The following is a 72,089-nucleotide window of genomic DNA, read 5'->3' as shown; positions in this document are numbered from 1 at the left end:
ATCCACCCTTGCCAAGTGCTAGGGCGAGAACCGTTACAAAAGAATCCAAAGAACTAGACTAAAGTAGTCTAGACAGAGCTCTCGTCCTTGGTCGCATCCCCTGTTAAGGAAAACAAAACTAACGGAATGAGCTAAAAGCTCAGTGAGATTCCAAACACATAAACAAACAGTGAGTTCAATACATTAACCATAGATAGCAAGTAATTCAAGAAACATGACAATATAAAGCAATAATAACATTCATTAAAAGGATACATGCTCACATGGAGCCATTCATTCATTCATTCATTCTCCTTTCATTTCCTTATTCCTCCAATCGTTTGAAAATGCATTTTGATAAGTAAAATCCTTCATTTACATTGACATTCATTCATTCATTTCATTCCACCCCTTCCTGGACGTTGGTCAGGCTCCACCAGACTACAAGAAAATACTCGAGTATACCAAACGTTCACACAGGATCAATAAATCGCCTGACAGAGTCCGCTTCTGGCTCTAGTCGATCAGTAACGAAGGGCAGGGCCCAGTTCAGCCAAGAGACTTATATTCATGCACATATAATCATTCAATCATTGAAAATTTCACATTCATTTAGGTCGAGTGCGATAAAGTACACACTCGCCTAGAAAACTCATTTTAAGCAATCATTGAAAACATTTAACATGTTATCATTCATTCATAACAAATCATATAATCAAGCACAAGCCACATAGTCAATGAAAATATAACAAACAAGGAACACTCACCTATTTATGCAAAATAACGTCCAAAGTATCCTTTCGGATAACACCCTCAATCACCAATCAAAAGAACACATTATACTTCAACCATCAAAGATTTACGTGATTCAAAGAAAATTCGAATGCGTACTAGTACCACGTATAAATATGGTTTTGATAGTGAACAGAGTACATTTAAATCAAAGGACATAAGTAAAATATTTGTACAACTTTAAAATCTCCATTTGAGTCGAAGTGACAAAGAAAACGTATTTCTATTAGTCGAAAGGTTCATTTTTCCAAGGGTACAAGTTTCGGCTAAGTTCTAACTTATATATCTCGATAAAAGATGACGTAAATATCATAGATGGTTCAAGTGGTATTTGCTCTCAAGATTTACTCGAGACGCAAGTATATCTATCTAGTTCTTGAGCGTAAATTTGGGCAGCACGCCCTTTGTATTTACCTATTTCTCAGCAATTTATGGTTTCATTCTTTTCCGCAAGCAGCCAAAGTCATACATAAAATCATCTCATTTCAATAGCCGTTCCATAGGCTCAAAGTCATTCAAGTACAAAATCAAGTTAGGAACATGTGCGGAAATGAAGTTTGAGTCAAGAAATAAAAGACAGATTTGACGTTGTTTTACGTAACGGACACAACCGAGGCTACGCTTATCGGATTGAGATACAATTTATACCGTTTCGAAGCTAAGACAGAGGGATACAATTTTGTTGAAGACCACTCAGTCCAGTTTGCAATGTATCCAAGTCAAATTCACACATTACTGTACCAGATTCCTACCGACAAGCTAGTTAACCGTACTATGTTTCAACAGCCATAACTCAGGCTACTGAAGTCCGATTGAGATGTTCTCAGGGGCGTTGGAAAGGTAAGACATAGCAATACAACTTTCATGTTTTGGCTAAATGCTAGTTTAGTATGTATCAAGGTGAAAAGACACGATCAGATTAATGAAATGTCAAAATTGTCCATTGGACTAAACCTATGGTAGTCAGGGGTATTTTTATCTTTTCACAGGCTACGTTGCTCCAATTGTGTTGAACTTTTGTAGACAACCATAAAATATTATTTTCTACAACTTTCATGCTTTGTGCTAAACCTAGTTTGGCCTCTAACATGGTCAAACAGTGCCAATCAGAACAGGGGAGGTGCAAAACCGAAAATCTGGAATTTATGCCTACAAGTGCTAATCTTCATAATTCTAGCTTAAAACACTACCTCACCTCCTTATCTACACTTATTTCCCATCATAATCCATCTAAACAAGAAGAAATATGGTTGATCAATACAAACCCTAACTCACCAATTCTCCCAAAATCACCACAACTACTTCCATAGCTACCAATTTAACCAAATCGTGAGTTATATAACAACTTAAACAAAAGTAAAATAACCAAAGATAAGGGACAGACAATATACCTCAAGAACAAGCTTTCAAAGAATATCCTCCACCTCTCTTTGAAATTTTTGGTTCCTTAAACTTCCTAATCTCTCAAACTATTGATTAATCGGTTTAGATTTCTTGTTTTCTCACTTAAGTGGATCAAACTCAAGATGGATTGTGGTTTCTTTCTCTTGACTTTTCTTCCTCTCTCTCTCGGCTGGTGTACTGAAAATGAGGGGTAAATTGAGTAGTTTTTAGTGATAAAGATGGTGGAAATTATTTAGTCAACAAACCAATAGATGGCCACCACTTGTTGCTTTAAGATTAACCTTCACATTTTGTCCTTTTTCCTTGTTTTTTTTTTATCAAATATTTCGGCCAAGCTTAGCTGAAAAATGGGGTGATATTTTTCACTCATATCAATGGTATTGTATGATAGGAAAGTAGTGGTCAAGTGGTGTGTTCAATCGGTAGTGAACGGTACCCGTCAGTCCGAACCGTTTTTCCTTAAATCGCGTATACTAGGGTTCTAACTTATAATTCACTAACTTATTATTATTACTTCTAATCACACATTATTTCTCATCTAAACTCACGCTAAATCACCAAAATTTATCGCACTAGCGGGTCCTACGTCTATAATGCGTTTCAAATTTAACGTACACTAACTTATACTAGGAAAATGGTTGAAAACTGTACTTGCTTATAAAAATGCATAGAAACTTTAATATTTTAAAGGCAAGTATAAAAATATAGGCAAAAATAAAATAAGGCCTAGAAAATGTGAAAATTTTCGGGTTCTCACACAGTAGTTGGAGTTTTGATTTGTATGACTATTCATTCAAATTCAGTAGTAAGGTTGTAATAGCATATTTTCTGACTAAAGTCTATTCTAATGCATATAATACTTTATTTTCAATGCAGTCTAGCTTGATATTGATCATGAGGAGGCTATTGGATATGATGATAGAGATGATTGAAGTCTGACACTGGTGCTGCAATCTATGCTTTAGTTTAGAAATCTACTACTCTGTTTTTTGGGAAAGATATGTATTGGCCATTAGTGAACTGATTATGTGGGCTTTAGGATCCAATATTTTTGGTTGACTTCTATTTTGATGAATTTACAGATGTTTATGGCCATATAGATGAATTTGTGGCTTCATTCTACGTTAATTTGGCTTTTTGTCAAATTAAATTTCTGCTATAATTTGTTGAAAATACTATGGGAATGCTATATTCGTAATGGTCAATTTCAGCTTTTCAAAACAAAGCTCAGTGACAACCTTCAAATGTTGTCACTGACATGCAAGTTCACTAAGTGACGACTATTTTTGTCACTGAATAGTAGGACTAATAGTGACAAGCTCAGGTCATCACTGTAGACTTCAAATTTGTGATGACTTTTGCTACATCTATGACAAAAATATAGCTAAAACAATGACAAGAAAAGTTATCACAAAACGATATCCGTTAGTAATAACTTTCTCCTCATCATTGAGTAACAAAATTCTATGATGACCTTCAAAAGGTTGTCATATGGACCCATTTGTGATATAGAATCTGTGACAGCTATATGACAACGGAAAAAGTTGTCACTATATCCATATAATGATGACTTTTTGGCTTTCATTGACGACTTTTTATTGTCACAAAAAGCCGATTTTCTTGTAGTGTTAGCGCATCGTTTTTACATATTTTTCTTGAGAGATCAAGAAAAAGAGGGGCAAGAATCAAGGAGCAACCAACATCGGGATTGAACCTAGACAAACTAGGAAGTTTTCTTTACTTTTTCTCCAATATTGTTGTTGTTTCTTGAATTCTTGGTTTTAATTACGAATATGTTGAACTAATTCCATTCTAGGGTTAGGATCTTGTGAAAGAGATTGGATTATATATTTTAGTTAATTTCTCGACTTTTACCTTGATTTATCCATTTTATTTTAACTACATATTTGTGATTTGCCACCATAGACATTTTCCTATTGTTTGTATTGAATTGAGAAGGGATATACAACCATGTACTAGATAGATAAACATATTTAGCCTAAAGGGTTTATTTAATATCATTAGAGTAAATTAGGGTTTGTATCATGTAATTATGTCACCTAAGATCCTAAAGGGTTTAAGTAAATACTTATGATCTCGAAAAAGAGATGACATTTAATTAGGCATGATTTAGATATATTGAAATATAATTTAAAGTACCTTTGCATGATGCATTCATGGCTTGTTAAGAAATTAGTTGGATAATTAATTCAAACTCTAGATCAAAATCTAAAACCCTAAACTCTTGACAACTGTTTTCTCAACTCTATTTAATTTGGCTTGATTATTTGTTTATTTTTTAGTTATAGGTTAAAACCCCTTTGAATTTGAATTTATTATTTTTCGAAAACAATTAATGTAGAGAAAATTAACTTGTCCTTGTGAGTTCAACCCCTAAAATACTCCAAATATTTTATTATTACGATTGACCCTATACACTTGCAGGAATTCCGTCGATCATGTTAAAAAAAATTAAACATTTCATAGCAGTTCATAAATAAGTAAATGTAATATGTGGCTTTTGAATACTCAATCTAGAGATTTTACTCCTTCTAGAAGAGTAGTCATGAGGTTTCATGATTACCGCTTGACTGCATAGCATACCATAAGTCAATTAGTTGGGCATAACGTTCCCATGACTAACATAACGTAACAAGACTATAGCCCCTATCATCTATTTCACGATCATTTAGAACTTTTCATAATATAAGTTTATTTCACACATCACATACATATTTCTTGCAAAATATGCCACTTATTTCATATTTCATAGTATAGCAAAGAACTTCAAATAAGTCTACATAATCCATTTACATATAACAAAGTACAATTTTCATGTGAGAAAAGTCATATTTAATATTTTGAAGGGGGAGGGATGGGTTGGGTGGTACAGGGGGAGGGAGTGTAAGCGTGAGATCTCGGGTTCGAGTCCTCTTACTTACACTAAAAAAATTAAAAAATTAAAAAATAAATAAAAATAAAAATAAATAAATAAATAAATAATAAAAATATATTTTGAAAAAACTCTAAGGGTAAGCACCACTTATCTGTTGATGTATGGGATAACTTTAATCCTTCTTAAACTTGCTTTGTACCTAAATCGAATACATAGGTGCCCTAATCAATTGGTATTCCTTATCTGTCAGATTCTAAGTAACCGTAGAATTCATGTCTGGACAATCTATATAGAGTTATTTTAAGAAGTTTCCAAAAGTGGGGATTTCTATTTTTGGATAGTTTCTCCCTTTTTAAGAAGGTTTCCTAATGTAAAACATTTTCTTTCTTTGAATGATCACTTTAAATAATTATTCATGAAATGATCTTTCTTATTATTATAAATAACAATAAGAAAATGTTCTTATTATTATTGGAAAGAAAATGTTCACTTTAAATAATTATTCATGGAATGATCTTTCTTATTATTATTTATGATAAATGTAGGCATATGCATATTTATGTTTATTATTATTGTTGTTGTTGTTTTTAAAACGGACTCATGAGGAATTGAACTGGATATAAATTCAGCTTAGTTCTAAGACCTAGCCCATAAATCAGTTGATCTTCCATTTATTTGAATCTTGGGTTTATAAAAAATAAACTTAGACTTACAAAAATTTTTCTTGGGTTTAATTAATACCCTTGTGCGAATTTGATAACATCATTTTTACTAGAAGAAGCGAAGCATTGGGTTAGCCCATTAAAAGAAGAATTTTATTTATTTAAATTTGGGCCTTATCGTTCTAAAATTAAATATGAGGCTTGGAAACAATTGTTGACTCTTTAAATTCTTTGAATCTAAATACATTTTTTTATATTATTTGATTAGATGTTTTAACAAGTCTAACAATCCTTTTGTCTCGAGGTATAATTACCACTTATAAGTATGTTTTTGAATTGCAAAATTAGCGGTCCAATTGACACTAAATATGTATAGGCCTTTGTTTAATACTTGCCTTGAGAGAAAACACCAGTCCATAACAATAGGTCCAAGTTTTTTAGGTTGAACCCATTTTACAAAATAAAATAAAATAAATCCAAGCATTAACCAGACCCGTTTATCTTTTATCGTTTGGAAAAAAAAAAGAAAAAAAAAACCAGACCCATTTGACCAATTCAACCAATCCGTTTGACAAATAGTTCGACCCGGTTCTCTTAAATGTCCCAACCGGTTTTCGTAGACGGGTCATCTTCTTCCCAATTTAACAGAACTAGGTGGGCTTCATGATTTGCCAAGCTTGTTTGCTGATGGATACATCGGTCCTCCGATTTTTAGTTATAAGAGGAGGAGTGCATGTATATTATTAGCGTACTATGTCCCCAGAGCCATATCTCATTAACGTAGTATGAGAAGAAGCTACCAGTATAGTTTGAACTTCGAACCCGTTTTCTTGCCCAAAACTTAGAATATTATTTTTTACATGAAAGAAAAGGAACATCTGTACAACAGAGAAGAAAATATAAAAATAGTTGATTTATATATCAAAAGGGATATATCAAAAGGAATAGCTACTGAGTCATGCATACCACAGATGTATTGCCTCTAACAACATCAAGCATTGTGACTCCCAAAAGTTTCCTGGAGTCATAGATGCCAACCTTCTTGAAAACCTTTGCAGCAATGTGAACTGTGGAGTTAACAGGGTTACTAATTAAGTTGACAATGGCTTTCGGACAGCACTTTGAAATTCCTTCACATAGAGTCTTAACAATTCCAGCATTGATATTAAAAAGATCATCTCTAGTCATTTCTACGAACCCCAGCAGGAATGATCACAAGGTCCATGCCAGTAAGGGCATCCTCCAATTGCTCTTTCCCTCGAAAACCACGCACCTAGAAATGTAAACCATACATTAGCAGTCTATGCCAATTTGAATAATTCAGAACATAAGAACTTATATATCACAAAAAGGGACATCTCAATTTTCACTTATAGTTGCTCTGACTTTCATGAATTTCCAAGTTTGTCCCAAGTTACTTGAATGAAATTTTGGTGTGGGTGCCTCACTGACTACAACAATAAATTTACATCGCTGTGTAGCCAAGAGAGGCCAAGAATGAATATTGTTAACAGTATCACCTGTCCTATATGAAACATTTGTAAGGCATCTACTGGAAATCTCTGAGGATTTGAAATTTATTATATATTCTTCTTATAATTTTTTTTAAAAAAAATAAAAAATAAAAAATAAAAAATTATTTATTTATTTATATTTTCTTTTAGACTAATTTATTTGCCTTAATTTTGTAAATACTTTAATGATTGAGTCGAGAGTCTTATTTTTTCTTATATAATTTGGTGCATGTTAAGTTTCGTAGTACATTGTGGCAATGTGATTAGTTGATGAAGTGCGTAATAAATTTGGTGGATAAAAACAGGTGTAGTGTTAGAAGGATTATAGAATTAGAATTGTTAAGAGTGTATTAGGGGAATATAAACTAGTAATTAGAGGCTAAGAGGGATAAAGAGATAAGATTTGAACTTGATTGCGATACTTGTCATTGATCCAAGAGTTCTTAACCAAGAGTTTTCTTCTATCTTTATCTTTCATTTAGCCAAAAATTCCTTCACTTTTCTTTCTTCTTGGCCGACCAAAAGAGAGAGAAAAACTTCAATTTTCATCTTGATTTTGGCTTGATTTAGAGAAGAAATCAACAAGAAACCTAAATCTAATCCGAAGAAAGTTGCAACAAGGGAGTAAGAAGACTTGGAGTGGAGTGATTTGGGAAAGAAAGTTATAGTTTTGCATTTTCTCCTTGGGGTTTGAATGTATCAAGTTAAGAAACTTTCCTTCTCTCTCTTATCTTGCATTTTAATGGATACATGACTTGATTATGGAAGTTTTGTGGAAGATTTCATGGTTTTGTGAAGTTGATTGAATTTTCCAGCTTTGATTTATAATTTTCTAGCCTTGAAATGAGAATTTCTAGCCTTGATATGGACTTGTGAGTTTTGATATGAAGATTTCTAGTTGGATATGCACTTTTAGCTTTGTTATACAATTTTTCTAGCTTTAGTAGTAAATTTCCAGTTTAGGGTTTAAATTTCTATCTTGAGTATACGATGATATATGCTAGGTATATGCCTAATTTAGTTAGTTTTGTGGCCTAGAATAAGAACATTTTTTATCTTATAACTTGTGGACTTGATTGGGGTTGATTTGCTACGAAATTTAGCTTTGAAATTGGAGGAAAATTTTAAGGAAAACCAAGGGAGATGCTGCCCGTTTCTTTTCTTGTAGTGTAAGTGAGTGAAAGTGAAAATGGAGATGTGATTTTTGGACAATTTGGACTTAGTTTGCTTAGGGATGCTTGAGTCCACTTTGGTGGTAATATACAAGCTGAAATTTTGCCAAAACCCATACATTTTGCAAGGAGAGTGGAATGACCACTTTAAACAGGATTTCTAGTCGCGTATATCAAGTTTTAATCGTTTTCTTTCTAAAAACAAAAAGGAGTGTGCATATATCTTGCATAGGGTTACCAAGCTTTATGATGTCTAGTTATATGAGTTCTATTTACATAATTTTCCTTTGATATTAACAAGCGAGAGTTGTATATTTTGAAACCCTATTTGATTGCATTTTGCTTTACGACATTTGATCATAGATTTTGGATCCGGCCAGGGAGCTAGACCTGAACCTGACTTTGATAAACAGTAATCATTGGTGAGTGTTCCAACTGTATGATTTGGATTATGTGATGCTTCATGTGACTTGTTGTTGAGATTGACTTGACATTTAAAAGGCGAGTGTATACTTTATCGCACTCAACCTAACGTGCTTGGACTCTTGTCGACTTGTCTACTTGGGAACCGATATACCTGTGCATGACTTGAAAGTCGATTGGAGTTGTTATCTCACCAATTATACTTATGATTGGAATCCCAAACCCTATCGGCTAGCTGGCCAAATCGAACCAACAAGGGTTTGGTCAAGGTGACCAATGAACCATGAGTCCTGTATCTTGTTTGGCTCTAGTATACTCGAGTATTATCCCACTTGTTACTTGATTGGCGTGCGGGCCCGATAAAGGGGATGATCGGTGGACGGAGATGGCGTGAAGTGGGGATCTACTAGATTTTGGCAGTATATTCCAAGGTTGATGGAGTGTCAACAGTTGCTAGTTAAGCGGCCAATGCGAGAGAAATGTATCCTTCCACTTGAAAGTGCTACTTGTTTCCTATTTGCATGTTATTGATTTGCTTAGTTGTCGTTTTATTATTTGCCCTGTGATTGAACCTTTGTTTGCATGATATTTGGAACCTCACCGAGTTATAACTCACCCCATTGTTTTTGTTTTCCTTATAGGGGATGCAAGCATGGGCGTGTGACTGGGACAGGCTAGATTTTGTCTAAATCTTTTGGCTTTTGTAATTGTAATAGCACTAGTGCTCATCTAGAGTTGGAATCTCAACTAGAGCATGAACTTTTTGTTACATTTTGGGTATGTACGAATAATCGAGATAACCAACTGTGTTTATATATGTTTTAAGTTGGAAGCTATTGCTCCTTTTATTCTTGAAGTTATAATTTGTGCTCAGAGATGGGTGAGTGAGTCCTGGCGAGAGTTAGGCAGGCGACTCGCTAAACCTTGAGTACGTTCTAGAGAGAGGTGGGGTCGTCACAACCTCCGCAACATTTACTTGAAATCTATTATAACTCAACTAATTAGCATTTATTTACTCTTAATGAGCCTCTCAGGAGCAATAAGAATACCCTTAAAACCATATTTTACCAGGCCACCGCAACTAATTAGCATTTCTGTACTCTTAATAAGCTTCTCAGGAGCAATACGAATCCCTCTAGTCACATTTCACCAGGTTGCCACAGAAGGACTTCATGGAACTCAAGTGTCAAATTGTATTTCGTGCTTTTGGTGCAATATGGATACCCTTCTATCACTATATCCATCAAGGATACATCAGACCAATGGCAACCAAGTCAGCTTCAGAAATACGAGTCAGCTTTAGAAATGCGAATGCTAAAACAATAAACCAATGTCCTCATGCTCAGTAATTGGGAATTCATCACAAGGCTCTGGCATGTCATAACAGATAAAGTTCTTCTCCTCTTTCAAGGGAAAGTGGGGCGGGGTTTTAATACCATCTTAAGTAAATGTGTCATCCATGCACTGAACTTAAGAAATGGAAATCTTAGTCCAAAAAAGATTGATACCCTTCAAATTTAGGAATTTAAATATGTTTTTAGTTTTAAAGATGTCTGCTAGTTCAGTATAGCCACAACAAGGAGACGATAGAAAATCTGAGCTAAATGGGTTATTCTTTTCTTTCTTTGCAGTCAAACATATGGATCTAAAGAGTGCCCACTAGAGGAAGGAGAAATTTCAAAAACAAATAGGAGAAAAGCGAGGCCAATAGCCTATGTCACGAAGCCAAAGGAAACACGCAAGAAAGGAATGTCAGAAAACTCTAGTTCAATTAAATTGGGAGAGAATCTACAAGATGGACAATAATTAGTTATTTTGATACAAGTACTATTAAGAAATCTTAAATTACGAATTCATGGGAACAAAAAGCAAAACTACCTGTTGGTATCTACCAAGAGATCTGGAATCTCTTGCACTTTTTCACATTTTAACATTGTACAATGGCGACAATCTATTAACTTTTCCCCACTGCTGACTTCAACTACAACTCTGTAAACTGACTCAAGGTTTCTACTGACACAAAGTTGCTTACTCTACAAAGTAGAACCTGTGTAACAACTCATTCAAGAGCTTCCATCTCATCTCTCTCTTTCCAGTAACGGCTAACATTGATTTCTTTGACAAGCGAGTACATGAGATATACATTAACAAATCAGCAATTTGGTTATTAATTAACATTGAAAATTTACCACTGCATCGGTGCCCGTGTGACTGTTACCTATGATGAGAGCATATGTATACTAATCTATTTATTTGTCTGCTATTGTCATGTAAAAAAGTTAACAAAAAAAGAGGGCAAATTAAGCTTACCAAAAAGACTCCATAAAAGAGAAGTGAGAAGCAAGACGGGTTGCTGCTGCTACTATTTCCCTCCAATTGTAAAGCCCAAATTGTTGAAAGAAAAAGCAGCTTTATGTGCCCTCAAATATCTCAATTCCCTTTTTATTTCATTTTTCTACCAAAAAGCAAAGACCTAAATTGCAGGAAACCTATCTCTCATCATAACTGGAAAACCCAAAATATCATATCTGCAATGCAACGATTGCATGGTTGGGAGATGAGATAGCTTACAGGTAAGATGAATCCGAAGGCCACGCATAATTTGGGGAAAAAATCACTAATTTTTTGGTCAAGAAGTACAATCTAATCTAACCAAATATTCCCCATTTTCCTCCTTTCAAATAAGAATTATCATGTGGGCAAGCAAATTCTGAGCAAGAAATTTTAAAAAAAAAATGAGTTGATTTGACATTGAATAAAGAAGAAGACACCAGTTGCCAAAGCAGTTGAACTGCAGCTTCTTGCTTTCGCCTGATGAGAGGAAAAAGAAATAGACGGGAAAGGAACAGGAATGAAACAAAAAGATGGTGGGCTATAATTAAAAAGAAGCCATCAACAATTAGCAACTGTTCTAAGGGAGTGTTATGTCTTGTGGGGCAAATCAGTAATTAAAGGAAAAGGATGCAAACCCCCGCCCCCAAAATAGTCGGGCAATATTTAGGTCAGAGGCAAATTTTTGAGGGTATTATTAGCAAAAAAAATTATGCACAGTGACCTCTCTTCCCAAACTCTGACACGTGGTTCAATAGGGGAGTAGAAATCTTGTTTTTTTCTTACAAAAAAATTCTGCACAGTGACCTCTCTTCCCAAACTCTGACACGTGGTTCAATAGGGGAGTAGAAATCTTGTTTTTTTCTATATATGTAAGACTAGCTTGGATCTAGCCATGCTACACACTGGCCTACCCACCGATAATTTTTGCTATTTATTTAGTCCTTGTTTTTTTGTCCTATGCAAAATCCAGATAATTTTGTGGATGTTGATAATATATATGTGGATTTAATAGGCTAATTGTGTTTAAAAGACAGAGAGGTAAATAACATTTAAAACAGCGGCAAAGATTTTATAAACAAAATCATTTACTTTTGACAGCACATGTGCTTTGATACTGGATCTTCATACATATTAGCATTTGCAATTAAGTTTCATGATCTATGCAGGTGCAGGATAACAAACTAAACTATTAATAGCTATCTCATGATCCCTTATTTGTCAAGGACTGAAGCAGTTCCAAAGAAAGTATCAAAGCAATGGACCTAATCATTTAGCTAGCTAACAAAAGATTTAATAAAAGTAACATAATTAAAGCAGTTCAGGCCTACTTGCCCTTAAGCTTCTTTGCTGGACTTATCTTCAATATTCTCAGGCGGATTGCTGTCTTCTGGACCTTCTTTAGTACACTGCTCGGAGATAGTGGATGGCTCTTTAGATAGTGTTTCTACTGGTGTAGCGTCATTTTTAGATAGCCCTTTTGGAAAATCAAGGCTCCTGTTTACCCCACTGCTCCCATATGCATCATCTTTCATGGAACAATTGCCTCCAGCAATTTCTTCAAGCACCAACTTAGTGGTTGGTGTGAACATTTCTTCCTTTGGTTGTTGTTTTTTGTTGATATCTTGGTGAGGAAGTGCCTACTGCAGAAGAAACTTCGGTGCGATATAGAAATGTTACAGTAACAGATCATCTGCAGTGTAAGCTTTGGACACAACAGTTTTAATATGTCCCTAGTCTTTAAAGTGAGTCTCATAAGCCTTGAGAAAGTAGACAATTATATATTTTTTCAAGGAACCATTAAGTTCAGTATCTACTTCAAAGTGCTGCAGCAAAAATTATTTTTTGAGTTTTAGTCAGCTGTTGTTATCTTTTTTGTTATGCATGGATATAAAATAGAAAGTTATCACTTACACTTTCTTATGCTAGTTTATGCTGAAATGAAGTGAATAGAATCATTTTTTCTGCATCTTCTCCAGATATAGTGCGATTGATTGTTCCCGAATCATCAGTTAAAATGATGGGAATTCGAGCCCTCAAATTCAACAACAGAAATTAACATCAATTTAAATGGAGAAAGAGGATTAAATTGTAATTAAAGAGCATGAATTGGAAACTTTACCTCATATTAACTTCACTTTGTTGCTTGCTGTCGCGCCCCATTTTTTTTTTATAAAAAATTAAATAAATGGTTTGAAAGTGAATTTTTGATTTGAAAAGTGATTTTTGATTTACAAAGAAAGTGGATCTAAATGGGACTTGTAAATGCGACGATTTGACCCAAAATATAGTTTAAAAAGGGTTTTTGAAATAAAAATCGGAGTCGCCACTTGGTATTGAGTTAAGGTGTACCAAGTCACCAAAGGTGAGTTTTCAAAGGAAAAAGTAGAAAAAATCCCTTTTAAACGACTCCTAGTCTACGAAAATCAAAGAAAAGGTTCGGGAGTCAGATTTGATAAGGGAGAAGGCAAAGGCAAAGCCTAAGGCACTCCCTTACCCTAACCAAAGCTAGTTGCGTGACTTAGCCCTCCTTTTCCTAATTCTTCTACCCAAAGTATGTATTGCATGTTGGATATGACTAATGGATGCGAAAAAAAATGCAATCCTAAATCTAAAATGTCTCTTATGAGGATTTTTGGTCCCAATCACATGGGTTGTGATGGCCAAATAAGGAAAACTCTCATAGAGATCACAGGTAATGCAAATGAAGACCCAAATATGAGTGCAAGTGTGAAAATGTGAGAAGAATGCAAAATAAAATAAAATAAAACAAATGTAAGTGCAAGTGTGCAAATGTAAGAAAAGTGCATGTGTGCCAATTGAGAAAATAAAGGTATAATGGTAGTAAATGCATATAAGTGCAATTGGGTGCAATTTGTAGAAAATAAATAAGTCATAGGGAAATAAGAAAAATGTGCGAACATGGCATGTGGATTGAGAAAAATATAAGTAGTGAGAGAGTGTGGATAAAGAAAGTGAGGAAGTGATATAATAAAAATGAGAGTGTATGAACCTAGAGGAATGCATCAAGTCGGGTACGAGAATGACTTCTAACTTCATGATTTTAATTTTCCCTTTGATTAGAAGGAAGAACTAGCGTGCTAAGGCTACTTTATAGCCACACTCGCTCATTTCCCTTATCGAAAGGGGACTCTCAAGCAAATGTACCCTATAACTAGCATGAGGATGTAAAAACCTAAAATGAAGGGGAAATGATTGGAGGAGCATACCAAATGCTAGAAAAACTAAGAAAAATGTATGAAATGTAGTGAGACATGCAAGTATGTACTAACGAGAGGGGACGGTCTATTGGGTCTAGCATTGGACTAGCCCTTTTCTAAAATTCTCTCACAAGCATTGGACTTGCGAGAGCTCGAGGGGAAAGACCATGACCAGCGTTGGACTAGCCACGGTGACGCATTCATCCATCGCATTCATCTATGACTATAAAAAGCAAGTAGACATGCCAATCACCTATAAACACATAGCACATAACACTTAGCATGCTCGACTAAATGCAAGAGCCTAACAAAGCAAATTAACACGTAGCAACAAAAGCAAGCAATCAAGCTAATAAACCTATTACATTTGCTAACTAAAACAAATGGGAAAGAGGAAAAATGAATAAAAATGCTCTCCAAACCCTATCTATTACAAGCCAAGAGGTGTACACATACCCCATAAAAGAATAACTTAATAAAAGCAAACGTAAATGAAATAAATGAAGGGAATTAAGGAAAGGCACGGAAAGCAAAGTAGTCATGCAATTCTCACTTAGCACGTTGGATCACATAGAGGAGAGACAAAAAAGGATAAAAGAAGTTATACCTCCCCGTTTGTGATGTTAGTAAAGTGAACAAGACTTAACTTGGGCTAGAGTCACCAAAGAAAGAGATAACTTGGGCTAAAACCATCAAAACAAAGGATTAATGCACCACTTTAAAGATAAGTAGAATAAAAGGCAAAAAGGAAACTCAGAACACCTTAGAAACTTCAAAAAGGGGTACTAACACACCACCAAATTCTTCCCTAATTGCGACTTAAATGTAGTCAAATAATGCTTAACTAGAAAGAAGGTAAATTGTCAAACAAAATTCTAAAATAGAAAACGACTAAGGACCCACTTGAACGGAAAAGAAAAGTTTGTGAGATCAATTTTATTGTCATTAAATACTAGGGGGCCTAAAAAGGGAAGAAAAAGTAGAATTAACGACTCAAAAGTAAACATAGCAAAAATCAAATTTAAACTCCATAAAATGAAAGATGATCCATTTATTATGATTAAGCAACAAAATTACCAATAGTCTAATAAAAATCCGAATTAAAACTAAGAATTATTAAGAAAACTTTAAATACTCGAAATCTATCCTAAAAGTCCTAATCAATCTGCCCAAAACAAATTAAAACATACCTAAGGAAAAATGAAATTAAAAAGGGACCAAATTGATTGATTTTTTCCAATTCTTAGGCTTTAAAAGCATTAAATGGGAATTGGGGGGTCAAGGTGTAAAATTCAGAACTTATTTCATGCATGCATACGAATGGAGGCTTTCTTCATTTCTGGTTGCTGGGTTTCGGCCAAGGCTTCCTATTGGTTACCCAAACAACTCAAATGGGGCTTCAAAACTCAAATATTCATTAGCTTCCATAAGACCATCATCACATACAAAAATTAAACATGCAAATGAAAGGAATTAAAGCAAAGAATGGCCACAAGATCAGAGTCTTGCGGCAAACTTAGCAGCTCATCTCATGCGATTGTATTCATGTAGAAACTCTTAACCAAACCTGTAATTTCACCATTCAATCGCAAAACAGATCTCAGACAACCAATTCAGGCCAAAACAACCTCAAACAGGTTTTTGAGCAAGCACCCAAGCTCCACCGAAACACAAGAAAATAGTTACTTGAACAAATAAACAAACAGGAGCAAGGGAAAAAAACAGCATAACAAAAGGCAGCAGGTACAAAATGCAGCAAGCAACGTGAGGATTTGCAGCAATTTCGTTCGGCTAGAAAACTTCCTCGATAGCATTGTTAGCAACATCAAGGCACATACCTATTCCCAACAAAATATCTTAAACACAGCCTCGCCAGCAGATATAGTCAAGCAGCGAGTAGAATCCAACATATCAAACCAGCCGCAACTTTGAAAAACAAAGAAAAGAACAGCTGCCGCAACAAGCTGAGAGCTGGAAGCTTGTTGCAGCAGACTTTTAAATCTGATTCTTAAAGGCCCTAACAGCCATAACAAATGGTATACAGCCCATTGTTGATCAAAGCAAGGAAAAGGCATGAAGGATGCACGGTGAATTTCTATCTCTGAGGAAACCTATAGTGATATCATCAGAGACCCACTGAAAATTTACAACTTTATCGCTAAAAATCCAAGAAGACAGCCATGACACGGATCCACCATCTCCCAATATACACAAATAACAAAAAAAAAATGAAGGAAGAAAGCTCACAACAAGTTCAGCAACAGAAATCTATTCAATCATCCAGATGAAAGCCTGATGAACGAGGGAAAGGGGAACAGAAGGTTACCTTCGCTCCTTTGAATAGCGGAAAAACAAAACAGCGTCTGGATGGAAGATTGACAAGCTTTAGCGCAGGCCAAACGAATCTGAGAAAAGTTTCATCTTTTGCTGCGATTGCCCTCCAGAATCCCCACCACCTCCCTTCCTGTTGATTTGCCCGTTTCTTCCTCGCTCAACAATCCAGACTTAGCTGCTATCCCAGATCCCCATCTTTCTGATTCTCTTTGTTTAGCTCTTTCCCGAAACTCTTGATTTTTCTCCCCACCGTATCTTCCTTCTATCTCTCCTCTTTTTTCTCTGCCGTCAGATCTTCTCTTCTTTCTATCCGACCTCAGCCCTTTCAGCCGTCACCTTTTCCATCCGTTACTTCCCAAAACCCTTCATCCGACGCTGCTCCACATCTCACGTCCTTCCCCTTTCATTTCCACCCTCCACCTATCCTCTTCTAGAACTCTCTAGGGCCTGCGGTGTCCTAGACACCTGGCCATTCATCACTTAAATTGCCCTCAAGGGCCTTGCTGCAACTCTTCTTTGCAAGCTGCGGTCGTTCGCAGCTTGCATGTAATAATAATAATAATTTTTTTTTTAACAATAAACTTGCATAAAAATAAAATCTAACAGAGATAAGGCATATTTTTTAGACTATTTTCCCGCAACTCTTAACACTAAAAAAATCTTAAAATGTAAGTAAACGGCTAAATGATCAAAAATGAATATAAAAAATAATAATAGTCTAAGATGCTATAAAATGCTAAAAGGTGCCTTAAAACAAAAAAAATAGATAATAGTTATTACTAAAACAAAAATGAATGAGTTAAAAAAAATTTGGTGTCTACAGTTTGCCCCTCTTTGTCTGAGTTTTGAAAAAACTTGAGACAAAGAAGTAGACACCAAATACTTACCTGTGTTATTTGGCCGCAAAATGATTCCAACGAACAGGAATTTAAAACGGGATTGACCCGAACAGGAATTTAAAAAGGGACTGACCCGAACAGGAATTTAAAACGGGACTGACCCGAACATGAATTTAAAACGGAAATTACCCGAACAGAAATTTAAAACGGGACTGACCCGAACATGAATTTAAAACGGGAATGACCCGAATAAGAAATTTAAAACGGGACTGACCCGAACATGAATTTAAAACGGGAATGACCCGAACAAGAAATTTAAAATGGGAATGACCCAAACAAGAATTTAAAACGGGACTGACCCGAACAAGAAATTTAAAACGGGAATGATCCGAACAGGAAATTTAAAACGGGAATGACCCGAATAGGAATTTAAAACGGGACTGACCCGAACAAGAAATTTAAAACGGGAATGACCCGAACAGGAATTTAAAATGGGACTGACTCGAACAAGAATTTAAAGCGGGACTGACCCGAACAAGAAATTTAAAACGGGACTGACCCGAACAGGAATTTAAAACGGGACTGACCTGAGCAGGAAATTTAAAACGGGACTGCACTGGGGAGGTTTAAACAATGAATTGAGTTTTTACCTGGGAGTAGTTCAAACTTTTTGTACCAAGAGGGAGATTTGATCTCTGTGGCTGAAGCGATAGCTGATGTTATTTCTTATGATCAAACTTTGCCAATAACATTATCACTTCGTCTTTGCTTACTGGGGAGCTATTTCTGACATCGATTTAGGTGCGAAAGGGAGAGTGGTTGTTTTCGTTTGTAAGTGCAACGTTCCTGCAAGAAAAGAATAAATAATGGACTTGCCACCATCATTTGATCCGGTTTGCCTTGAGAATCGTGTAAACATGAGTCTTGTAATGCTTTTGCCTCTGTTCTGCGGCGTCTGCCTTAGTCGAACTTGTAATTTTGAAACCTTTCAATTTCTGAGACTGATAAAGTACGTATTTACCACGTCACCAAATCTATGTAGCAGCTTTGATGCATTTTACCCACTTTAATAGATGATTGAATCCCCTATTCTTGCACAAACCCTAGGGTTTATCATCCATTCGAATCCAATGGTGAAAGAATGATGCATGAAAATTTGTCATATAAAAAGCAATGATATATGCAAGATGTTTTCCTATGTCAGGCAAAGATGAGCATGCAAAAGAATGCAGACAACCACAAGCAGTCGAACGCAAATAATCGAGAGAAACCAAGAGGTTTATAAAGATACATTTTGCAAAAGAATATTCGTAAAGAAAAATACAAATTTGGCCAACGAATATCATATTCAAGACTTTGGATATATTGGCTTCAGAATTCGATACTGGCAAAAGTATCACAAACATGAGGAAAAGTCTAAATGAACCAAGTCACCAGTTGTTCCTTCTCGTGCTCGTCTGTTGAGAAAACCTGCCTTGGCGCCCTTTCGGGTTTTCACCAAGGTTGCCCCCACCCTTTTTGTTTTTGTTTTGTCTTTTCTTCTTTTTTCTTTCTTTTTTTCTTCTTTTCTTTTTTTTCTTTTCTTTTCCTTTTTGAGACGCCCTTTCGGATTTTCACCTAAAGAATAATGAAATATCTCGACCATGATCGACTCAGAAATATGAGTTAAAGATTTCTGGCATCAGTAAAATGCACTTCCCTTGTAAGATTAGGCGAAAGCATTATGGATATCACTTGCCAGTTGATTAACAAATTTTCTAATAGAAATACAAAAAGTGACAAAAGTCAGGACTTTGGGCTTTGCAATGAGGTCAGGTGGGGTGTTTTTCAAGAAAAGTTGAGGCTTGAAAGTAAATGTTGATGCGAGGTGTGAAATAACTTGAGATTGCACTATTTTGAAATCGTCTCCGATTTTGAACGAAACTGAGGAAAATTTGCCCTAGTTTGATCGAATTTTCTCTCTTTGCATTTTTTTCATTGCATTTTCCTCACTTTTGCATTTTTCTTTAAAAACTAAATTTGCCCCAGTGTGGGGTTCTCTTTTCTTTTTGATCATCTCTCTTTCAAAATAAATTTGCCCCAGTGTGGAGTTTGCAATTCTCAGGGGTTATCAAACGAAAATTTGTCAATTCTGATGGCTCAAAGGGGACAAGTAGAGATAAAATGTTTTAAGTGTAAAAGAAGATGGCCTGACTTGCATTTCGCCGTTTGTATGAATTTCTAAAGAAAATTTGCATGATCAAATGAAAAACTTCTTGCACATGTCTGAGTTGATGGGTTGAGTGAATGTTCATCCATCCATTTCTGCCAAAATAAGTGCTCCGCCAGGTAATACCTTTTGGACAATGAATGGCCCTTGCCAATTTGGAGCGAATTTGCCTTTGGCCTCATCCTGCATTGTCGCGCCCCACTTTTTGATTCGAGTTGAATTGTGTGGTGTGTGGTGTGCAATGTGTGAACGTGTGCAAAATGAAAAGTAAAAGGCCATGGGACTTAGAATGCGACGATTTGGCCAAGTGAAGTTCAAAAGGGTTTTTTGTATCAAAAATGGAGTCGCCACTTGGTATAGAGTTAGGGTGTACCAAGTCACCCAAAAACGATTTTTGTTTTTGAATAAAAAAAGTAAATAAACCCTTTTTGAGAACTTTCGGGTCTACGTAACCAAAAGAGGGATCGGGGGTCACATTTGACGAAGGGGAAGGCAAGGATAAAAATTCAAGGCACCCCTTCGACCTAGCCAAGGCTAGTTGCGTGACTTGAACCAATTTATCCTAATTTTTCTACCCAAGGTATGTATCGCGTATTGGATATGTCTATATGAATGCAAAAAACCTAGACCTAGGGGGATTGGGGGAAATTTCTCTTCAAAGGTTGAGTGGTGCCAATCACATTAATTGTGAAGCCCAATAATGATCCTTTTGGAGAGGTCACACCTAAACCTAAATGACGTGAAAAATGAGTGGAATGCATGCCATGTGAAAGTGTGAGTTTGTGTGAAGTGAGAAAAATGATAAAAGTAATAAGATAAGAGTGAAGGTGTGCAAATGTAGATGAAAGTACTCGTGTGCGAGTGAAGATAAAAATGTTCGTGTGCAAGTGAAGATAAAAGGGTTCGTGTGCAAGTGGAGACAAAAAAAGTGTTCGTGTGCAAGTGAAGGTGATAAAAAGGTGCATGTGTGCAAATGAGACAAAAGTGAAAGTGTAATGATAGAGTGGATTGAGAATGCATGAGTCTAGGGAATTCATGCATATTGGGTACGGGGAGACCTAAATCGTGACTTGATTTTCCCTTTGATTAGAAGGCGAAACTAGCGTGCTAAGGCTATCGAGTAGCCACACTCGCTCGTTTCCCTTATCGGAAGGGGACACTCAAGCAAAATGAACCCTATAGCTAGTATGGGATGCAAAACCTAAAGTGAGGGGAAAAGGGGGGCGAGGATCATGCCAAATGATAAAACTAAGGAAAATGCGTGATATGTAGTGAACAGGCAAATAATGCATTAATAAAAAAATAAAGGAAAAATCCTATTGGGTCTAGCGTTGGACTAGCCCTTTCTATGAATTCCTAATGAAAAAATGAGCCACAACTAGCATTAGGCTAGTGTGGTGACGTACATTCATCCATTCCATTCATTCATGGTTATGAAAGCAAGTAGACATGCCAAAATGCTCGTAAACACGTAGCACGTAGCACTTAGCATGCTCGACTAGATGCAAGAGCCTACTAAAGCAATTTAACATGTAACAACAAAAGCAAGCAACCAAGGGGAAGGGGAAATGGACCAGATGCTCTACGAGCACTATCTATTACAAGCCAAGAGGTGTACACATACCCCATAAAAGCATAAAGGGGAAGGGAAAATGGACCAAATGCTCTTCGAGCCCTATCTATTACAAGCCAAGAGGTGTACACATACCCCATAAAAGCGTAAAGGGGAAGGGAAAATGGACCAAATGCTCTTCGAGCCCTATCTATTACAAGCCAAGAGGTGTACACATACCCCATAAGACTTAAATAAAAGTAAAAGCAAGTAAATGCATGCAAGGAGGCAAGGAAAGCGAAGTAGACAGGCATATTCACATAACACATAAGAGCACATAGGAGAAACAAAAAGAGATAAAAAGAAATTGTACCTCCCCCGTGTGTAATGCTAGTAAGGTGAACGAGACTCAACTTGGGCTATGGTCACTAAAGAAGAAGCTAATTTGGGCTAAAACCATTCAAAGGAAAGGATTAATGCACCAATATAATGATAAAAGATAAATATGACACTCGGAATCCATCAAACATCGAATCCGTCCTCACTTTGCAACTTAGAAATGATCAAATAAAATAAAAAAAAATAAATAAATAAAAACAAATTAGACCAACCGATCACCTAAACCATCTCAACATGAATCTTCCATCAATTGCAACTCAATGAATATCAAAAAACTAATTAAAGCCCAAAATAAAGGCATGATCATCCAATCTCCAAGCATAACATCTACTAAAAACCCCAAAAACAAGCATTACTCAAACATTTGAATCTAATAAATCGTTTAAGCACTTCAAAGATTCCAAAAATAAAGAAAGAGTCAAACAATGATTGAAGTTGCAATGATTTTAGGACTTAATTACAAGATACTAAAACATGCTTGGGCTATTGTGGCACAAAGAGAAACTTAGAGGGATCAAATTGATTAAATGTTCCAATTACTTGGGCCATAGTGGCATAAGGGGAAACTTGAGGGGGCAAAGTGCTACATTTAGAAATATTGGCATGCATGCATACGTAAAGAACAAAATTTTCTGCAACAAACAAGAAACTTTCGGCAAACAACAAGGAAATTTCGGCAGTAACAAGAAAATCTTGGTAGGCTAAGCTAGCTCATCCGCAAATTCATCTATGAATCTTTAGCTAGCAAAGCATTAAACTAACTCCAATTAAAGCATGCTTAAACAATACTTAATCAAAGTAATTTCTTGCAAGTTTACAAAATCAAAAAAAAAACTGCTGCACTTTTGTTACAAAACCAACTCAAAGATTGCTGCATTTGCATTTTTTTTCAAACAGATTTTGGCAAAAACTAAAGCCAAGTTTGGACAAGTTTTATCTAGCAACATCCCCACCTTGAGTCAAACAACATAACACCCAACTTGGTTCCCCCAAACAAACCAAAACATAGCAGGAACAAACATGCAAGTGCTAGGAAATTTTATGCCAAGAAGATTCAATGTTCCTAACCTCATCAAAATTCCAGCAATGTTTAAACGTTGTTCAAACTATTTAGAGCCAAACGTACATCTTCAAAACCAATCAAACACTACCCTTTTCTACAATAGATTTAGCTAGCAAAAAGGAAATGGGCAAAACCAACTTATGTGTTGTTGCAAGAAGCTAAGAAAACAGCAAGTTATGGAGATGAACTGCAGCAAAAGAAAGAAAACCATCTACGGCAAAATTTCTGTTGTTATGTCGCAACTCCATTCACATGAACTTCACACATATAAAGCTCACCAAGCTCATGGGTTTATGAGAAATGCAGCAAAGAATCCAAGATGAAAGTTCATGGCTAAACTGGAGAATTGTAGCCAGGGAACAACATGTGTCAACTCATGGCTAGATGAAAAATGCAGCAAAGGAACAACTAATGCAAGCTCATGGCTAGGCTGAGAAATGCAGCAAGGGAACTACAAATGCAAGCTCATGGCTAGGCTGAGAAATGCAGCAAGGGAACTACAAATGCAAACTCATGGCTAGATGAAAAATGCAGCAAAGGAACAAATAAGGGAAACTTCATGTGTCACGGCTGGAAAATTCTAGGACAGAAAGTTCGGCAGTTTTGACTTACTTATTCTCAGCAAACATTCGACCATAGCTCAAGCGTTTTAAGGATGCAAATGTACAAACTCAACACCTAAACTCCCCTTCCTTCCCTTCTACATAAGATTAAGCATGCAGCTTAAGCGCGAAAATTCATTGGACAGCCATAAGAATGCCACAGAAATTTCGGCCACTTGCTCATATGTTTTCCAATAAAGAATCAAACGTTTCTTTCAAACCTTATTGAACCCAAATACACACAGCTTTGATTAAATACTTTCAAATCCAGGTTTGCAACTTTACACTAAGCAAATGACTACACAAACAAGCCAATCAAGAACAACAAAAATTAAACGGAAAGCCATGCCAAAAATCTAAAGCATATGTGCGCAAGACTGGTTCAATGGTTAATTTCAGCAAACATTTGGTTCTAATTTAAGGTTTTCAAGCCTTCCCAAACACGCACGTATATTGCATCTTCAACTCCAACCAAACACATAACTTACGTGCATTAAACCAAAGAGGAAAGTCAGCCATTTCAGAAAGCTTAGCTACCCAGAAATTATCAACCAAAATGAAAATCTGTTTGCCGTTCAACTGTGAATCAAACTTCAGATTCAAAGCACTTCAGAAATAACTCACATTCATGCTAAAAATTGACCCAAACAAACCAGAAAACAAAGCCAATGAACCAGAGTTTTAAATGAGGACAGGTAAGTTCACGGCCAACCTTCATACAAAATCAGTTAACGGCCAACCTTAGATTGCCGCAAGACTTTTCATTCATTTTTTATCTTCAACCCAAATCACAAATCTTTACCATTATTGAATCACATCCCAACAATCAACATCATGAATTTTTAGGCTTCTAACAAGAAAACAATATGCAACACTTCCACATGTAAAAATCTATTCCAGAAATTCCAACTCTTCGGCCCCTTTAGCGTTAGAACAAAATGAAGAACTAGCCCAAGACAAAACAGGCATGATCGATAACTACCCAAACAAAACTGATTCTCACGACAAACAAACTCCAAAATCTTCAAACCCAACCTCCGACCACAAACCCAGAATGTCAATATAAACTCATCATATCAAAACAATGTCCAAACCTGCAACTCTCTACCGTGAAACTTGCGGACCAAAACTGAAAATTTATGAAGTCTAATGGAAAAGGAAAAACATACAAACTACTGAGCTTGTTGGGAGATATGAAGCCAGAAAAGGATTACCTTTGTAGCCTATGAAGTTGAGATGTAGGAATCCAAATTTTGGGAGCTCAAAGTCTTCTGTCGTTCGCTGGAAAAATGCAGGCTGGAAGGTCAAATTTTTTGCTGCTCTTCACCTCCTTGCCCGTCGATTTCTCTCTTCAGGTTTTCCGAAACCTCTCTATCCCCCTCGACTCTCCCCTCTTGTTTTCTTCGGATCTTCTAAGCCCTCTTTCTTCCTCCACCCCCTAACCCCAGCTTTCTCTTTCAGTTTTTCTCTCGCTGTCCCCACTCAATCTCTCAGCTCTCAGTTTTTCTTTTAGCCGTTCTTACTCTCCCCAAAAACCTCCTCACGGCTGAGCCTCCTCTTACCTTTTATATCCACTTCCAAATCTCCTAAACCCTCATCTCAACGATGAGGATGAGGGGCTTGTTACCCCTGTGAAATCCAGCCCTCCAATTGTCTCTTACGAATGTCCTTTGCACGCTGCAAAAAATTGCAGCGTGCATGCCGCGACAAAATATTTCTTTTTTTTTTTTTTTTACAATAATAATTACAGAAATGATAAAATAAAATATAAATAATAATAATAACAAAATTACACAAACCAGGTAACAATAATTATAACAAAACAAAAATAATTTTAAACAAAAAACTAAACAAAATGGCCATTTTTTAACTTTCAATTTTCCTCTTTTCATCATTTTCTTTTTCTCAAAATAACTTAATAAAAATAACTAAAGTGCCCAAAGATTGAATTTAAAGAAATAAACATATTTTTGTGAACAATTTTTCCTTTTTTTCTTTTTCCTCTCTCTTTTTTTATTTTCCAATCCATCTAAAACCTATTTTTTTAAATTTTTCTTCTTTTCCTCTTTTTCTTTAATTTCTTTTTTTCTCCTTTTTATGATTTTGCATTTTCATTTTTCTTTCAAGAAAGCATTGAATAAAAACAAAATGACTAAAATGATTTTTCTTTTCTTTCTAAAAACTCTATAAACTTAAAAACTAAAAACTAAAAACTAAAAACTTAAAAGTGATTAAAACCTAAAATGACAAAATAAAAATGAATAGACAAACTAAAAGGGCAAAATGAATAAAACTAAAATAAAAATAACAACTAAAAATACAAAACACACAACAATGAACTAAATGCAAGCGATCTAAAATAAAAATCATGAAGTAGATGCTACATACAAATTATTCAAAATTTGGTGTCTACAGTTTGCCCCTCTTTGTCTGAGTTTTGAAAAAACTTGAGACAAAGAAGTGGACACCAAATACTTACCTGTGTTATTGGGCTGCAAAAAGATTCCAATGAACAAGAATTCTAATACGGGACTGACCCGAACATGAAAAATAAGACGGGACTGACCCGAACAGGAGTTTAAACGGGACTGACCCGAACAGGAATTTAAACGGGACTGACCCGAACAGAAATTTAAACGGGACTGACCCGAACAGAATTTAAACGGGACTGACCCGAACAGGAATTTAAACGGGACTGACCCGAACATGAAATTAAACGGGACTGACCCGAACAGAAATTTAAACGGGACTGACCCGAACAGAATTTAAACGGGACTGACTCGAACAGAAATTAAACGGGACTGACCCGAACAGAAATTAAACGGGACTGACCCGAACATGAAATTAAACGGGACTGACCCGAACAGAAATTTAAACGGGACTGACCCGAACAGAATTTAAACGGGACTGACCCGAACAGAAATTAAACGGGACTGACCCGAACAGAAATTAAACGGGACTGACCCGAACAGGAATTTAAACGGGACTGACCCGAACAGAAATTAAACGGGACTGACCCGAACAGAATTTAAACGGGACTTCACTGGGGAAGTTTGAGACAATGAATTGAATTTTTACCTGAGAGTAGTTCAAATTTTTGTATTTAGAGGGAGATTGGATCTCTGTAGTTGAAGCGATGGCTGACGTTGGTCCTTATAATCCAACTTTGCAAATAACATTGCTTTAGGTTTGAAAAAGAGAATGATCGCTTTCATTTGTGAACGCAGTGTTCCTGCAAGAAAAGAATAAATGATAATGGATTTGCCACCATTATTTGATCCGTTTTGCCTTGAGAATCGTGTAAACATGAGTCTTGTACTATTTTTGCCTCTGTTCCGCGGCATCCGTCTTGGTCGAACTTGTGACTTTACAAATTCTGAGACTGATCAAATACGGATTTACCACGTCACCCAGTCCAGGTGGCAGCTTTGTTGCATGTCACGCACTATAACTGATGATTGAATCCCTTATCTTTGCACAATCATTAGGGTTTATCATTCATTTGAATTCAATGGTGAAAGAATGATGCGTGGAATTCATCATATAACAATCAATGTATATGCAAGATTATTTCCTACGTCAGGCACAAATGAGCATGCAAAAGAATGTAGACAGTCATAAGCAGTCATACACAAATAATGGAGAACAATCAAAAAGGTTCGTAAAGATACATTTTGCAAAAGAATATTTGTAAAGAACAATACAAATTTAGCCAACGAAAATCATATTTAAGACTTTGGATATTTTGCTTCGGAATCTGATACTGGCAAAATATCACAAACATGAGGAAAAACTCCAAACGAACCAGGTCACCAGCTGTTCCTTCTCGCGCTCGTCTGTTGTGAAAAAACCGCCTTGGCGCCCTTTCGGGTTTTCACCAAGGTTGCCCCTACCCTTTTTGTTTTGCTTTTCTTTTTCTTTCTTCTTTTCTTTTTTTGTTTTTTTTTGTTTTTTTTTTTTTTTTTTACGAGGCGCCCTTTCGGGTTTTCACCTAAAGAATAAAGACACATCTCGACCATGATCGACTCAGAAATATGAGTTAAAGGTTTCAGGCATCAGTAAAATGCACTTCCCTTGTAGATTAGGAGAAGGCATTACGGACATCACTTGCCAGTTGATTATCAAATTTTGCTAATAGAAATGCAACAAATGACGGAAGCCAGGACTTTGGGCTTTGTAATGAGGTCAGGTGGGGTGTTTTTCCAGAAAGGTTAAGGCTTGAAAGCAAATTCGATGCCAGGGGTAAAATAGACTGAGATTGCCCTATTTTGAAATCATTTCCGATTTTGAACGAAACCGGGGAAAATTTGCCCCAGTTTGATCGGATTTTCACTCTTTGCATTTTCTTCATTGCATTTTCCTCACTTTTGCACTTTGCTTTGAAAACTAAATTTGCCCCAGTGTGGGGTTCTTTTTCCTTTTTTTTGCTCATCTCTCTTTCAAAAATTAAAATTTTGCCCCAGTGTGGGGTTTGCAATTCTCAGGGGTTATCAAACGAAATTTTGTCAATTCTGATGGCTCAAAGGGGACGAGTAGAGATAAAATGTTTTTAGTGTAAAAGAAGATGGCCTGACTTGCATTTCGCCATTTGCATGAATTTCTTAAAAAAAATTTGCATGATCAAATGAAAAACTTTTTGCACATATCTGAGTTGATGGGTTGAGGGAATGCTCGTCCATCCATTTCTGCTAGAATAAGGGCTCCGCCAGGTAATACCTTTTGGACAATGAACGGCCCTTGCCAGTTTGGAGCGAATTTGCCTTTAGCTTCATTTTGCATTGACAAAATCCGCTTTAGCACTTTATCACCTTCTTCGAATGCACGCCGACGGACCTTTTTGTTGTAAGCTCGGGCCACCCGTTTCTGATAACACTGACCATGACAAATAGCATTGAATCGCCTTTCATCGATCGATGTCAATTGTTCATGGCGCTGCTTTATCCAATCAGCCTCTTCCAACTTAGCTTCCATGAGGATTCGCAACGAAGGAATTTCAACTTCGGCTGGTAATACAGCTTCCATTCCATACATGAGTGAATATGGCGTTGCCCCAGTCGATGTCCGGATAGAAGTCCGGTACGCCATCAATGCATAAGGCAACTTTTCATGCCAATCGCGATGCTTTTCTGTCATTTTGCGGATAATCTTCTTCAAATTCTTATTCGCGGCTTCTACAGCTCCGTTCATCTGAGGCCTATAAATGGCGGAGTTGCGGTGTCTGATCTTGAATTGCTCGCATAGTCCATCCACCATGTCATTGTTCAGATTTTTGACATTGTCAGTGATAAGCGTTTCAGGCACCCCAAATCGACAGATGATGTGATCTCTCAAGAAATTGGCAACTACCTTCTTCGTCACATGTTTGAATGACTCCGCTTCAACCCACTTGGTAAAGTACTCAATCGCCACCAATATAAATCGATGTCCATTTGAAGCAGGTGGATCAATTGTACCAATCACGTCCATACCCCACATTGAACAGGGCCACGGGGCGGTCATGCTATGCAACTCAGTGGGTGGAGCGCGTATGATGTCACCATGCATTTGGCATTTTATACATCTCCGGACAAAATCTATACAATCATGCTCCATAGTAAGCCAGAAGTATCCGGTTCTCATGATTTTCTTCGCTAGCAAATGGCCATTCATGTGAGGTCCACAAACGCCACTATGCACTTCTTTCATCATATACTGAGCTTCATCTTCATCAATGCACCTTAAAAGGTTCAAATCAGAGGTTCTTTTGTACAACACTTCACCATTTAAGAAAAATTTGGAAGCCATTCTACGCAGAAAACTCTTGTCTTTTGTACCAGCATGCAGAGGGTAAGATCCAGTTTTGACAAACTCCTTAATATCATTATACCAAGGAACATTGTCAGAGGGCTTATCTATAGCCCAACAGTGAGCAGGTTTATCTTGAAATTGAATCTGGATCGGTTCGATCTTCAACTCATCTGGATACTGAATCATAGAGGCTAAGGTGGCCAAAGCATCGGCAAATGCGTTTCGGGCTCGTGGGAGATGTCTGAACTCCAAATTTAGGAATTGCTTGGCCAGAGTGAGCAAACTACAATGGTAGGGCAGAATTTTTGAATCTTTGGTTATCCACTGCTTCAAGATTTGGTGCACGAGTAAATCTGAATCACTGAAAGCTACCAACTCCTTGATCTCCATTTCCAAAGCCATTTTAAGACCAAAAATGCAAGCTTCATATTCAGCCATGTTGTTTGTGCAAGCAAATTGCAATTTGGCAGCGGCAGGGTAGTGTTTTCCTTCGGGCGAAACCAGAACAGCTCCAATTCCAGCTCCTAGAGAATTTGAAGCTCCATCGAAGAAAAGCCTCCATTCAGGGCTCTGCTCACTTATATCGTCCGTGGCGCCTACAAATAAGATCTTTTCATCAGGGAAATAGGTGTGAAGTGGCTGATAATCATTGTCCCTTGGGTTTTCCGCCAGATGATCAGCTATAGCTTGCCCCTTGACGGCCTTCTGAGAAGTGAAAACAATATCGAACTCCGAGAGGATTATTTGCCACTTAGCTAGACGTCCAGTTAGCATCGGCTTTTCCAAGAGATACTTCAAAGGATCAGATCGGGAAATAAGATAAGTGGTATGGCTCAACAGGTAATGTCTCAGCTTTTGAGCCGCCCAGGCCAACGCACAGCATCTCTTCTCAATGAACGAATAATTAGCCTCGTACTGCGTGAACTTCTTGCTTAGGTAATAAATGGCTTGTTCTTTCCTTCCAGAGTCATCGTGTTGCCCCAGAACACATCCTACGGCTCCGTCGAGCACAGACAAGTGCATGATCAATGGTCGGCCCGGCTTGGGTGGCACCAGGACCGGAGGGTGCAGCAAATAATCTTTAATCTTGTCAAAATCCTGTTGGCACTCTTCATTCCAGTACAACGGCACATTCTTTCTTAATAATTTGAACAACGGCTCACATGTGGCCGTTAATTGGGCAATGAACCTCCCAATAAAGTTGATCTTTCCTAAGAAGCTTTTCACGTCCTTCTGAGTTTTCGGCACTGGCATCTCTCGAATGGCTTTGATTTTTGCCGGATCTATCTCTATGCCTCTCTTGCTCACGATGAAACCCAACAATTTACCAGCTGGTGCCCCAAAGGCACATTTCGCAGGATTTAACTTCAAATTGTATTTTCGCAGCCTTTCAAATAGCTTCCTCAAATCATCCAAGTGATCCTCCGTCCTTTTAGACTTGATTATGATGTCATCCACGTAGACCTCCATCTCCCGGTGGATCATATCATGAAATAGGGTTGTCATGGTCCTCTGATACGTTGCTCCAGCATTCTTTAAACCGAAAGGCATGACTCGGTAGCAAAAGGTACCCCAAGGGGTAATGAAAGCAGTTTTCTCCCTATCTTCTTCTGCCATCAAAATTTGGTGGTAGCCAGCAAAACAATCGCAAAAGGATTCAATCTCATGTCCGGCAGTATTGTCTAAGAGAATGTGAATATTTGGTAGAGGGAAATCATCTTTAGGACTGGCTTTATTAAGGTCTCTATAGTCAACACAAACTCTCACCTCTCCACTCTTTTTTGGAACAGGGACTGGGTTTGAAAGCCAAATAGGGTAATGGGAAACAATGATAATGTTGGTTTGGAGTTGTTTTTCAATTTGTTCTTTTATTTTGAGGCTTATATCTGGTTTGAATTTTCTGGGTTTTTGCTTTACGGGTGGAAAAGAAGGGTCTGTGGGTAACCTGTGCACCACCACGTCAGTTGAAATGCCAGTCATATCATCATAGGACCACGCAAATACATCCTGGAACATAGTCAAGAACTCAAGCATCTCCTTTTTCTGGCTCTTATTCAAATGAATACTAATCTGCACCTCCTTAATTTCATCCTCAGTTCCAATGTTAACCTTTTCTGTTTCTTCCAGGTTCGGTTTCGGTTTTTCCTCATATTGTTCAAGATCCTTTGCAAACGAATCGGATACTTCCTCATTATCACTCTCGCTTTGGAGTTCGGATTCACAAACCTCCAAGTCGTGAGTGATATAGAGATTGCCATTATCGAATTCCAAAATTGTGATATCCAAAGGATCAAATAATTTTATTTTTGGCCATCTGAAAGAATTAACGAATGTGGGATAATAAGTAAACAAACACACAACCAACAAATGTACAAGCAATATGAATATAAACAAGCGAATAAACAACACAACAACGACAAGAACAACTTGTGCATTTTCATAAAACCTTTGATTGAAAGCAGATGGAAATGAAAACTTAACAATATTTACATGTGCAGACGTTAGTCAAAAAGGAAATTGTTTTCATTGGCTATTTACAGATGCAAAGGTATTTTCATGAATTCACATGAATGATAAACCCCTTTCATTTTACCGAAACTCCTTCCGAACGGGCAGGGACTCGGCTGTCCAATTGGGAATTGATCCTTCGAGAATGTCAGGAAATTCAGCTTCGCCTGGAACAATATCTTCAAATGTTGCCCCAACGAACAATTGGGCCAAACTTGCTTCAATTTCGTCAACTGGGTTGATTTCTGACATGATCACCTCAGCTGATCGTGGGAAAGTATAATGCAGTGGTGGAATGTCAAGAACCCTTTGCCTTCCTTCTTTCTCCGCTTTCTTGCGCTCCTTCATCTCTCTGATGTCCTTGGCAGTCGGTCGGAAACCCAAACCAAATGAATCCTTTTTCTCCACAATCTCCACTGGCTTCAGAATTCCTTGCAAATCTCGTCCCAGCCCTTTGTCAAATTCATAGCCTCCACGGATCATTTCTTTGGCCATCATGACACTAGCCTTTGGTAAAACTCGCTCCTCGTTTGTGATCCAACTTACAGAGACGATATCAGCCGTGCTATGAGGAGTCATGGTGACATTGCGGCTTCCATTCTCCTTTGACCCAGAATCGGTGATTACAAGGCAATCCTCTTCGGCAAATATAGTTATCAGCTTGTCATTTACCACAAACTTCAGCAACTGATGCAATGAAGAAGGCACAGCCCCAGACTTATGAATCCACGGCCTGCCAAGCAAAATGTTGTAAACACTAGGAAAGTGCATGACTTGGCAGGTTATTTGAAACTGGGCGGGCCCTATTTCGACGACTAAATCCACTTCTCCTATTGGCTCTCTTTGCGCTCCATCAAATCCTCGAATTATAGTCCCTGAAGGCCTCAGCTTTATGTCTTGCAACCCTAGCTTTTCCAAGGTGCTCCAAGGACAGATATTAAGCGCAGATCCGTTGTCAATCAATACCTTCGGCAGCATTTTCCCATTGCACCTCACAACTATGTATAGGGCCTTGTTATGTCCAATACCCTCCACCGGCAATTCATCGTCAGAAAAAGTAATTTGTTTGGTGAATAACACGCTTCCAACTACATGTGAGAAATTATCAACAGAAATGTCCCTAGGGATTTGAGCTTTAGTCAATACTTCGATCAGTGCGTCCCTATGCGTGTCTGAAGAAAAGAGTAGATCCAACATGGATATCTGGGCAGGCGACTTACTCAGCTTCTCAACTACATTGTACTCACTTCTCTGAAGCCTCTTAAGTAAATCCAAGGCTTCTTTCTCAGTGATTGTTGGTTTAACGGGCGGCTCGGAGTTATTTGCTCGAATCGGACTGGCAGCTTCACGTGGATTTGCAATCTTCCCCGTTCTGGTAACCACTGACACTTCCTTCTTTGCAATTGACTTTTCCCCAATCTGCACGTCAGGTTCATCATAATTCCATGGCACTTGTTGCAGACTTAAAACAGGCTCTTGCTTCGGGAATTCAATGACTACGGGCTTCAAAGACTCCCTCTCAGCTGGCGTGAGATCCAAAATAAAAGGCTTTTCGTCCTCTTCAAATGGCAATTCTATGACAAATGGCTGGTCTGTGATTCCAAATACTTCAGCTTCCCTCGCCAACTTTTTGACTTGTTCCACATACTCTGCATCATCCAGAATAACCCCAACGATATTAGCGTGCTCCGGCAAGGGGTTTCTATTTACGTTCGGTCCTTGTGCCTCCCTTCTCCTAATTACAATTTCCCCAACTTCAACCATATCTTGAATTTTATGCTTAAGAGCTTTACAATCCAAAGTCGAGTGTCCAGGTGCCCCCGAATGATAAGTACAGACAGCTTGCGGGTTATACCAGGCGGGCATGCCATATGGATAGGTAGGAGGGGGTACCGTACTAATTTTCCCGGCGGCCTTTAACTGTTCATATAATTGGTCTAAAGGCCTACCTAAATTGGTAAATGTACGGCTAGGGGGTCGGTTGTAAGGTTCAGAAGGTTGAGGTTGGTTGTAAGCAGGTCTATTTGGAGGCGGAAATCTTGGGTTATATGGAAGGCGTGGTCGGTTTTGGGGTGGATTTGGTTGAGAAATTTGAAAAGGGGCTGAAGGTGGGTTAGGATAGCTTGGGCGAGGTCTAGGGTGCTGGATATTAGTGGCATATACAGGGTACGGGTTTGGATAATAAGGGTAATGGGTTTGGTAGATTGGGCTGTGTTGGTATCGAGGTCTGGGTGAAGGATTTTGGTTCCAAACAAAGGTTGCATCCCCCTCCTTCTTTTTGAACGGTGGCTTTTTCACATTGCTTCCTTGACCTTGTAAAGCATCCAACTGAGATTTAAGGGCGGAAACATTGACAATCTTCCCAGCCCTCACAAAGTCATCAAACTCCTCAAGTTTATTTACAATTGCAGCAAACGAACATCCGGTCATACGGAAAATCTCTTCGAAGTACGGCGGATCATGGGCTTTGATGAATGTGCGAATAATTTCATCCTCAGTCATCGGTGGTTCCACCTTCGCAGCTACTTTTCTCCACCTCTTGGCATAGGTCTTGTGGTCCTCAGAAGGCTTCCTTTTCGTTCCTTCCAGAGTAGTCCGGGTCGGCGCTAGCTCGCAGTTGTACTCATATTGTCGAATGAAGGCATTGGACAGATCGAGCCAGGTCTTCACTTCCTCTGGCTTTAGGTTGGAGTACCAATCGAGAGCATCCCCTTCTAAGCTTTCTGGAAATAATCTCAACGGCAAATTCTCGTCATCCACTGGCTTGCCCAACTTGTTAGCAAACAAGCGCAAGTGCGTCTTTGGGTTGCCCGTGCCATCATATTTGTTGAACTTCGGAGTCTTGAACCCCTCCGGCAGTTGTACGTTTGGAAATAGGCACAAATCATCGTAGTCCAGCACCCCTTGCTTGCTTAAACCTTGGCTTTTCCGGATAAATTCATCAAAACGATCCAAGCGTTTAAGTAACTTCATATCAATCTGGGCAGACGAATCTCCCATTTCTGGCTTATTTTGAAAAACGTGCTCCGGCACAACGGGCTCTGCGGTAGTCTGAAAGAAAGTCGGTGGAGTTACATGCATGTTTGGATCACCCTGAGGCTGGAATCCTTGCCCATAAGGGGGATAAAAAGGAGGATTTTGAGTATAAGCATATTGCGGATTGAAAGTTCCCTCAAATGTGGTTTGAAATGAAGGAATAACAAATGGTTCGGATTGTGGTTGTGTAGCGGGTACAGGTTCAGGTCGCACTCCGCTACTAACGAGCTCGTCAATCAACTTCTTCTGAGCGGCCATTTCTGATGCCATTTCCCCAAATTTAGTGAGTAACTCAGTCAACTGAACCCCAGGACTTGCGGTTTCCGGCTGGGTAGTTGCAACGAACTTTTCGGATGATTCTGGTTGAGTACTCATGTCTACACGATTCCTTTGGGTCTTACTTCGGGATCGCGTTATAATGGGGCTTCGTCGAGAAGCTATGTTGAAATTTACCTGTGAATGCAAAAGACTTCTTTAGACAAACCAATCGTTATTAGCTTTCTGCAATTTATTCAAAAGGGAAAAAGAAAAAGGCATGAGTTAGTAATTATTCAAACAACTCGGATGCATGTCCTATGGGGGGACCCTTTTTGTGCCAAGGGTAGGCTTAGCATGATGCAACACTTTCGGAATGAGACCCGTTAATCAAACCTGTTATTTGACAAACACTTTTGTGAAAAGAGATTCATTTCATTGCAGAAGCTAGATACATCTGTTTACATCATATCGCGAAGGCGATTTCGTACAAGATCACCAAAATTCCTAAGCCTATCTAGTACAGAGTCTTTACTTTCTCTTGCATATGGCATCTTGACACGTTCGGCTTGATCATATAATTCCCCACATTTTCGCTTCATATCTTGGCGCCTTTCTCGCTCCTTCTCATATAACCTCTTGTTTTCTTCTGCCTTTTCTTTGTGCGATTCGATGGATTTCTTCAACTGTACCACCTCCATGTCCTTGGCTTTAATGATGGCTCTCAGCTTCTCAATTTCCTCATACGGCTCATGTTGCAACCCTTGCGTGGTGGAATCTTTCAACCAATCCTCGTATGGTGCGGTCATTACCCCCTTCTGTTTGAGCTCCGGAAGATAACGAATGCTTCTATCATTGGATATTGTTCTCCAAGATTCAGTGATTTGGCTCTTCATAGGGATCTCTTTTGGGCATACCCCCTGATCAAAGAAAATAGTGACTTCACTAAACTCGGAAATCGGTGGCGGCCCCTGAATGCGACCTAGTTGTCTGAGAAATCTCTTCGGGGTATACGAGATGATTCCTTGAGTACCCAGCAAGAGAACACGTTCGGATTCCTTAGTGCGAAGTATCGGCTCAAAGCAGTCTGTCCAATCTAATACCCACCTAATGTTGAAATCTTGCAATGTTTCCAAGTAGTCCACACATTCGGATGCGTTCTTTGGTAGATCTCCCTCGTTGACTCTTTTGGGATGTGTGACTACCCAATTATATCCAACCACCGGCAAACTATCGGCAACTGATGCTTGTCTCTTAAAATGTCCCGTAGCCCATATGTATAAAACCAAGTTCGCCCCATGGAAAAACTTTTCTCCCTTTCGACAACCAGTACAAGCCAAGAAAATATCTGCGAGAATGGTCGGGACTATAGAACATTGCTTACCCTGAATTCCTAAAAAAAGGTCATTCACAATTTTTGCTGATTTAAAGGCTATCTTCTGATCTTTTCGCGGAAAGAGATAGGTCCCCGCCATAGCTACCCCATATACTAGTGATCTTTTGCTCTCCCATACGGCTTTGGAAGTGAACACAAAATCCGTCACATGCCTCTCGAATCCATCGCGTGGCGCAAATCGTTCAAACAGAATATTCACGGCAACGCTCTGATCTGACCCTCGTAGCACAGACTCTTTCAATCCCATAATTTGACAAAATTCGGCCTTGTCGGAAGCAAATGGAAACACCAAGGCGGTTCCACGTATGGGTAAACCAAGGAGGCCGGCTACTTCCTCGAGTGTTATGGTCATTTGCCTATGGCCTACTCTAAAAGCAGTACACTCGGGGTCCCAAAGATGAACTAAAGCCTCTACCAAATAATTGTTGGATTTGATCTGCTTAAAGTCTCCAATTGGTCCTAAAAATTGGGCTACTTGATTCAGCTCACTAGGTAACATGAAGGTGGGCCATTGTTGAACCTCAGTTGACGGTATTAACAATTGGTAGATGCGGCGAGGGCAAGCCATCTGATAATGAAGAAGGTAGTTTGTCAATTACCTTACCCACGAGTCTCATTCCTCCAGTTAGGCAAAAACTTAAACGTGCAGTCCCTTGAAGGGTTAAGTACCCATGGGACACAAAAGGGTTGGTTTTATTCCTAAAACGGGATTCCCTACGTGGCGTTCCCTTTCTAGGCTTTATGCATGATGCCATTTGATTAAAACAATAAAATATGCAATTTGAAATGAAACATGACCTAAGGAACCCTTTATTTGCCAGGGTAGGCCTAAAATGGTATGGCATTATGAATTTATAAACGAAATACAGCATAATTTATCAAACGTGCAATAGCCTATCTACAAGGGTAGGCTCTAAAAGAAGGTCATGCCAGACCTCTTATTTGCTCAGGGTTAATGAATGCAATCGGGACACAAAACCAAGAAAAGTTAGTTCAGCCAAGATAAATACACATAACACATTGTAATAACAAGATAAAGCAATCAAAGAAATAAAGCAATAAAAAGGAAAAAGGGGTTGGACCCCTCCCCTCGTGAATAGTGTCCCTAGCTTAGGATAAGGCCGACTCTACCCTAGGCAGGCTATCATGGATGCATGAGGTTGGAGGTTCACTAATGCATCTAGACTCGATGAGCTCAGGTCCCCGAGCCTTCAGACTTAGAAACCAAGGGTTACCAACCCCAAGGTTCTTTGTCGGTGGCTCGAGCGATTCCCCAAACACCGCTACGCACACATCGTGTCACGGCTACGTGTTTGAGTGAATCTATCAAAACCTCAATCTTCGACCAAAAGCTAAAGGCTATCAACCAATAGCTTTAAGTGGAAGATTGAGTGACCCATTGGAACATGCTACACACACATCGTGTCGTGATCACATGTCCAAGTGAGTCACCTAATCCTAATAGGGTAGAGTGGCGTGACAAGCCACTAAAAGAAAAATAAAGGGATAAAAGAAGTAAAGCGTATGCTCGTATGTTAGTGCTCGTTTGGAGGGGAAGGGTCAAGAACCAACGCAAGGCTCTAGGGTGACCCATACCTCCCAAAATGCAATGCAAGCGCGAGATAACAAGTAAACATTCATTCAAACATACATTCGTGAGTCGAGGGATTGGTTTGATTACGTACATAAGACAAAAGGTCCTAAAAATGAAAAATGCAATCCTAATATCCAAATGCAATGCATAAAAAAAGGTAGAAAAAGGAAACGAATGGCTAAGTCAAATGCTTGGACCCACTTAGGAAGTCCCCAGTGGAGTCGCCAACTGTCGCGCCCCACTTTTTGATTCGAGTTGAATTGTGTGGTGTGTGGTGTGCAATGTGTGAACGTGTGCAAAATGAAAAGTAAAAGGCCATGGGACTTAGAATGCGACGATTTGGCCAAGTGAAGTTCAAAAGGGTTTTTTGTATCAAAAATGGAGTCGCCACTTGGTATAGAGTTAGGGTGTACCAAGTCACCCAAAAACGATTTTTGTTTTTGAATAAAAAAAGTAAATAAACCCTTTTTGAGAACTTTCGGGTCTACGTAACCAAAAGAGGGATCGGGGGTCACATTTGACGAAGGGGAAGGCAAGGATAAAAATCCAAGGCACCCCTTCGACCTAGCCAAGGCTAGTTGCGTGACTTGAACCAATTTTTCCTAATTTTTCTACCCAAGGTATGTATCGCGTATTGGATATGTCTATATGAATGCAAAAAACCTAGACCTAGGGGGATTGGGGGAAATTTCTCTTCAAAGGTTGAGTGGTGCCAATCACATTAATTGTGAAGCCCAATAATGATCCTTTTGGAGAGGTCACACCTAAACCTAAATGACGTGAAAAATGAGTGGAATGCATGCCATGTGAAAGTGTGAGTTTGTGTGAAGTGAGAAAAATGATAAAAGTAATAAGATAAGAGTGAAGGTGTGCAAATGTAGATGAAAGTACTCGTGTGCGAGTGAAGATAAAAATGTTCGTGTGCAAGTGAAGATAAAAGGGTTCGTGTGCAAGTGGAGACAAAAAAAGTGTTCGTGTGCAAGTGAAGGTGATAAAAAGGTGCATGTGTGCAAATGAGACAAAAGTGAAAGTGTAATGATAGAGTGGATTGAGAATGCATGAGTCTAGGGAATTCATGCATATTGGGTACGGGAAGACCTAAATCGTGACTTGATTTTCCCTTTGATTAGAAGGCGAAACTAGCGTGCTAAGGCTATCGAGTAGCCACACTCGCTCGTTTCCCTTATCGGAAGGGGACACTCAAGCAAAATGAACCCTATAGCTAGTATGGGATGCAAAACCTAAAGTGAGGGGAAAAGGGGGGCGAGGATCATGCCAAATGATAAAACTAAGGAAAATGCGTGATATGTAGTGAACAGGCAAATAATGCATTAATAAAAAAATAAAGGAAAAATCCTATTGGGTCTAGCGTTGGACTAGCCCTTTCTATGAATTTCTAATGAAAAAATGAGCCACAACTAGCATTAGGCTAGTGTGGTGACGTACATTCATCCATTCCATTCATTCATGGTTATGAAAGCAAGTAGACATGCCAAAACGCTCGTAAACACGTAGCACGTAGCACTTAGCATGCTCGACTAGATGCAAGAGCCTACTAAAGCAATTTAACATGTAACAACAAAAGCAAGCAACCAAGGGGAAGGGGAAATGGACCAGATGCTCTACGAGCACTATCTATTACAAGCCAAGAGGTGTACACATACCCCATAAAAGCATAAAGGGGAAGGGAAAATGGACCAAATGCTCTTCGAGCCCTATCTATTACAAGCCAAGAGGTGTACACATACCCCATAAAAGCGTAAAGGGGAAGGGAAAATGGACCAAATGCACTTCGAGCCCTATCTATTACAAGTCAAGAGGTGTACACATACCCCATAAGATTTAAATAAAAGTAAAAGCAAGTAAATGCATGCAAGGAGGCAAGGAAAGCGAAGTAGACAGGCATATTCACATAACACATAAGAGCACATAGGAGAAACAAAAAGAGATAAAAAGAAATTGTACCTCCCCCGTGTGTAATGCTAGTAAGGTGAACGAGACTCAACTTGGGCTATGGTCACTAAAGAAGAAGCTAATTTGGGCTAAAACCATTCAAAGGAAAGGATTAATGCACCAATATAATGATAAAAGATAAATATGACACTCGGAATCCATCAAACATCGAATCCGTCCTCACTTTGCAACTTAGAAATGATCAAATAAAATAAAATAAAATAATAAATAAAAAAAAAACAAATTAGACCAACCGATCACCTAAACCATCTCAACATGAATCTTCCATCAATTGCAACTCAATGAATATCAAAAAACTAATTAAAGCCCAAAATAAAGGCATGATCATCCAATCTCCAAGCATAACATCTACTAAAAACTCCAAAAACAAGCATTACTCAAACATTTGAATCTAATAAATCGTTTAAGCACTTCAAAGATTCCAAAAATAAAGAAAGAGTCAAACAATGATTGAAGTTGCAATGATTTTAGGACTTAATTACAAGATACTAAAACATGCTTGGGCTATTGTGGCACAAAGAGAAACTTAGAGGGATCAAATTGATTAAATGTTCCAATTACTTGGGCCATAGTGGCATAAGGGGAAACTTGAGGGGGCAAAGTGCTACATTTAGAAATATTGGCATGCATGCATACGTAAAGAACAAAATTTTCTGCAACAAACAAGAAACTTTCGGCAAACAACAAGGAAATTTCGGCAGTAACAAGAAAATCTTGGTAGGCTAAGCTAGCTCATCCGCAAATTCATCTATGAATCTTTAGCTAGCAAAGCATTAAACTAACTCCAATTAAAGCATGCTTAAACAATACTTAATCAAAGTAATTTCTTGCAAGTTTACAAAATCAAAAAAAAAACTGCTGCACTTTTGTTACAAAACCAACTCAAAGATTGCTGCATTTGCATTTTTTTTCAAACAGATTTTGGCAAAAACTAAAGCCAAGTTTGGACAAGTTTTATCTAGCAACATCCCCACCTTGAGTCAAACAACATAACACCCAACTTGGTTCCCCCAAACAAACCAAAACATAGCAGGAACAAACATGCAAGTGCTAGGAAATTTTATGCCAAGAAGATTCAATGTTCCTAACCTCATCAAAATTCCAGCAATGTTTAAACGTTGTTCAAACTATTTAGAGCCAAACGTACATCTTCAAAACCAATCAAACACTACCCTTTTCTACAATAGATTTAGCTAGCAAAAAGGAAATGGGCAAAACCAACTTATGTGTTGTTGCAAGAAGCTAAGAAAACAGCAAGTTATGGAGATGAACTGCAGCAAAAGAAAGAAAACCATCTACGGCAAAATTTCTGTTGTTATGTCGCAACTCCATTCACATGAACTTCACACATATAAAGCTCACCAAGCTCATGGGTTTATGAGAAATGCAGCAAAGAATCCAAGATGAAAGTTCATGGCTAAACTGGAGAATTGTAGCCAGGGAACAACATGTGTCAACTCATGGCTAGATGAAAAATGCAGCAAAGGAACAACTAATGCAAGCTCATGGCTAGGCTGAGAAATGCAGCAAGGGAACTACAAATGCAAGCTCATGGCTAGGCTGAGAAATGCAGCAAGGGAACTACAAATGCAAACTCATGGCTAGATGAAAAATGCAGCAAAGGAACAAATAAGGGAAACTTCATGTGTCACGGCTGGAAAATTCTAGGACAGAAAGTTCGGCAGTTTTGACTTACTTATTCTCAGCAAACATTCGACCATAGCTCAAGCGTTTTAAGGATGCAAATGTACAAACTCAACACCTAAACTCCCCTTCCTTCCCTTCTACATAAGATTAAGCATGCAGCTTAAGCGCGAAAATTCATTGGACAGCCATAAGAATGCCACAGAAATTTCGGCCACTTGCTCATATGTTTTCCAATAAAGAATCAAACGTTTCTTTCAAACCTTATTGAACCCAAATACACACAGCTTTGATTAAATACTTTCAAATCCAGGTTTGCAACTTTACACTAAGCAAATGACTACACAAACAAGCCAATCAAGAACAACAAAAATTAAACGGAAAGCCATGCCAAAAATCTAAAGCATATGTGCGCAAGACTGGTTCAATGGTTAATTTCAGCAAACATTTGGTTCTAATTTAAGGTTTTCAAGCCTTCCCAAACACGCACGTATATTGCATCTTCAACTCCAACCAAACACATAACTTACGTGCATTAAACCAAAGAGGAAAGTCAGCCATTTCAGAAAGCTTAGCTACCCAGAAATTATCAACCAAAATGAAAATCTGTTTGCCGTTCAACTGTGAATCAAACTTCAGATTCAAAGCACTTCAGAAATAACTCACATTCATGCTAAAAATTGACCCAAACAAACCAAAAAACAAAGCCAATGAACCAGAGTTTTAAATGAGGACAGGTAAGTTCACGGCCAACCTTCATACAAAATCAGTTAACGGCCAACCTTAGATTGCCGCAAGACTTTTCATTCATTTTTTATCTTCAACCCAAATCACAAATCTTTACCATTATTGAATCACATCCCAACAATCAACATCATGAATTTTTAGGCTTCTAACAAGAAAACAATATGCAACACTTCCACATGTAAAAATCTATTCCAGAAATTCCAACTCTTCGGCCCCTTTAGCGTTAGAACAAAATGAAGAACTAGCCCAAGACAAAACAGGCAGGATCGATAACTACCCAAACAAAACTGATTCTCACGACAAACAAACTCCAAAATCTTCAAACCCAACCTCCGACCACAAACCCAGAATGTCAATATAAACTCATCATATCAAAACAATGTCCAAACCTGCAACTCTCTACCGTGAAACTTGCGGACCAAAACTGAAAATTTATGAAGTCTAATGGAAAAGGAAAAACATACAAACTACTGAGCTTGTTGGGAGATATGAAGCCAGAAAAGGATTACCTTTGTAGCCTATGAAGTTGAGATGTAGGAATCCAAATTTTGGGAGCTCAAAGTCTTCTGTCGTTCGCTGGAAAAATGCAGGCTGGAAGGTCGAATTTTTTGCTGCTCTTCACCTCCTTGCCCGTCGATTTCTCTCTTCAGGTTTTCCGAAACCTCTCTATCCCCCTCGACTCTCCCCTCTTGTTTTCTTCGGATCTTCTAAGCCCTCTTTCTTCCTCCACCCCCTAACCCCAGCTTTCTCTTTCAGTTTTTCTCTCGCTGTCCCCACTCTCAATCTCTCAGCTCTCAATTTTTCTTTTAGCCGTTCTTACTCTCCCCAAAAACCTCCTCACGGCTGAGCCTCCTCTTACCTTTTATATCCACTTCCAAATCTCCTAAACCCTCATCTCAACGATGAGGATGAGGGGCTTGTTACCCCTGTGAAATCCAGCCCTCCAATTGTCTCTTACGAATGTCCTTTGCACGCTGCAAAAAATTGCAGCGTGCATGCCGCGACAAAATATTTCTTTTTTTTTTTTTTTTTACAATAATAATTACAGAAATGATAAAATAAAATATAAATAATAATAATAACAAAATTACACAAACCAGGTAACAATAATTATAACAAAACAAAAATAATTTTAAACAAAAAACTAAACAAAATGGCCATTTTTTAACTTTCAATTTTCCTCTTTTCATCATTTTCTTTTTCTCAAAATAACTTAATAAAAATAACTAAAGTGCCCAAAGATTGAATTTAAAGAAATAAACATATTTTTGTGAACAATTTTTCCTTTTTTTCTTTTTCCTCTCTCTTTTTTTATTTTCCAATCCATCTAAAACCTATTTTTTTAAATTTTTCTTCTTTTCCTCTTTTTCTTTAATTTCTTTTTTTCTCCTTTTTATGATTTTGCATTTTCATTTTTCTTTCAAGAAAGCATTGAATAAAAACAAAATGACTAAAATGATTTTTCTTTTCTTTCTAAAAACTCTATAAACTTAAAAACTAAAAACTAAAAACTAAAAACTAAAATCTAAAACTTAAAAGTGATTAAAACCTAAAATGACAAAATAAAAATGAATAGACAAACTAAAAGGGCAAAATGAATAAAACTAAAATAAAAATAACAACTAAAAATACAAAACACACAACAATGAACTAAATGCAAGCGATCTAAAATAAAAATCATGAAGTAGATGCTACATACAAATTATTCAAAATTTGGTGTCTACATGCATTAGCAAAATCCGTTTCACTACTTTGTCACCTTCTTCGAATGCACGCCTATGGACTTTTTTGTTGTAAGCCCGGCCACACGTTTCTGATAGCACTGACCATGACAGATAGCATTAAGCCGCTTTTCATCGATCAAAGTCAATTGCTCATGGCGCTGCTTTATCCAATCAGCCTCCTCCAATTTAGCTTCCATGAGGATTCGTAGCGAAGGAATTTCAACTTCAGCTGGTAATACAGCTTCCATTCCATACATGAGTGAATATGGCGTTTTCCCAGTCGATGTCCGGATAGAAGTCCGATACGTCATTAATGCATAAGGCAACTTTTCATGCCAATCACGATGCCTTTCAGTTATTTTACGGATAATCTTCTTCAAATTCTTGTTTGCGGCTTCTACAGCTCCATTCATTTGAGACCTATAAATGGCAGAGTTGCGGTGTCTGATCTTGAACTGTTCGCATAGTCCATCTACCATGTCATTGTTCAGATTCTTGGCATTGTCTGTAATAAGTGTTTCGGGTCCTCCAAAGCGACAAATGATGTGATCTCTCAAGAAATTGGCAACTACCTTCTTCGTTACATGTTTGAATGACTCCGCTTCAACCCATTTGGTAAAGTACTCAATTGCCACCAATATAAATCGATGTCCATTTGAAGCAGGAGGATCAATTATACCAATCACGTCCATACCCCACATTGAACAGGGCCATGGGGCGATCATACTATGCAATTCAGTGGGTGGAGCGCGTATAACGTCACCATGCATTTGACATTTTATACATCTCCGGACAAAATCTATACAATCACGCTCCATAGTAAGCCAAGAGTATCCGGTTCTCATGATTTTCTTTGCTAGCAAATGGCCATTCATGCGAGGTCCACAAACGCCATTATGCACTTCTTTCATCATATATTGAGTTTCGTCTTCATCAATGTACTTTAAAAGGTTCAAATCTGAGGTTCGTTTGTACAAAACTTCTCCACTCAAGAAAAATTTTGAAACCATTCTACGCAGAAAACTCTTGTCCTTTGTACTAGCATGCAGAGGGTAAGATCCAGTTTTGAGAAACGCTTTAATATCATTATACCAAGGAATATTGTCAGAGGACTTGTCTACAACCCAACAGTGGGCAGGCTTGTCTTGAAGTTGAATCTGGATTGGTTCGATCCTTAATTTATCTGGATACTGGATCATAGAAGTTAAGGTGGCCAAAGCATCAGCAAATGCGTTTCGGGCTCGCGGGAGATGTCTGAACTCCAAATTTTGAAATTGCTTGGCCAGAGTGAGCAGACTACAATGGTAGGGCAAAATTTTTGAATCTTTGGTTATCCACTGCTTCAAGGTTTGGTGCACGAGCAAATCTGAATCACTGAAAGCTATCAACTCTTTGATTTCCATTTCTAAAGCCATTTTGAGACAAAAAATGCAGGTTTCATATTCAGCCATGTTGTTTGTGCAAGCAAATTACAATTTGGCAGCGGCAGGGTAATGCTTCCCTTCGGGTGAAACCAAAACAGCTCCAATTCCAGCTCCGAGAGAATTCGAAACTCCATCAAAGAAAAGCCTCCATTCAGGGTTTTGCTCACTTATATCGTCTGTGGCGCCTACAAATAAGACTTTCTCATCAGGAAAATAAGTATGAAGTGGTTGATAATCATCATCCCTTGGATTTTCTGCCAAATGATCAGCTATACCTTGCCCTTGACAGCCTTTTGTGAAGTGAAAACAATATCGAATTCTGAGAGAATTATCTGCCATTTAGCCAGACGTCCAGTTAGCATCGGCTTCTCCAAGAGATACTTCAGAGGATCAGATCGAGAAATAAGATAAGTAGTATGGCTCAACAGGTAGTGTCTCAGCTTTTGAGCTGCCCAAGCCAATGCACAGCAGCTTTTCTCAATGAATGAATAATTAGCCTCATACTGCGTGAACTTCTTGCTTAGATAGTAAATGGCTTGCTCCTTCCTTCCGGAGTCATCATGCTGCCCGAGGACACAACCAACTGCTTCTTCAAGCACAGATAGGTACATGATTAATGGTCAACCCGACTTGGGTGGCACCAAGACTGGCGGATGTAACAAATAATCCTTGATCTTATCAAAAGCTTGTTGGCATTCTTCACTCCAATACAATGGCACATTCTTTCTCAACAATTTGAACAACGGCTCGCATGTGGCAGTTAGCTGGGCAATGAATCTCCCAATAAAATTGATCTTTCCTAAGAAACTTTTCACGTCCTTCTGAGTTTTCGGCACTGGCATATCTCGAATTGCTTTGATTTTTGCTGGATCTATCTCTATGCCTCTTTTACTGACAATGAATCCCAACAGCTTACCAGCTGGTGCTCCAAAAGCGCATTTCACAGGATTTAGCTTCAAATTGTACTTCCGCAACCTTTCGAACAACTTTCTCAAATCGACCAAATGGTTCTCTGCCCTTTTAGACTTGATTATGATGTCATCCACGTAGACCTCCATCTTCCGGTGGATCATATCATGAAACAGGGTGGTTATGGTCCTTTGATAAGTAACTCCGGCATTCTTTAAACCAAATGGCATCACTCGGTAGCAAAATGTGCCCCAAGAGGTGATAAAAGCAGTCTTCTCCCTATCCTCTTCTGCCATCAAAATCTGGTGGTATCCAGCGAAGCAATCACAAAAAGATTCAATCTCATGCCCAGCGGTATTGTCCAGGAGAATGTGAATATTTGGCAGAGGAAAATCATCTTTAGGACTGGCCTTATTGAGGTCTCTATAATCAACACAAACTCGCACTTCTCCATTCTTTTTTGGAATAGGGATTGGATTCGAAACCCAAATAGGGTAATGGGAAACAATGATAATGTTGGTTTTGAGCTATTTTTCAATTTGCTCTTTTATTTTGAGGCTCATATCTGATTTAAATTTTCGGAGTTTTTGTTTTACGGGTGGAAAAGTAGGGTCTGTGGGCAACTTATGCACTACCACATCGGTTGAAATATCAGTCATATCATCATAGGACCATGCAAATACATCCTGGAACACAGTCAAAAATTCAAGCATCTCTCCTCTCATTCAAATGAATACTAATTTGCACCTCCTTAACTTCATCTTTAGTGCCAATGTTAACCTTTTCTGTTTCTTCCAGGTTCGGTTTTGATTTCTCCTCATATTGTTCAAAGTCCTTTGCAAAAGAATCGAATACCTCCTCATTATCACTCTCGCTTTGGAGCTCGGATTCTCAGACCTCCAAGTCGTGAGTGATACAGAGATTGCCATTATTGAATTCCAGAATAGTGATATCCAAAGGATCAAATAGTTTTATTTTTGGCCATCTGAAAGAATTAACAAATGTGGGATAATAAGCAAACAAACATACAACAAACAAATGAACAAGCAATATGACAGAAATATAAACCAACGAATAAACAAAACAACATGACAAGAACAACTTGTGTATTTTCATAAAACCTTTGATTGAAAGTGAAAACAAAAAGAAAGCAAGTGGAAATGAAATGAAAATTTAACAATATTTGCATATGTAATATTTCAGTCAAAGGCAAAGATGCTTTCATTAGCTATTTACAGATGCAGAAGTATTTTCATGAATTCGCATGAATGACAAACCCCTTTAGGTTTACCGAAACTCCTTCTGAATGGGCAGAAACTCGGCTGTCCAATTGAAAATTGATCCTTCAGAGATGTCGGAAAACTCGACCTCATTTGGGAAACTGTCTTCAAATGTTGCCCCAACGAACAATTGGGCCAAACTAGTTTCGATTCCGTCAACTGGGTTAATCTCTGACGTGATCACCTCGGTTGGTCGTGAAAAAGTATAATGCAGTGGTGGAATATCAAAGGGCTTTTGCCTGCCTTCTTTCTCTGCTCTCTTGCGTTCCTTCATTTCTTTGATGTCTTTAGCGGTTGGTCGGAAACCCAAACCGAATAAATCCTTTTTCTCCACAATTTTCACTGATTTCAGAATTCCTTGTAGATCACGTCCCAGCCCTTTGTCAAACTCATATTCTCCGCGGATCATTTCCTTAGCCATCATGACACTGGCCTTTGACAGAACTTGGTCCTCTTTTGTTATCCAACTTACGGAGACGATATCAGCTGTGCTATGAGGGGTCACTGTGGCGTTTCGGCTACCATCTTCTTTGGACCCAGAATCAGCAATCACGAGGCAATCCTTCTCGGCAAAGATAGTTATCAATTTGTCATTTACTGTGAACTTCAACAATTGATGCAATGAAGAAGGCACAGCTCCGGACTTGTGAATCCACGGTCTTCCAAGCAAAACATTGTAAACACTAGGAAAGTGCATAATTTGGCAGGCTATTTGAAACTGTGCGGGCCCCATCTCGACTACTAAATCCACTTCTCCTATAGGTTCTCTTTGTGCTCCATCAAAACCTCTAACTATGGTCCCTGAAGGCCTCAGCTTGATATCTTGCAACCCTAACTTTTCCAATGTACTCCAAGGACAGATATTAAGCGCAGATCCATTATCAATCAATACCTTTTACAAAATTTTTCCGTTGCACCTCACAGCTATGTACAGAGCCTTGTTATGTCCAATGCCTTCTGCCGGTAACTCATCATCAGAGAAAGTGATTTGTTTTGTAAATAACACACTCCCAACTATATGTGAGAAATTAGCAACCGAAATGTCCTTAGGGATTTGAGCTTTAGTCAACACTTCGAGCAACGCATCCCTATGCATATCCGAAGAAAAGAGCAGATCCAACATGGATATTTGGGCTGGCGACTTGCTTAGCTTCTCGACTACATTATATTCGCTTCTTTGGAGCCTTTTAAGAAAATCCAAGACTTCCTTCTCAGTAATTGTTGGTTTAGCGGGCAGCTCGGGGTTATTTGTTTGAATCAGAACGGTAGCTCCAAACGGACTTGCATCCTCCCTGATCTAGTGACCACTGACACCTCTTCTTTGGCAACTGACTTTTCTCCAATTTGTATGACAGGTTCATCCTAGTTCCATGGCACTCGCTGCAAACTCAGAACAGGCTCCTGCCCTCGGAATTCGATGACCACTGGCTCCAAAGCCTTGCTCTCAGCTAGAGTGAGATCCAAAATAAAAGGCCTTTTATCCTCCTCAAATGGCACTTCTATTACAAATGGTTGGTCTGTGACCCCAAACACCTCAGCTTCCCTTGCCAATTTTTGGACTTGCTCCTCACACTCTGCGTCGTCCAGAATGACCCCAATGGTATTAGTGTGTTCCGGCAAGGGGTTCCTATTTATATTCGGCCATTGTGTCTCCTTTTTCCTGATTACAATCTCTCCGGCTTCAATCATATCTTGAATTCTATGCTTAAGAGCCTTGCAATCAACAGTTGAATGTCCGGGTGCCCCTGAATGATAAGCACAGACGGCTTGTGGGTTATACCCAACGAATATGCCATATGGATAGGTCGAAGGGGGTGTCGTGCCAATTTTTCCGGTGGCCTTCAACTGGTCATACAATTGGTCTAGAGGCCTGCCTAAATCGGTAAATGTATGGCTACGGGGTTGGTTGTAAGGTTCAGGAGGTTGAGGATGGCTATGAACAGGTCTATTTGGAGGAGAAAATCTTGGGTTATATGGAGGGCGAGGTCGATTTTCGGGTGGATTTGGTTGAGAAATTTGAAAAGGGGCTAAAGGTGGGTTAGGATAGTTTGGGCGAGGTCGAGGGTGATGGATATTGGTAGTATATACATGGTGCGGGTTTGAATAATAAGGGTAATGTGGTTGATAGGTTGGAGTGTGTTGGTATCGGGGTTTGGGTAAAGGGTTCTGGTTCCAGATAAAAGTTGCCTCCCCCTCTTTTTTTTTAAACTGCGGCTTCTTTCCATTGCTCCCTTGCCCTTGCAAAGCTTCTACTTGTGATTTTAGGGCAGAGACGTTAACAATTTTTTCGACTCTCACAAAATCATCATACTCTTCGAGTTTATTCACAATCGCAGCAAATGAACACCCGATCATACGAAAGATTTCTTCGAAGTATGGAGGATCATGCGCCTTTATGAAAGTGCGAATAATTTCATCTTCGGTCATCGGAGGCTCAACCTTGGCAGCTTTCTCCATCTTTTGGCGTATGTCTTATGATTTTCAGATGGTCGCCTCTTGGTACCTTCCAAAGTAGTTCTGGTCGGTGCTAGCTCGCAGTTATATTCGTATTGTTTGATGAAGGCGTTGGACAGATCAAACCAAGTCTTCACCTCCTCTGGCTTTAAGTTTGAATACCAATCGAGGGCGTCTCCTTCTAGACTCTCTGGAAATAACTTTAATGGCAAGTTTTCGTCATCCACCGGTCTGCCCAACTTGTTGGCAAACAAACGCAAGTGCGTCTTAGGGTTGCTTGTACCATCATATTTATTGAATTTCGGGGCCTTGAACCCCACGGGCAGCTGTACATTTGGAAACAGGCACAGATCATCGTAATCTAACACCCCTTGTTTGCTTAAACCTTGGCTTTTCCTGATGAACTCATCGAAACGATCCAACCGCTTAAGTAGCTTCATATCAACCGGGGCAGATGACTCTCCCATTTCTGGTTTGGTTTGAACAGTGTGCTCCTGTACAACAGGCTCTGCGGTAGTCTGATAAAAAGCTTGTGGATCCAGAGGCATGTTTGGACCACCTTGACCACCTTGAGGCTGAAATCCTTGCCCATAGGGAGGATAGAACGGAGGATTTTGAGTATAAGTATACTGCGGGTTGAAAACTCCCTCAAAAGTGGTTTGAATTGGAGGAATGACAAATGGTTTGGATTCCGGTTGTTTGACGGGCGCAGACTCGGGCTGCACTCCGCTACTAATGAGCTCGTTGATCAACTTCTTCTGGGCGGCCATCTCAGACGCCATTTCCCCAAATTTGGTAAGTAATTCAGCCAACTGAACCCCGGGACTTGTGACTTCTGGCTGGGTAGTTGCAGCAGTCCTATCAGACGATTCTGGCTGAGTACTCATGTCTACACGATTCCTTTGGGCTTTACTTCGGGATCGCGTAATAATGGGGCTTTTTCGAGAAGCTATTTTGAAACTTTACCTGAGGATGCTAAAGACATCTTTGGATAAACCAATCGCTAGTAGATTTCTGTAACTTATTCAAAAGAGAAAAAGAAAAAGACATGAGTTAGTGATTGTTCAAACAATTCAGATGCATGTCCTATGGGGGGGACCCTTTTTGTGCCAAGGGTAGGCCTGGCATGATGCAAGCCTTCGGGGTAAAATTCCATTTCCAAACCTGTAAGTGAATTTAGAACTTTGAAATGGAAAGCTTCTCATAAAATGTGGAAGAGCTCAATGTTTCTTTACAACCTCGTCAATGGTCTTAGTAACCATGTTTACAAAATCCCTATGTCTCAAGAGACTTGTACTTTGTGACTCTCTAGAGCTCCCTAAATTGAGCTTACGAGCTCCTTCCCTAATTCTATCAAGGGCGTCTATGACTTCCTCTAGTTTCTCATTCTTCTTCTTCTCCCTCCTCAACTGCACTTGGGTATCTTCTAAAACTTTGTTGGCCATTATAAACTGGGCTTGAGATTCCTCTAATTATTTCCTTAGCTTCTCCATTTGTTCTTCGGGACTGGCTAATGCTGATTGTTGCCTTGCCCTATCATGTTCCACCCTTTCTTTGATCCATTCATTGTACCCAAGCATAACTGCAGGTGCCACCTTATTTACCAATTCCAACTGCAAATTCTCAAGGCCTTGTAAATTTCCCCAAGCCTCTAATACCATGCTTCGACTCTCGGTCACCGAACTCAATCTGAAATCTTCAACCCCTTGTACCATAGGAATGCTTTGCGGGTATCCAAACTGTCTCATAACCCTTTGTGGAATATAGGCGACTAGACCATTAACTCCAACTAGAGGGATGAAGTCATGTTGAGTGGTCCTAAAAGCTGGGTCCCTAACCTTGGTCCAATCTAGAACCCACTGTACCTTTTCTGGTGTCAAATTGTTGAACTCCTCAATAAACTGGCTTGACGACATCATGCGGTAGTAGCGGCTGACTCTCTCTCGATGTGAATCAATCCAATTCTCAACTGAGAGACAAGAACCCAAAGGGTTAAGTGATCTCTTCGCCAAATGTTCCATGATCCACATTTGAAGTATCAAATTTGAAGCATAGAAGAAACCCCCTTTCCTTTGGCAATTGGTAAGGGCTGAGAAGATGTCTGCTATGACAACGGGTATCAAAGTTGGTGTTGTTCCACGAATTCCTAAAAAAAAGACCTTGAATCATGTTGATTGTTGCAAATGTCACCTTTCCATGCCTTTGAGGGAATAGCAATAAGTTGATCAAAACCAAACCAAAAGCTTGCACACGCTTCTCTTCCCATTGCCCCCTTGTTATAAAGAAATCGATCTGATGGCGCTCAAAGGACTCCCTTTCCCCAAACCGGTCATATAAAAATCTCAGTGGACAAGATCTAGCGTCGGGGTGTTGGTCTAAGCTATTGTTCCTCAATCCCAAAAATCTGCAAAACTGCTCTCGCGTTCCCCCGCTCGGGTATATCATAGGACTACCTTTTCCCGGTACTTGCAACAATTCCTCTAACTCTTCTAGGGTTGGGGTGAGTTCGCACATTCCAAATCGAAAAATTGAGGCATCCGGATCCCAATAATTGATCAATGTTTGGATAGTAGACACGTTGGGTATTATGTCGACAAGGCTTGGTAGATGCCCCACATATTGGAATAGCCCCCCAATCTCATAAGATAGGTTATTCTTCCACTGATTCAGCTCTCGGGGGACTTGGTTGAGCATTCGACACTGCGTCATCTGGATGGGAAATTCACTTAGATACCGTTACCTTGAGATTTTACCCCTTAGGTTATTTTGCAAAAAGGGTAAACGTGTAGATCCCAAAAATAGGGTTAAATACCCATGAAATTATAGGGTTGGCTTATCCCTAACATGGAATTGCCTAAATGGTGTTCCTTCTAAGGTTTAATGCATGATGCCATTTATTAAAACGATGTAAATATGTGACAAATATGGCCTAAATGACATAAATAATGCATCGGGGGGAAAAGGTCTAAAAATGAAATGTACTTATTGACAATTAAGTGTAATGACTGAAATTTAAACATGTGAGTTATCTAGTGGGTAAGTCACTAAAAGAGTGCCAAAGAGGTCTCTTATTGCTAAAGCACATGAATGCAAGCCAAGAAAACAAAAAAAATGATTAGTGCAATTGATAGTACACATAACATATTGGGAGCAATTACGAAAAGAAATACAACAATAAAAAAAACAAGTAAAAGGGGTGGAACCCCTTCCCTCGTGCCTAATGTGCTTAAAAAGGGTGAGGCTGATTCTAACCTAGGAAAACTCTAACATGGATGCATGAGACTGGGGTTCACTAATGCAACTAGACTCGATAAGGTTTAAAAAGGTCCTCAAGCCTTCAGACCTAAGGGAATGGGTCATCAATCCCAAGACCCTCGGTCGGTGGCTCGAGCGATCCCCTAGGTACTGCTATGGGCGCAGAGCACACCATTCACATACATAGAGAAACCATTCCTAATCCTACAAGGCGGTGTGGGAAAGAGCCCACGAAAAATAAAATAAAATGGGATAACAGTAAATAAACATGCACGTATGAAGTGTTCCCTATTTTGAGGGAAGGGGTTGAGAACCAATGCGAGGCTCTAAAGGTGACACACACCCCCCCCCAAAATGCAATACAAAGTGCGAGATAAAACAAGTAAACATACATCCAAACAACCAATCATACATACGTGAGTGAGAGAGTAGTTTGATACGCGCACGAGGCAAAAAGTCCTAAAAAGGAAAATGCAACCCTAATATCCAAATGCTATGCATAAAAAGGGTAGAAAAAAGGAAAAGAATAGCTAAATCAAATGCTTGGACCCACTTAGGAAGTTCCCAGTGGAGTCGCCAACTGTCGCGCCCCATTTTTTTTATAAGAAATTAAATAAATGGTTTGAAAGTGAAGTTTTGATTTGAAAAGTGATTTTTGATTTACAAAGAAAGTGGGTCTAAATGGGATTTGTAAATGCGACGATTTGACCCAAAATATAGTTTAAAAAGGATTTTTGAAATAAAAATCGGAGTCGCCACTTGGTATTGAGTTAAGGTGTACCAAGTCACCAAAGGTGAGTTTTCAAAGGAAAAAGTAGAAAAAATCCCTTTTAAACGACTCCTAGTCTACGAAAATCAAAGAAAAGGTTCGGGAGTCACATTTGATAAGGGAGAAGGCAAAGGCAAAACCTAAGGCACTCCCTTACCCTAGCCAAAGCTAGTTGCGTGACTTAGCTCTCCTTTTCCTAATTCTTCTACCCAAAGTATGTATTGCATGTTGGATATGACTAAGGGATGCGAAAAAAAATGCAATCCTAAATCTAAAATGTCTCTTATGAGGATTTTTGGTCCCAATCACATGGGTTGTGATGGCCAAATAAGGAAAACTCTCATAGAGATCACGGGTAATGCAAATGAAGACCCAAATATGAGTGCAAGTGTGAAAATGTGAGAAGAATGTAAAATAGAATAAAATAAAACAAATGTAAGTGCAAGTGTGCAAATGTAAGAAAAGTGCATGTGTGCCAATTGAGAAAATAAAGGTATAATGGTAGTAAATGCATATAAGTGCAATTGGGTGCAATTTGTAGAAAATAAATAAGTCATAGGGAAATAAGAAAAATGTGCGAACATGGCATGTGGATTGAGAAAAATATAAGTAGTGAGAGAGTGTGGATAAAGAAAGTGAGGAAGTGATATAATAAAAATGAGAGTGTATGAACCTAGAGGAATGCATCAAGTCGGGTACGGGAATGACTTGTAACTTCATGATTTTAATTTTCCCTTTGATTAGAAGGAAGAACTAGCGTGCTAAGGCTACTTTATAGCCACACTCGCTCATTTCCCTTACCGAAAGGGGACTCTCAAGCAAATGTACCCTATAACTAGCATGAGGATGCAAAAACCTAAAATGAAGGGGAAATGATTGGAGGAGCATACCAAATGCTAGAAAAACTAAGAAAAATGTATGAAATGTAGTGAGACATGCAAGTATGTACTAACGAGAGGGGACGGCCTATTGGGTCTAGCATTGGACTAGCCCTTTTCTAAAATTCTCTCACAAGCATTGGACTTGCGAGAGTTCGAGGGAAAAGACCATGACCAGCGTTGGACTAGCCACGGTGACGCATTCATCCATCGTATTCATCTATGATTATAAAAAGCAAGTAGACATGCCAATCACCTATAAAGACGTAGCACATAACACTTAGCATGCTCGACTAAATGCAAGAGCCTAACAAAGCAAATTAACACGTAGCAACAAAAGCAAGCAATCAAGCTAATGAACATATTACATTTGCTAACTAAAACAAATGGGGAAGAGAAAAAATGAATAAAAATGCTCTCCAAACCCTATCTATTACAAGCCAAGAGGTGTACACATACCCCATAAAAGAATAACTTAATAAAAGCAAACGTAAATGAAATAAATGAAGGGAATTAAGGAAAGGCACGGAAAGCAAAGTAGTCATGCAATTCTCACTTAGCACGTTGGATCACATAGAGGAGAGACAAAAAAGGATAAAAGAAGTTATACCTCCCCGTTTGTGATGTTAGTAAAGTGAACAAGACTTAACTTGGGCTAGAGTCACCAAAGAAAGAGATAACTTGGGCTAAAACCATCAAAACAAAGGATTAATGCACCACTTTAAAGATAAGTAGAATAAAAGGCAAAAAGGAAACTCAGAACACCTTAGAAACTTCAAAAAGGGGTACTAACACACCACCAAATTCTTCCCTAATTGCGACTTAAATGTAGTCAAATAATGCTTAACTAGAAAGAAGGTAAATTGTCAAACAAAATTCTAAAATAGAAAACGACTAAGGACCCACTTGAACGGAAAAGAAAAGTTTGTGAGATCAATTTTATTGTCATTAAATACTAGGGGGCCTAAAAAGGGAAGAAAAAGTAGAATTAACGACTCAAAAGTAAACATAGCAAAAATCAAATTTAAACTCCATAAAATGAAAGATGATCCATTTATTATGATTAAGCAACAAAATTACCAATAGTCTAATAAAAATCCGAATTAAAACTAAGAATTATTAAGAAAACTTTAAATACTCGAAATCTATCCTAAAAGTCCTAATCAATCTGCCCAAAACAAATTAAAACATACCTAAGGAAAAATGAAATTAAAAAGGGACCAAATTGATTGATTTTTTCCAATTCTTAGGCTTTAAAAGCATTAAATGGGAATTGGGGGGTCAAGGTGTAAAATTCAGAACTTATTTCATGCATGCATACGAATGGAGGCTTTCTTCATTTCTGGTTGCTGGGTTTCGGCCAAGGCTTCCTATTGGTTACCCAAACAACTCAAATGGGGCTTCAAAACTCAAATATTCATTAGCTTCCATAAGACCATCATCACATACAAAAATTAAACATGCAAATGAAAGGAATTAAAGCAAAGAATGGCCACAAGATCAGAGTCTTGCGAAAAACTTAGCAGCTCATCTCATGCGATTGTATTCATGTAGAAACTCTTAACCAAACCTGTAATTTCACCATTCAATCGCAAAACAGATCTCAGACAACCAATTCAGGCCAAAACAACCTCAAACAGGTTTTTGAGCAAGCACCCAAGCTCCACCGAAACACAAGAAAATAGTTACTTGAACAAATAAACAAACAGGAGCAAGGGAAAAAATACAGCATAACAAAAGGCAGCAGGTACAAAATGCAGCAAGCAACGTGAGGATTTGTAGCAATTTCGTTCGGCTAGAAAAATTCCTCGATAGCATTGTTAGCAACATCAAGGCACATACCTATTCCCAACAAAATATCTTAAACACAGCCTCGCCAGCAGATATAGTCAAGCAGCGAGTAGAATCCAACATATCAAACCAGCCGCAACTTTGACAAACAAAGAAAAGAACAGCTGCCGCAACAAGCTGAGAGCTGGAAGCTTGTTGCAGCAGACTTTTAAATCTGATTCTTAAAGGCCCTAACAGCCATAACAAATGGTATACAGCCCATTGTTGATCAAAGCAAGGAAAAGGCATGAAGAATGCACGGTGAATTTCTATCTCTGAGGAAACCTATAGTGATATCATCAGAGACCCACTGAAAATTTACAACTTTATCGCTAAAAATCCAAGAAGACAGCCATGACACGGATCCACCATCTCCCAATATACACAAATAATAAAAAAAAATGAAGGAAGAAAGCTCACAACAAGTTCGGCAACAGAAATCTATTCAATCATCCAGATGAAAGCCTGATGAACGAGGGAAAGGGGAACAGAAGGTTACCTTCGCTCCTTTGAATAGCGGAAAAACAAAACAGCGCCTGGATGGAAGATTGACAAGCTTTAGCACAGGCCAAACGAATCTGAGAAAAGTTTCATCTTTTGCTGCGATTGCCCTCCAGATTCCCCACCACCTCCCTTCCTGTTGATTTGCCCGTTTCTTCCTCGCTCAACAATCCAGACTTAGCTGCTATCCCAGATCCCCATCTTTCTGATTCTCTTTGTTTAGCTCTTTCCCGAAACTCTTGATTTTTCTCCCCACCGTATCTTCCTTCTATCTCTCCTCTTTTTTCTCTGCCGTCAGATCTTCTCTCCTTTCTATCCGACCTCAGCCCTTTCAGCCGTCACCTTTTCCATCCGTTACTTCCCAAAACCCTTCATCCGACGCTGCTCCACATCTCACGTCCTTCCCCTTTCATTTCCACCCTCCACCTATCCTCTTCTAGAACTCTCTAGGGCCTGAGGTGTCCTAGACACCTGGCCATTCATCACTTAAATTGCCCTCAAGGGCCTTGCTGCAACTCTTCTTTGCAAGCTGCGGACGAACGCAGCTTGCATGTAATAATAATAATAATTTTTTTTTTAACAATAAACTTGCATAAAAATAAAATCTAACAGAGATAAGGCATATTTTTTAGACTATTTTCCGGCAACTCTTAACACTAAAAAAACCTTAAAATGTAAGTAAACGGCTAAATGATCAAAAATGAATATAAAAAATAATAATAGTCTAAGATGCTATAAAATGCTAAAAGGTGCCTTAAAACAAAAAAAATAGATAATAGTTATTACTAAAACAAAAATGAATGAGTTAAAAAAAATTTGGTGTCTACACTTGCAAGAAGGACAACTGATAATCCAATCAATGTTTGCATTCACTGTTCCTGTATTTAGTGTATCCAAATGCAAGTTTCACAGTTATTTGAAGCCAAGCTATTTTTCTCAGAATCAAGTAGATATGAAAGATATCTGAAGCAAAAATCACAGTTAATAGTAAAAAATGCAAGACCATAATCGTACCTAAGTTTTTCATCCTTTGCTCAATATCTACCAACTAGATAAGAGAACAACTGAAGTTCTTCATTGAATGCCAAGTGTCAGTGTATTATTAGAGGAAGCAGTTTATTTTTTGAATTTTGGGGTTTAAAGAGTCAGAAATGTCTATTTGAGACTTGGTATCTAAATTCAAAAGCTTAATAGTTCCTTACTATTTAGGGGCTAATTGGTAACAATGGTTTAATTATTTTCATTTGTTCCTTTTGTTTGGTTTTTAATTGGTCAGAAAGGTCAATTGAATCCTTTTATGAAAACTAACTCTTTAAATAGTTGCTAACTATTTAGGGTTATTTTTGTACATTTGAAATTATTTCTTTTATAATTTTCTAGTCAAATGCAAATAGTTGTAGACTATTTGTGGGCTCCTTTATCACATGGGTTGTTTCATTCCCGTTAGAACTGATGTTGCTGTGTCATGCCCGTTAGTGAAGACCACCTTAATGGTCTTATTAGTCGGTGAAATTCGTTCCCCTTCATAAGCCAGTCTTGTTAGTATAGCCACTTAGCCAGAACTTCCTTCCCCTTTCTTTTCGTCGAATAAGTAGCTATGTGCCTGCAAAATCTTCACTTTTCTACCAATTCCTCCAGCAACTAATTGTCCTTCCTGTTGATTGCAACCCAAAAAATCCTCCACATGCACGTGAAGCTTTCTTTTGCCCCAAAATCGCCTCAGTGAAATTTCTTTTCCCCCAAAATCTATGGGCCTGCAAAATCTTCATTTTTCTACCAATTCCTCCAACAACTAATTGTACTTCCTTTCGATTGCAACCCAAACAATCCTCCACATGCACGTGAAGTTTTCTTTTGCCCCAAAAATCAGCTCACTGAAATTTCTTTTCCCCCAAAATCAGCTCATTTTAGGGATGACTGCTGTACCGAGTTATCATGTATGGTACAGCTTTCAAAACCTACTATTGCCAGCCTTATATATACTTCTGTTTCCGACTTTTGCCAGCATTCAGACGAGCAAAGAAAATATAGGTATGTTTCTATTTTCTCTGCTTTTATTTTGAACTGCAATTTTTTCGTTTGAATGTTGTTGCCTTCTGTTTATTATTGTCTTCCGTTAATTAAAGACTGCCATATGTTTGATGTTATGCATAAAAGAATAATTATGATGGTTATTTTTTGGATTAGCTGATCTTTACTTTTTCCTCTGTTTTGAATTTCAAATATTGCCTGAATTTTGCCAACATTCAGACGAGCAAAGAAAATATAGGTATGTTTCTATTTTCTCTCCTTCTATTTTGAATTGCAATTTTTTAGTTTGAATGTTGTTGCCTTCTGTTTATTGCCTTCCGTTAATTAAAGACTGCGATGTGTTTGATGTTATGCATAAAAGAATAATTATGATGGTTATTTTTTGGATTAGCTTATGTTTATTTTTTCCTCTATTTTTAATTTCAAATGTTGCATGATGATGTTAGTTGTTTATTTATTCAATAATTACATAATTTAGTATGATTGTAGTTTGGGTTATTAAGGTAGTCATTTTATATATATTAAGTTAGTTTTAGCTATTCTAGGATGCTTTCATGTTGTCATTGTTGTGTGTCTTTCGCTTAGTATCTTAGTTTCTTTATAGTAAAATTAGATTTTGATCTTTTGTGTTTCAAAATGAAGAAAAAAAGAAAATGTAGTGCAAGTTTTAGATTGATAGATGAGATGTTTGATGATGCTTTTGATCTAAGAATGTTAGAAAGAAACAAAAAGACAAACTTAAATATGCTCACAAAGCATATGAAGTTTACTGTCAATTATTCTGTTTCTCAAGCATATTCGTCTCTTGTAATCAACACTGAGAACGACATTTATGAAAACCACTTTGTTGAAACATGTGTTTCACAGAGTCACATCGATAGGAATCTAATTCTGCCAAATGACTGCAGAGGTAAAAATATTTGCTTTACTCCAGAAAATGTTGGAGAAGTTCATTATACCTCTAATTCTACTGACAATCATTGTTTGGCCACAATGACTTCATGTTTAATCAATCTCTCTGATATTGAACCTGCTGGTTCATCACAAGTGAACTGCAATGAGCAATCATTTGTTATACAAAATCAATTTCAGAATGAACAAGTCACAAACGTTAAAGGGAAAAATAGTTACTATGAAATATCAAATCTGGATATGGAAGTAACTAATTATACTCCTCCCCTCTCTGTAAATAGGCATATGCCTATAATAGGCAGTACTCCTGTCACATCTTATGATAAGAGGCCTCTTGAATATTCTAAAATATATCATCAACAGGTAGTAAATAAGAAAGAATATAGGAGACAAGCCTACTTCAGATGGAAAAAGAAAAGATTGAGAGCAAAGTTTGGATCAATTGCTTCTACAAATATAACTAAAAATCGAACAAGCATCATAATTATTGATGAGTGTTCCTCAGTTGTTGATGTTCAGCATAGTTCTCGATGTCGTTCCAAGCATCGCAGATCATCTGTCAAAAAAACTCAGCCGGGTCTATAGTTAATACTTTTAAGTTTTCTAATCTCTGTTTTTACACTAGCATTAAAATCAATTGAATGATTTGACTACTAAATGCTCTAAAATAATTATATTTTAGGAAGAGGGTGCAAAACAGGAAGAGCTTTGTTGGATATAATTCCTGACAAAGATGATATCCTACCATGCCAACTAGATTGTCCTCATTGCGGAGCCAAGAAGTTTTTTTCAGAGACAGCATATTTTTGTTGCCAAGATGGTGAAGTTGTTTTGGCTCAAAATAAAATTCCAGATATCTTTAAAGAGTTATTGACTTCATCTTCACAAGAGGCGCAATCTTTTAGAACTCTTATTAGAATGTATAATAATCATTTTGGATTCACTTCCTTCGGTGTTAAAACTGATCAGACTCTCTCAAAAAGAAATAAAGGAATTTACACTTTTAGAATTCAAGGACAAGTATATCATTTTCTGAATGATTTCAATTCAAGCAATGGTCATGGTAATAATTTGCAGTTATATTTCAATGACTTTGAAACTGAAGTAAGTAATCGATTGGCAGCTTGTCCTAGACTATCTGAAAGTGTAATTAGGAAAATTATGCAAGTTCTTGAGTATAATCCATATGCAAAATTCTTTAGAACCTTGAGAGAGATACCTAATTTAGATAATTACTATATTGTCTTAAAAACTCTGCCTGGTGTTGATCAGAGAGTCTATAATAGACCAACAACTTCACAAGTTGCAGGGTTGTGGATTGAGGGGCAAGAAAATGGAGAGACCAGCAGGCGTGATATTAAAGTTCATACCCATAGTGGTACTTCAAAAAATATACAATACTATTATGGATGTTATGATCCACTCCAATATCCAATACTTATTCCTTTTGGTGATCTTGGCTGGCACCAAGGAATACCAAAGAAAGGGGTAAAAGTATATAGAAGAAAGGGGAAAAAAAGCAACCTGTAGCAGATTTGATTTCCCCTGCAAATGCTGCTACAGCAGAACAACTAATCTAAAATGAAGAACATGGTTAGCACAATAACTCTATACCATCATCTTTCATTTTACGTATTTAATATTTATGATTACATATTTAATAATGTACTGTTATTATTTCCACAGCAATGGAAAGCATACATGAAGATCCAAATTTTGTGTCCCTTCGAGAATATTATTGTTATAAACTTCAGATTAGGAAAAATGATGAATCTTGGTTATTGCATTTTGCTAGACTCCTACAACAATATATTGTTGATCAATATGTGAAGCTTGAGACACAAAGACTCGACTTCTATAGATTACAACAAGAGGAAATTAGGAGAGAATTCTTGAAAGGCATAATAGATGCTTTAGGATCAGGTGAGAGTCAAGCATGTAATGTTGGCCAGCGTATCATATTACCACCATCCTTTATTGGAGGACCAAGAAATATGAGACACAAATACATGGATGCAATGACATTGGTACAGAAGTATGGTAAACCAGATATATTTCTGACCATGACTTGCAATCCTAATTGGCCAGAAATAAAAGAACACTTCATAGACAAAAAAGAGGCACAAAATAGACTAGATTTGCTTGCTAGAGTGTTTCAGGCTAAGTTAGAGCAGCTTAAAGATAAACTTTTGAAAAAATGCATCTTTGGTGAAGTGGCAGCTTACACTTATGTCATTGAATACCAAAAACATGGACTGCCACATGCACATTTCTTGCTAATTTTAAAGTCAAAATTCAAGATGTATACCCCTGAAGAATATGATAAAATTGTTTGTGCTGAGATACCAAATAAAGAGAAAAATGAACATCTATATAATCTGGTCATCAAACATATGCTTCATGGACCATGTGGTTCACTTGATCCAACAAGTGTATGCATGAGAAAAAATGGAACTTGCAAGAATAATTTTCCTAAAAATTTCTGTGAGGAAACTATCCAAACTATTAATGCATATCCTGAATATCGAAGGAGAGATGATGGAGTTCAAATTAAGATCAAATCAGCTCTTTTAGATAACAGATGGGTTGTACCATACAATCCATAGCTTTTGGCTAAATTTGATTACCATCTTAATGTTGAAATATGCTCTACAATTAAGGCAGTCAAATACATTTACAAATATATCTATAAAGGTCATGATAAAACTAGCTTTTGTGTAGTAAATAATAAACCTGATTCAGAAATTGATGAAATTAAACAATATGTATCAGCTAGGTGGGTTTCTCCACCTGAGGCAGCATGGAGAATTTTAGATTTTGTATGAGTGAAATAAAGCCAACTATTATTCATTTACAATTACATTTGGAGAATTATCAGCCAATGAGTTTCAAAAAAAAACTAATCTTCAAAATGTTGTCAATAATTGTCATTTGAAAAAAACAATGCTTATTGAATTTTTTTACATGAATAGGACAGATAAAGCAGCTCAGGATCTAAATTGTACTTATATAGAGTTTCCTGATCATTTTGTCTGGTTACCAAAGCAAAAAATGCTGGAAATTGAGAGAAAGAGGTGAATCAATAAGTCGAATAATGACTGCTTATCCTTCTGAAGAAAAACGATACTACTTGAGATTACTCTTATCAAAGGTTCGATGTCCAACTTCATTTGATGACTTAAGAACCTTTAATGGAGTTCAGGTAGAAACATTTCAAGAAGCAGCATTAATTCGAGACTTGTTACAAAATGATAACAGCCAAGAAATTTGTTTACAAGAAGCCTCACTGTTTCATATGCCCTATGAAATGAGGCGACTTTTTGCAACACTTTTAGTTTATTCTTGCCCTAATGACCCAAAGGCATTGTGGCAAAATTTTGAATCTTCTATGTCAAAAGATTTTGCCAAGTGTTCAGCAATGACACCTGCATAAGTAAAAAGAAACGTCTTGCAACAAATTGATGGATTTTTGCAATCCATGGGAAAAAGTATACATTCATATAATTTGATTCCCACTGGATTCTCTTATGAAAATATAGAGAATGAAACTCGAGAATTAAGAGCAGAAATAAACATTGTCATTTCAGAAACTGACTTGAATTCAATTAAGCTACTTAATGAAAAACAAAAAAAAGCATTCATAGTCATATCTGAGAGAATTTACTCAGATAGACCTGGTTTTTTTTCATTGACGGTCCAGGTGGTACAGGAAAAACATTCCTGAACAGAGCTTTGTTAGCTAATGTTAGATCCAAAGGCTATCTTGCACTTGCTACAGCTACATCAGGAATTGCAGCTTCCATTTTATCAGGTGGAAGAACTGCACATTCCAGATTTAAAATTCCAATAGATATCTTTGATGGTGCAACATGTCGAGTCAATAAACAAACTTCTTTAGCTACAATGATCAAAGAAGCAAAACTAATAATTTGGGATGAAACACCAATGTATAAAAAAGCAGCAATTGAAGCTTTAGATGATCTCTTAAGAGATTTAATGAATTCAGAAGAAGTATTTGGGGGAAAGGTAGTTGTGCTTGGTGGAGATTTTAGACAAACATTGCCAGTTGTTCGAAAAGGAACAAAAGCTGAAATGATAAATGCATATTTGATAAATTCTCCATTATGGCACAAATTAGAAAAATTGCAATTAACAGAGAATATGATAGCAAAATTAGATCCTTCATTCACGCAGTTTCTTTTAAAAATTGGAGATGGAACACCAGAAACAGATGACAATGATATAGTAAAACTTCCATCTTCAATTATAGTTAACTATAATAATGAGACTGATGCAATTGAAAAGCTGATCAATATTGTGTATCCTGAATTTAAAGATGCTTCAAAGAAACTGCATTGCTCACAAAATAGAGCAATTTTAAGTACAAAGAATAACTTTGTAGATGAAATAAATGATCAATTGATCGAAAAATTTCCAGGAGATTTGACTAAGTGCTTAAGCTATGATGAAACATTGAATGAAAATCACCAGTCTGAATATATTGATCTCCTGAATACTCTTACCCCTAGCAACTTACCTCCACATAGGTTACTGTTAAAACCCAATGCCCCAAGAATTCTTTTAAGAAATCTTGATCCTACTGAAGGATTATGCAATGGAACGAGACTGATAATAAAGAGTTTGAGCAAGAATGTTATTTGTGTTAAAATTGCAGTTGGTGATTTTTGTGGCAAAGAAGTTTTTATACATAGAATTTCCATGCAGCCACCAAATGATGAACAATATCCAGTTCCATATAAAAGAACACAATTTCCAATTCGTTTGTGCTTTGCAATGACAATAAATAAAGCACAAGGCCAAATATTAGATTTTGTTGGTATTTATTTGAAAGAACCTGTGTTTCACATGGCCAATTATATGTTGCACTTTCAAGGGCCAAAACAGCTTCAACTGTAAAAGTGCTTATCAGGCCAACTTATTTTGATGAATCATGCACTGATCATACTAAAAACATAGTATATAAAGAAGTTCGTGAAGCTTCCCAGATTACATTACCAGGTTTCAATATTCATGGGCTTTTTTGTTTAGAACTTTATTATTTTGTTTAATTGACTATCCAATTTCTCTACAAATATAGGTCATCATGCCTAGACATATATCTTCAGTGCTATACATTTAGAAAGGAGCAGAAAAATGGATTATTCTAGCACAAGTTGTTCACAGAGGCCACAATCAACTGACTCGTGAAGTTCCATCTAGGCGAATTATGCGCTTTCTGCTCACAGATAGTGAGGTTAGCAAATACTTTCCTATTTGTCTACTCATTAAATTCATATATGAGAACATTTCACGATCTGTATAAAAACATTTCATGATTTGTCTGCTCATTACATTTGCTTAAGAAAAAATCCTTAGTATTCATGTGAGTTTGTACATACTATGATAGCACAACTATAGTTTCATTGCGAGTGAATAGTCACGTGACTATTAAAGTATTCATACCTATAATTTTAATAATTTCTGTGTGATAAATATGATGTTAGCCATCAACATGACACTTATGGTTTTAACTCATAATATACATAAAACTAACTTTTTGTAATCCTAATCAGGGAACAAAAGTTTCTGTTGTGACCTATGAACAACACATCAAGGTCTTCAGCAAATTTCTCCAGCCTTATCAAAGATATTATGTTTCTAATGCAATTGTCGTTCCTACTGACCCAACATACAGAGTTGGGACCTATGAATGCTCCTGGATTTTGAACTACAAGACTTTGGTTGAAAATTATACTGAACCTGTGCCGCCTATGTCGCCTTAATTGCATATTTGAGCTGACAAAGTTCTCTGATATGCACAAATATGCTGATTCAGATAATCTTTGCAGTAATTTTTCTTACATTATTTTTAAATTTACTTGACAATCATTTGATATTTTATTGATTGCTTACATTCATATCAATATTTTTATTTCAGATATTAGAGGCTTTGTGATTCAGGCATTACCAGTAAAACAAGCAAATCCAGATTGTACTTCTAGAGACATTATAATAGTGAATGAACAGTAAATCAAAACTGAATACTACTTTTTTATTAAGTCATTTTAGATTAATGATAGTAGTTACAATTTTTTGTTATACCTGATAGGAAAAGACTCATGGTTATGACTCTTTGGAATGAATTTGAACATGATGAAGGGAGCAAAATAGCAGACATGATTAGCACTGCCCCTCTAATCATAGCTCTCCGTGTCAAAGTGACCACATTCAATAGTAAAATTTTCATTATGCATTATGATTGCTTTACTGTTTGACTTCTAAATACTTGATATGTTTTATTACTAAAAATTTTCATCATTTTTACAGCTTTGTCATTCACTAAAAGGTATTCATCTGGAATTCTGATAAATCCTCCACTCCCAGATGACCTCTCTTTCAGGCAATGGTAAGTATAATTTTCTTTTGATTTTTTACCATAAATTATCAATTTATTTTACTAGTAAATTTTTTATTTGTGCTCTAAACATAACCATTCAGGTTTAGTTTGAACAAGGAAGAAATCAGAAATTTGCTTGATGCTAAAACATACAATGATCCAAACTGTTTACTTCCTCCTCCAAATGAAGAAGATATCAAAGCAATCAGCAATTTTCAAGCATCATTTTCAGTTGTAAGTGCCATTTGTTATTTAAAAATTTCGCTTAAATATAACTATTTTGTCTCTAACTTATATTCAAATACCATTCATGCTTGGTTCACTCAGCAAAAGACAGCTTGGGTGCAAGGAACTATCAAACTTGCATATGGATTCACCAAATATTGGACTACTGCTTGTGTGAATTGTCACAAAATTGTAAATGCTGACATTGACTGGATCATCCATTGTCCTTCATGCAAACAGCAAAGTGAAGTTGAACTCAGGTTAGACCATTAACTTATACTTCTAAATTAAACATTATTCCAATTTGTTACCATATATTAATCTTAATTCCTTTACTCAATTAAAGGGCTCGCATTCCAATTATTATAACTAATGCTTCGAGCTCAATACATTGCATTATATCTGGAGAAGATGCTGAAAAAATGATTGAGTTCACTCCACTGCAACTTAAGCAAGCACAAGAAGATGTAAGTAAAAATTTTGTCTTATATTCAACCATAAATACAAATATACATACAAAACAATTCACTAAACCTAACAAAAAAAATTTTCTAGTGCAGGGCTTTGGAATAGACACTGAACTTAATGATGCTTTGAAAAAGTACACAGTGGTCTGTTTTCTGAAATCCTATGAGACTCCCTTTCAAGGTCAACTCCAGAGAAAGAATAATGTCGTTAAAGCTTACACTGCAACTGAACTATCGCATAATCCACTTCCACTAGCACTTCCAGAAAACACTAAAGTTTCTTCTGCACTTGGCAGCTCATCAGCAAAGCATGCAGAAAAATCATCAAAGGATCAGATGTTCACACCAACCACAAAGTTGGTACTTGAAGAAATTGATGCAGCCAGTTCTTGCAAAGAAAGCCGCACATATACAACCAGTAGAGCAAAAAGAAGCCTTGAGTTTCCAGAAAGCCCATCTCAAAGTCAAGCTTTACCAGCAGACACACCTGCTAAACATGCAACAAAGGCTCCTGAACAATTTGCGAAAGAAGCTGCAAAACAGTATAGTCCACCTGGCAATATCAAAGACAGTCCAGCAAAGAAAGCTAAAGCTAAGCAAGACTGATATGGCCTAATTCTGTACTTTTGTTAAATCTTTTGTTAATTACCTAAGTGCCTGCCTTCATTACTTAGACAATATGTTTTGAATTATATTATGATCCATTATTCTTTTGACTTAAAAAGTAATGGATCCTAATATAACTATTAATAGTTTAACCAACAATGTTGTAATTCGATAGGCAATGAAGCTTATTTAAGCCTCCTAATATGTAACTGTGGCTAGCACTCAAGTATGTATTCTACTAAGACATGAATGACTTAGTTTATGTAATGTATGGTTGTGATTTGCATATTATTTACCTCTTAAACCTATATATACATTATGATCTTTTAGCAAATTATTCTCATTGTTACAGATTTAGTTGATCATATCAGTGAGTAGGCCGCTGCGTAGCATGGCCAGACCCGTGCTAGTGATGAAAGAAAGAACCAACATCTAAAGCGTTTCTCCTTTCCATTCTCCCTTTTGTATATATGGTGGGGTGTTTTAGAAACCGTACCATAGATAATTAAAAATTGTTTCCTAAAAGAAAACATCACTTCATAGCAGAAAAAAGGAAGAATTCTCTGGTAAATTCAAACCAAGTACAATCCCTAAAAGAAGCTGATTCTTGTGGAGAGTTTTTGTGGTTCTAATCGAAAGAAAGTACAATGCTTTGTTCAGAAAACTAGTAGAACGGTAGCATGTTTTGCAGGTTCATATTCGGTTATCTGAGCGGAAGAAATGGAGAAGAAGAGATTTTCGATCTCATGAAGCTACAAGAAGACTCTTCAGAAGCGTAAAACTAATTATCAGGGTTGTGTGATACCAACAATGCAAATGGCTTATTAGTGAGAGGCCTAAAACCAACCCATATGCTTAGGTCAAACGACAAACAGTATCAAACTATTTGCATCGAAACAGAAAAATAAGAAGGAAATATTTTCAAACGTACAAAAATAGTCCTAAATAGTTAGTAACTATTCACACAACCACCTTTCACGAAAGGACGCAACTGACTTTTAACGCTTATTAAAACACAAACAAAATTAAAAAATAAATATATTTAATCCATTACTATCAATTGACCCCTAAATAGTAAGCTAGTATTGAAATTCTCAATTGTAAGACCAAGTCTCAAATAGACATTTATCATTCTTTAAAACAAAGTTCCTTCCTCCAATAAGAGCTTGACACTTGCCAATAGATGGACAACTTAAGTTGTTCTTTTATATAATAACTAGAGTATTTCTGGCTGTGCAAGACACAGCCAATGGCCAAGGTATTGTGTAAAAAATATTGAAATGTGTTTTTTTAATAGGAAAGAATCTAAGCTGAATATCTTCAGGTATAGTGAGCTATAAGAGGATGCAAACAGAATAAAAGCCTGTACAATAAATATTGAACAATAGTAATCATCAATTGGAGAATTTCAAATAAAAATTGTCCCTGTTTACTCATTTGTAAGGTGTAGAAAGAAATGCTTACTCTTTTGTTTCCAATACATAGCAATCTATCGATTAGTTAGCTCTATTATAATCATATAAAGGATACATTGAGTTAATAAGTGAAAGCAAACAAACTTACAATTGGAAAAGTATGATTAACAGGTGAAACACAACAAAACTCGGGCGCAAAAATTGTAGCATATAGAAAAGGAATGTAAAGATCTACTGTACATATTATTCATTGCTAGAGAGACTTATATGACATATGAGTATTAAAATGCACTGCTCTATCAAAAGATATTGGAGCAGTGGACTCTAATACTGCGTTTTCAGCTCGTCAAGCTACGATTTACAACTTTGTGGCTCTGCTAATAGCAGTCATTAGCAGGTGAGGTAGGTCCTAGTAAGTGTAAGTCTTAGAATGCATTGTTCTATCAAAAAATATTGGAGCAATAGATTCTAAGACTACAATTCAGCCATGATAGACCTACACACTCGAATTGAACATGACAACAAAATGAAATCTGCAAACATGTTTCTTCTCAAGCAAAAAGAAAACGAAGCTAAAACAATTGGAAGGAGAGGGGAAGAATGCTAGGCAAAAAGTCAAAACCACTTCTGGACAATGCTAGTTACCGCTTTCTTAGACCAAAAAAAAAAGGCAAGAGATGGGAAAGACTGAGAAGTAAATCTGCAACTTTTTCCTACAAAATGGCAACAAGCGTTAGGAACCAAACAATCAATTTGTAGTCAATATAAAACAACAAAGAAACAAATTCAATGGCTATAAACTCACAAAATCACAAGAGGAGATGGGTGTTTTCACCATAGTCATCTCATTTCAATCATTCTAGTTTTTGTAGTGAAAGTAAATCGAAAGTTGTGATCTTTGGGACATCGATTGAAATTTGTGAAGGTCTTTCTTGGTTAATTACTGAAGGAAAGCGAAGGAAAAGTGGGGAAAGTAAAATGAAGTGCAAATGGAGTGTTTTGCTTTCTTGCCATCGGTGCTAAAGTTGTTTGACTTTTTGGCTTCTTGTCACTTTTCTTCGTTGAACCAGAAAGAGAAGAAAGGAAAAATAGAGAAACGGGAAACAAAGAGAGAGAAAGGAAGAAGAAAAAAAATGATGGGCTAAAGTTGTAAAATGAACTTCAAATAGAGTGTGTTGCTTTCCTGCCATCGGTGTTAAAGTTGTTTGACTTGTTGGCTTTTTGTCTTGCATAATGGAGACAAACAAGAAGTGGAGAACAGAGCTAATGCCGGGAAAGACTGAGAAGTAAAGCAAAAGAATATGCGGAAAAAGTCAGAAATAACCCTCAATAGTTAGTTACTGTTTTGGGGCTAGTTATTTTTCTCTGGACAAGTTAGTAATTTCATGTAACAAGACAAAAATAACATCACTAATGATACACTGTTCGGAGAACTAATCAAGGGGCCTGTTTGGAACTTGAGTTTTTTGGGAGTTTATCTAAAACTTTACTGTAGTGCACTGTAGAAGTTTTTGAAAAAATTTTTGTAGAAGTTTTTGTAAAGTGGAAAAACTATTTTTCCTTTTCTTTTTTTTTCTTTTTTTTTCTTTTTCTCTTTCTTTTTTCTTTGTCTTTCTTTCCTCTCTCTTTTCTTTCTCTCTTCTTCTTCTTCTACGCAGCACCAATGCAACGCAGTAGCACCAACGCAACGCAGCAGCCTGCTCCACCCCCTACTCCGCCACCAGCCCCACCTCCAAACCTCCACCAAGGCCTCCTCCAGCCTCTCCTCCCACGCCTCCACCTGCTCCACCTCCGGCACCACCGCCAATGCCTCCACCAGTCCTTCCTCCTACTCTCCCGCCTGCTCCACCCCCAACTCCACCACCAGCCCCACCTCCTGCACCACCACCTTTTCCTCCACCTGCTCCTCCACCAGCACCTCCTCCAACGCCACCACCAGCACCACCACCACTACCTGCACCTCCTCCAACTCCAGCACCACCATCAGCTCCTCCACCAGCACCTCCTCCAATGCCATCTCCCGCCACCCCTCTCCTCCCTTTCCCCTTCTCATCCCCTTTGCCCTTCCCCCTCCCTCTTCCCTCGCCTGGCAGTTAAGGCGCACCTCCTCCACGAGCCAGTCAATTTTTTTTTTTTTTTGGAATTTTCAGCCTTCCCCTCTCCTCCCCCTCCCCGCAATCTGGTGCGTGGAAAAATCCCCCTCCCCGGTGCTATCTAGCCTCGCTACCAAATCGGACAGAGGGAAAGGGGAAGGGTGATGGGGGAGGAGTGGGGGAAGGGAATTTTTTTTTTAAAAAAAAAAAAGGGTCATACAAACTGGGTAAAGGGAGAGGATGGCGGGGAGAGGGAGAAAGGCCAAAAAAAAAAAGGGAAATGTCGCCTGCGCCGGACGTGGTGGTCAGCGACGGAGGTGGTGGTGGGTTGGGATGGGGGAGGAAAAAGAAAAAAAAAAGGGAAGGGAATTTTTTTTGTGTGTTTTGGGTATTTTGAAGTGTGTAGGTAAAAAATTTTGAAAAGTTTTTTGGAATCCTGTAGCAAAAGTTGTTAAAAAACTTACTTAAAAACCTGCTTCCAAACAGGCCCAAGATTCTCAGGGCATAAACGAAAGAAATTTTTTCTCCCTCCCCTCAGGCCACCACGTGGCTAAACCTGAGAGTAGAAGTCTTAGCTTTTTATATA

The 72,089-nt window shown here is 37.8% G+C and overlaps 1 protein-coding gene across 1 annotated transcript; it reads right to left on the bottom strand.

Moving 5' to 3' along the window:
- Positions 1–12,510: 12,510 nt before the first annotated feature.
- Positions 12,511–34,687, bottom strand: LOC140021157 (uncharacterized). The gene is made up of 7 exons (XM_072071928.1): positions 34,202–34,687; positions 31,800–33,607; positions 30,233–30,608; positions 29,681–29,971; positions 29,206–29,356; positions 28,109–28,395; positions 12,511–12,813 (listed from the first exon to the last, which is right to left on the bottom strand). Exons 1-7 carry the CDS (start codon positions 34,685–34,687, stop codon positions 12,511–12,513), a joined length of 3,702 nt encoding a protein of 1,233 aa, XP_071928029.1.
- Between the last annotated feature and the right edge of the window lie 37,402 nt (positions 34,688–72,089).

This window comes from Coffea arabica, chromosome 11e (assembly GCF_036785885.1).
Source record: "Coffea arabica cultivar ET-39 chromosome 11e, Coffea Arabica ET-39 HiFi, whole genome shotgun sequence".
NCBI lineage: Eukaryota > Viridiplantae > Streptophyta > Magnoliopsida > Gentianales > Rubiaceae > Coffea > Coffea arabica.
Note: the sequence above shows the minus strand (reverse complement) of the source record. Positions and strands in the feature narration are given on the sequence as shown.

Coding starts and splice junctions, on each gene's coding strand:
- LOC140021157 (XM_072071928.1), bottom strand. CDS start 34,687: ATGGGAGATTCGTCTGCCCAGATTGATATGAAGTTACTTAAACGCTTG. Junction 29,357..29,680: donor CTGGAATTGGAGCTGTTCTG/GTTTCGCCCGAA, acceptor TCTATGATTCAG/TATCCAGATGAGTTGAAGAT. Junction 28,396..29,205: donor ATCTTACCCTCTGCATGCTG/GTACAAAAGACA, acceptor CTGTATTACCAG/CCGAAGTTGAAATTCCTTCG.